At 34.5% G+C, this 60,948-nt stretch overlaps 6 protein-coding genes, 1 non-coding gene and 2 pseudogenes across 7 annotated transcripts; 1 reads left to right on the top strand and 8 right to left on the bottom strand.

Annotated features, from left to right (window-relative positions):
- Window positions 1–1,409: 1,409 nt before the first annotated feature.
- LOC127899838 (agamous-like MADS-box protein AGL62) lies at window positions 1,410–1,949 on the bottom strand. The gene has a single exon (XM_052433971.1). The coding sequence runs from the start codon at window positions 1,947–1,949 to the stop codon at window positions 1,410–1,412; it is 540 nt and encodes a 179-aa protein (XP_052289931.1).
- Window positions 1,950–8,261: 6,312 nt separating this feature from the next.
- LOC127899837 (uncharacterized) lies at window positions 8,262–9,291 on the bottom strand. Its single transcript, XM_052433970.1, has 3 exons — window positions 9,209–9,291; window positions 8,912–9,109; window positions 8,262–8,610 (listed from the first exon to the last, which is right to left on the bottom strand). The coding sequence occupies exons 1-3, from the start codon at window positions 9,289–9,291 to the stop codon at window positions 8,262–8,264; spliced, it is 630 nt and encodes a 209-aa protein (XP_052289930.1).
- Window positions 9,292–13,849: 4,558 nt separating this feature from the next.
- Window positions 13,850–13,956, bottom strand: LOC127900147 (small nucleolar RNA R71). Its single transcript, XR_008052167.1, has one exon. It is a non-coding gene; the product is annotated as a small nucleolar RNA R71 (small nucleolar RNA).
- Window positions 13,957–21,255: 7,299 nt separating this feature from the next.
- LOC127899836 (uncharacterized) lies at window positions 21,256–22,101 on the bottom strand. Its single transcript, XM_052433969.1, has 2 exons — window positions 21,941–22,101; window positions 21,256–21,793 (listed from the first exon to the last, which is right to left on the bottom strand). Exons 1-2 carry the CDS (start codon window positions 22,099–22,101, stop codon window positions 21,256–21,258), a joined length of 699 nt encoding a protein of 232 aa, XP_052289929.1.
- A 99-nt stretch (window positions 22,102–22,200) lies between these two features.
- On the bottom strand, window positions 22,201–24,715 carry LOC127899835 (uncharacterized). The gene is made up of 2 exons (XM_052433968.1): window positions 24,596–24,715; window positions 22,201–23,882 (listed from the first exon to the last, which is right to left on the bottom strand). Exon 2 carries the CDS (start codon window positions 23,875–23,877, stop codon window positions 22,201–22,203), a length of 1,677 nt encoding a protein of 558 aa, XP_052289928.1. The 5' UTR covers window positions 23,878–23,882; window positions 24,596–24,715.
- Window positions 24,716–27,241: 2,526 nt separating this feature from the next.
- On the top strand, window positions 27,242–39,462 carry LOC107174479 (serine/threonine-protein kinase ZRK1-like; annotated as a pseudogene).
- Window positions 39,463–40,377: 915 nt separating this feature from the next.
- Window positions 40,378–40,950, bottom strand: LOC102611054 (agamous-like MADS-box protein AGL62; annotated as a pseudogene).
- Window positions 40,951–45,535: 4,585 nt separating this feature from the next.
- LOC102610753 (agamous-like MADS-box protein AGL62) lies at window positions 45,536–45,985 on the bottom strand. Its single transcript, XM_052433967.1, has one exon. The coding sequence runs from the start codon at window positions 45,983–45,985 to the stop codon at window positions 45,536–45,538; it is 450 nt and encodes a 149-aa protein (XP_052289927.1).
- A 9,974-nt stretch (window positions 45,986–55,959) lies between these two features.
- LOC112496129 (secreted RxLR effector protein 161-like) lies at window positions 55,960–56,520 on the bottom strand. The gene has a single exon (XM_052433966.1). It carries the CDS (start codon window positions 56,518–56,520, stop codon window positions 55,960–55,962), a length of 561 nt encoding a protein of 186 aa, XP_052289926.1.
- Window positions 56,521–60,948: the final 4,428 nt, after the last annotated feature.

Below are 60,948 nucleotides of genomic sequence, written 5' to 3'. Positions count from 1 at the left end.
AAATTGCAAGCTTTTGGTTGTCATCAATTAATTTATCTATCTGTATGAGTACGTGATAGACCTACAAATGGTAGATGTACGAAAACAACTTAGGCTGATTCTGAAATGAAGATTTTAAGGCATTTCTACTTTATGCATCTTTTCTTTCTCTCTCTTGCTGTTAGGACTACAATCACGTCATCCTATTATACTCCACATGCTTGTTCCATAAACGTGCCATAATCGCAATTCCATTTTGCTATGTTAAATTCTTTAGAACGATAATCTTGTAAATATATCTTCAATTTACCCCTACCTAGAGGGAGAATATTTAATTTACCACCTACTTAAAATAACGATCTTCAATCTACTCTATAAAAGTGTGAAAATATGAATTTATCCGCATTTACCACACACACACACAGACACACATTAGTTTTTTGGTCAGGGATCTTAAAGTGTAGAAAAGTTTAGGAAAGTTTTAAAACTGCACAGTTTTAAAATATTGTGAAATTAACACTATAAAACTGCAGGGTTTTAAAACTTTCTCGGACTTTCTCACACTTTAGAATTCTAGATTGAAAAATTTCTATATATATATATATAAACACACACACACACACACCCAATCAAAGCGCCCCCTATTTTCTATCATCTTTTGAATTACAATTAGGGTAAATAGAGGTTTTTACACTTTTTCGGAATATATTAAAGATTGCCATTCTATCTAGGGAATGAATTGAAGTTCACCTAATTCTTTTTATATAGTTCTATTTTACCTTAAAAGTTGTGAATTTTTTTGTTAAGATTTTACGTTCAAAATACTTATTACTCTATGTCACAAACAATTATGTGGAACCATACGTCTCATGGGCATAGTACAATTGGCCATGAATTCACTTTGTACCCGATCACCCGAGTTCGATAAGAAATACTTAGGGTAGGGGTTAATATTTAATGGAAAAGGATTTTTATCTCCATCGAAACCTTACATATGCATTCATATCATTTGATTGCCCACCAAAATCGTTTATCTTTGTTTTTAATCAAATTTCAAATTGAGGAAATTAAATATATTTGTAGCTACCTACTTCCTTGAGGGTTTATTTATCTACTTGTGATTATAAACATAGTTTAAATAGCTGGCTCGATGATGTATTTCGAAAGTTGGGGTTTCCAAAGTAAATCTAGTTCACCAAGCATGAACTAGTAAATTACTTGGACAAATTGACAGATTACTTTGAATATTGCTGCTAATGATGCTCACCAAGCCATATCACACTTTTAGGCACAACAATAACTTGCATTCTCAAATTATATCATATGCATTTACGATTGGTAGTTTCTAAGCATTATCCAGTTAATCATTTGGACCCGCAGCCTCAGATATTTTATAGACAAATGCCAAACCAAATGGAAAATGAGGTATATTATTTATGATGAAAATACAAGGAAGGTGCCACGGGGGAAGAGGCAGCAGCAGCAGCAGCCCTTTCATTGAGCTTGGCCAGAAAAATTTGGTGCAGATCATCAACGGCTGAATCCATTTGAAGCTGCTCCTGCAGGTTATGCTCATCAACAGGGGTTTCCCACATACGCGGCTGAGTCTCTTTACCCCTCCTCATCTGCGTCAATATCTTCTCCTGTTCCTTCTCCTCGTCCAGCTGGCGCCGCAGCTCATTGTGCTGCTGATTCAGCTCGTTAATTCTCACCTGGCGGTGACCGACAACCAGCGAATGAATGTTGTCATTAGGCAACTGGTTCATCCCAAGGAAGCGATTTGCAACAGCCTCGACGGAGGGGTGACCAAAGGTGTATGGCTTCCCAGATTGTGAGAACACAACAATGGCAATCTCAGAGCCAGTTAGAGTCACAAGTTCACTGGCGTTTTTGTAGATCCATGATCTACGTTTAGAGAATGTTATTATCATCTCAATCTTTTGTCTCCCTTTGGTTTTCTTAGCTGCCATTTCCAAAATCAATGTAATTGGCTGGTTTCTCTTTTATTAATAATGATTTTTCTGTGCTCTGATATGGTCATTTTTTGATGAATTTATAAGAGGAAAAGCACGTGGAATTAATTAGTATGAGGTCAAGAATTTCTCTGTATAAGTTGTTAACTTACCATACATTTAAAATTTAATATAAGTCTATAAAGTTACTAAATGAGGTACGTTAAACTCTAAACAATTTAATTCATTATTCACTATAAAGACGAGTGTCAAGTTGCTCAGTAAGATACCATAAGCTCTAACGATTTTAATTCATTAACAATTATGAAGAAAATATGGTAAGGTAACAACTTAGAATAGTTATACAGATTTGTGACCTCCTAACTAATTCGTTGTGTCTTTCCTTTTACAATTTCATCAGAAAAATGACCATGTCAAAGGGCATGAAAACCACTTTGTTCAAAAAAAAGAAAAAAATAATTTAATCAATCACTTTGATCCCGGAAATTGCTGATTGAGCTTATTATATATGGTAGTAATGCCGTGTTATTTGCAGCAATTGAGGGAAAATCTTGTAGAAGTGCATCTGACATTTTAACAAATTAAAATGTTGCTCTAGTCTGTACTAAATACTAATTATATATCCTCAATGTTTTCTAAAATGTAAAATAATTCATGAAAGTCAGATTTCATCCACCAAAATCTTTTGGTGTGTGTATTGGCATGCATAGGTACTTTACAAAGAATAATGTTGGAATCATATGTTAGACTTGTTGTTTTGTGCCCTAAAAGCAAGCGATAAAACAACAATTCCTGAATTCCATAAGATTTATTTATTCATTATTTATTTTAGGGTAAAAGCTCGTTTAATCCATATATTTTAAAAATATCTCAAAACATTCCTGCCATTACTTCTTTTTCCTTTTGACTTACTTTTACAATATTATCCTCTTAAAATAATGTTTCTTTTTTTTTGACATTAATAAAAAGAAATAAATTAAATTATCAATTGAAGCCTAAAATAAAATAGAATAAAAAAGAACATATATTATTTGTTGCTGAACACTTTGTTGATGAGTAAATATATTAGTTTTTTTATTATTGTCCAAAAAATTGGTAGTTTAACTTTTCTTACAATATTTTTTTTTGACATACATGAGCTTCCACAAAAATTAATATATATTCTTTTGTCTTTATTTTATTTTATGTAGTTTCTAGCTATATATTACAAAAAGAAACATTATTGTAAGAACGTAATATTTTAAAACCAAGCCAAAAGAAGCAAATAGTAATGGCATGATTGTCAATAATTTAACACCATGAATGTTTTGAGATATTTTTAAAACTACAAGGACTAAACGGGCATTAATCTCAAAATATAGAGACTAAACAAGATTTTACCCTTTATTTGAGCACTACATTATCAGCCCTTACTCATAAAGTATGTGATTATTGGGCATATGATGTCAATATTAGAAGATATAAATCACAAGTTCTTTATAAATAAAATATTGTGCACAACTATTAATGAAATGGGCATTTCATACACAAGGCTGTAACTTTCTACTTCTATTGTGATGATTTTATCTTGATCAATGAAGTGGAGACTTAGAGTAGAATGGTTAATATGTATGTGTTATATGCATATTGAACTAGACTATACTAATTTATGATCTAATTTAACAAATATCGTTGATTATAATTTACATAAGCTTTAATAAGCTTAATTGATCTTATACTTGAGTAGGTAATGAACTCGCGTTCATTTATTGTTTTTTTTTGAGTTGTGATGGAGTAAGATCCATATAAACTGTTAAAGCCTCAATAGCTTGGAGATGTAATTTCGTGGATCATTGGAACATATATTTACAAGATGGAATCTATACTAATGATGCTTACCCAAGTTATTTGTGATACTTGATCATTTAAATTTGTTGCCATAGTTTATTCAATTAATTATTTATTGAATAATAATATTTATTTTAATTTAATTTACAAATATAGATATATTGAAGATAATCACCAGAACAAATAGCGACCTAAGGATTATGTAATTACAGAGGCATGACATTTGTCATAGGCCTAGCTTTAATTATGAGCGTCAGATAGAGGGTCAATTAAGTGGTTATTATTGGTCTAAGACCAAGGACAAAATTAATTAAAGAGTAATGATACTGCCACAAACTCTTGTACAAACTGACGTGGTATTAATTCATTGGTTGAATGAAAATATAAAATAATAAAAAAAATCATGTGGGCCAAGTGATATTTAATTCAACCAATCTTATTATGCCACATCAGTTTGTACAAAATAAATTTGTACAAGAGTTTGTGGCTATATCATTACTCTTAATTAAAAGGAGTTTTAATTAATTAGGTTTTTATTTAATTACATGGTTTACTAGAGTGCATGGGGTTTTAGTGGAATAGCCTGGGTTGACTTAGTAGTTTCAGTGTGTCATGAGATGACTAGGCCTTGACTGTTAAGTTGGAGCTAAAAAGTCCATGGGTCTGCAATTCCTTTACTAGCTAAATTCATGTCAAACTCTGATTCTAATAAATACCTATGTAAAAGAGAGGAAATTAGAACGAAAATATGATTTATCGTATAGATTTTCTTAAAAAAGAAAAATATAGCTTTAGGATTTTCATCTCCTATATAGACTTGTTGAGACGGTTGGGGATAATAGAGAAGACTACAACCATATTATATAGATCCCGACAACGGCAGTGTAAAAGATTACAGTCGACTTCTTCAGATCTTCAACAAGAAATCAAGGTATTTCTCTAACCTTGTGCATGTATACATAATCAAGAAAAGTTCATAACTTTGATTGATTTTATAATAGACAGAAAAATTATTTTTTTTAGATTTGATCAACCAACATCATAAGCTCTTCGTACATATTATTTTGTATATACACTGAAGTGGCATAATAGTATTGATTATGTGGATTAAACTAATACTGTATCACAAATGTTTGTAAAATATAATTTGTATGAAGAATTCGTGGCAGATTCTATACACAGAAAAATATTACGTGCTCTCTCTCATTTATAGAATTTTGTCATGAGCAATATGAGTCAAGAATTCAATTGGAGACAATATACACATCGAGAGTACTTATTATTTTCTCTCAAAATAATATTGAATATGTTTTTTCTTTTGTTTTTTTTAGATATGTATTGTTGGAGAATGAAATGCAAATTTGATCTCTCAACTGAGTATTACAAGTTGGTTATAGACTCAGAGATATAGCGATATGTTGGTTGAAGCCTCCAAGGAGGCTATATGACAGGCTTTTTGACACGACCCGCTCCGACCTACATGTCGGATTTGATGCGAATCATGCGGATTAATAACTAAATTTTGTGGTACAAATTTAATTCATGAAAATATGTATATTATATGGCCTTTTTTATAAACACATAACAACCTCTGTGCCTTTTCTTAAATCATATATGAATTCAAAACTTGCATAGATCATGTCTCATTGTACATACTGACATTACAAGTATATTTACATATAAAATATAAGCAACATAAACGTGCTCAAAATGCAAGACATGCAGCAATGCGTCTCGTGGACCACTTCAATTAACTATAACTAATCTGCACGAAATCCTGCGGAATCCTAGGAGGAAAGGGGTAAATAGAAAAATAGTGAGCTTGCGACTCAGTGAGTGGATGTAATTATAATAATAATAATAATAATAAATAGTGTACTAGTGCTTATGCATAATTATGTAACATAACTCCACATTGAATATCATACATCAGCAAACATGGAATTCATACATATACACATCACAAACTATACCAAATAGTACCCATGGGAAATAACTCTCAATACTCGTCGGGATCATCATTGCACGAGTAGAGCGGGGGAAAAACCTCTCAATACCTGGCGTAATTAAACTATCTTGCACGGGTAGAGTAACCTAACTCCCAATACGCAAGCGTAGAGTCTATGGAGAATGGTACATATATGGTGATTTGCAATCACATCTTATGACTCAATCAAACATATAATATGCATACATGTAATCATAATATGGTATTAAATCATAATATCAAACATAAATGCTGCACATAATACATAATAGTAATAATAGTATCTACTCACAGATCCTATTTCACTCCAGGGTTCGTTGTGGGTCTCTAAACTCGTGGATTTTTCCTAGAATACAGGGTTCAAAATTAACTGTTAGAACTGATATATAAACTTATACGTATCATGCAAACTGTAACATAACTGCTCAAATTTCATAAATCTATTACCCACTGGTTTGCTGGATTTTAATCTAACTATCCAATTCTATTTTCTGTAACTTTTCTTTTCAGTTACTCTCTTCCCCACTCTCGACTTCTTCCTTTCTTCTTTTCTTTTCTTTTTCCTTTTCTTTTCTCTTTTCTTTTCTTCGGTTTTTATTCTTTACTTCTCTCGGTTTTGCTTTCACTTTAACGATGGAAGCACAAATGAGAGCTGCTTTCAATTATTTCAATTTATATATACATGGCCACCGACTCACGAATGAAGCATGCAGTCATGAAGCAGGCAGCTGGCTGTTGCTTTTGAAGATTACCACGCTTGGCCTTTTTTTTTTTCCTCCAAGCGGTGCGTGACACTTTTGATATCAGCTGCGTGCATTAGTAACACATGTGGCCAAGCACATGAACATCTTAACCAAAACGGCAGCTAAGGTTGGCATTTCAGCAAATAAGGTTAATGAGACATAGACACATGGTCATGGGCAATTTTAAAAGGCTGTTGAAGGTTGTTATAAGCGCGGGAAGTAGCTGAGTTTATTATTAAGCTCAGGGGTTATATGCCGACGTTTGGGGGATCTTTCTAGATTAGTCTCGTCTTTTATATATAGGGTGCGTTTGAGATTGAGATTCTGTATCTTTTAAGCTACAGCTGCTGTGGAAAAAAAGTTGTAACTATTAAACAAAAGTTAGTAATATATAGTAAATGTAAATTTTAAATAATAATTTTGATAAAATTATTAAAGATATAATAGATTTTCCATTATACAAGTGAAAAATCATATCAATATAACTTCCAAACTACAGCAGCTAGTGTTTACCAAACACTTTAGTGCTGTACCTTTTAAGCTATAGCTGCCCAACCTCAATCCCAAACGCACTCATAGTCACATACTTTGACATGTCATGATGTTGATTCAGTTATATCTTCTTTGTAAATTTGTATCTTGTAAACTCTCATTCAGTGAAAGGTTGGTTCATCTTTTCACAGTGGATGTAACCATATTAGTGGCCGAACCACTTTAAATTTGCCTTGCGTTGTTGTTCTGTTGTTGATCTTACGTTGATTAGTTTTGCTTATCTTGGTTAGCTTAATCATAAACACCAAGATTAGTTTGATTGATTGTTGTTTTAACATCAAGAAGTGATTAGAGTGGATCTTGGAGAGCCAAATCCAATGCTGCACTGGTTCTTGGTTCTACATGTATAGTTTTTAAAATCAATTTAGTTGCATTTATTTTTTTGTCTGAAATCTGAATAGACTTAAATTGCTTGGAATTCTAAGTAGACTAAATGTCAAAATTTGACTAATATGTTTTTTTTTTTTTGGGTCCGTGTTTCTGAAAATAAGTATTGAATTGTTTGTTTTTTCCACTTAAAAAACTAAAAACATGTACTTTTACATTTGTATCCTTATTAAATTTGAATATCAAATAAAGAAAATAAGCAAACACACACACACACACACACACACACATATATCCTGAAGAAAATAAATACCATAATATTTTAACATATATAAGCAAAAACATATTCAATTGAATAGATAATGATTTTGGAATCATAATATATAAAGTACCACAAGTTTCAGATTTTATCACGACTTCTCAATAATAGTACATAATATAAGATAAGATTATCAGTAAGTAAATATTTATGGGTGAGTTTTGGAATAGGCATGAAAAATAATATATAATAGGGATATTTTTTAGATTGAAAATTAGTTAGCTCATTCATATTTCTCTATTCCAAAAAATTAGCTAATTTTATTAAGTACAAATTATCTAAAAAGTCCCATTAAGTTACAGATACAAATACCTCTACTTAACTAAATTAATTAAGTCAAGTCTCTTTAAGTCATTAAAACAAACATCCTTTTACTTAATTATTAGTCTATTAGTAAATGAATATATATATAATTATTAAAAATCAATTATTTATAATGTAAAAAAATTTAAAATTAAAAGTACCTTGTCATCGTCAACACAGCTAATGGGTACCATCACATTGAGTTGCTTGATTGGTATCAGTTGCGGCCCCACCTTTTCGGCTAGCTCTTGTCAGATAAAATTGTGAGTACTTCCAGAGTCAATAAGTACTGTCACCACCTTTTGCACCAGCCTTCCCATAACTCGCATCGTTTCGGGAGTTTGAGTTCCCACCATGGCATGGAAGGAAATTCCAGGTGTTGTCTCAGTTTGTTCAACTACCTCATCTCCTTCAATCTCCATCTTGATATCTTTATCACTATCATCAAAGTTTGCTTGAATTAGGAACAACCTTTTGCAGCCATGGCTAGGGCTGAATTTTTCATTGCATTTGAAGCACAACCCTTTCTTTTTTCGCTCGTTCAACTCTTCAATTGTCATCTTTTTTATTGGCACACGAGGCAAGCTTGGGGGTGCCACACTGCGAGATTAAGAACTCCCTTTTGCAGCAAAGGAGGATTTGCATCTAGAGATTTCTCTTGCTTCATATGACCGAGCCAACCCAATAGCTGAAGTCAAGCTATCTGGTCGATTGGCTTGTACATCGGTACGAATTGATTCACACAAACCGCTAATAAAACAGCTCACTTGGCGTGCTTGAGGTAGATGCCCGACTTTAGCTAAGAGTTTCTCAAATTTACTTTGTTATTCCTATACACTTCCAATTTGCTGCAATTTGGTTAGCTCTCCAAAAAAAATCAAGAAATTTGTTAGGACCATACCTTGAGTGAAGCCCTTCTTTAAATTCATTCCAAGATATGTAAACTGCTTCTTGTTTCAGTAGTTGGTACCATAATTGTGCATCGCCCTCCAAGTGAAATGAGGCTAAAGAAACTCGATCAGCAGCATGAGTTTCATGGATTTCGAAAAACTGTTCAGCTCTGCATAGCCAGCTTGTTGGATCCACCCCACCATCAAATCTTAGAAAGTCCAATTTTACTGGTTTTGGTGCATAGTAGTGGCTGGAACTTGCTTGAGGTGTGTTGTCGTTGCCCTTGCTATGTCCTCTTTGGACTTACTGAGGAATCGAAAAATCTTCAGCCTTATCGTTAGCTGCTTGACTTGATAATTGATCTATCCGTGCATTCAGCTTTTCAAACATTAAGTTAATTTGGCTGAGGATTTCATTTTGGTTAGTGGTTAGTGACTCAATACCTTTTTCAATCTACTCCATTCTTTGATCCATAGCCAGGCTCTGATACTACTTTGGTACAGGCAAGCTATTTTTATTCTGCTTGTCTCTTCCTATCTTGCCTTTGCACTTGGGAACGTTGATAGTTGGCTAGTTCGAGGAAGCCAATCCCTCCAAGATATACACAAGTATTTTTTTGATTGAATGATTCATGACTTTATTATTCAACCATGGCTAATTTATAGAAGCCAAAAAAAAAAACAGAAACAGGAATGAAAACAAAATAATCCCAACATATCAGCAACTAGATACTAAGTTGATAATATCTCAACTAACTTAGACTTATTCAGTTGGGCAATACGGTGAAGTTTTTAACTGGGTCGGATGACGAGATACTGAGTCTGCGATCGGCAAAAGAGGCACGATTTAGGCATACATTCCTTGCTGAAGTGGTCCATTATGCTCAACGTAGTGTCATTTTGAACCATGGGGAGTTGCTCTGAAAATTAAAATAGGAAAATCAATAACAAAAATAACAATACAAATAAAAATAAAAGAAACAAAAGAACTATGGCAAATATTAATTTGTTACATAACAAGGAATCAGAACAAAGGGAAACTTTGACATGCTTAAGCTCTAATCAATCTAAATCCCTAGCAAGAAATTCACAAAAAGATGAATCCAATTGCCCTTTTTTCATAAAACCATAAATATTTTTTATTTTGTTTATTTTCTAGTATTAGAATTCTTGAAGTCTGAACTAGGTCTGAGCAAAATGTTAAAATATTTATAGGGAAAGGTGCGTAATATACACGTATGCATTTGTGTGCATGTGCCTGTGCACATACATATATAAATGTAAACAAAATTATAATCTTTTAAAATTTTAAATTGAAGAATGTTATAGATAAGTTATTTCAAATTTGCTTAGTTAGTGAATAATAATAGAACAACAATATTTGTAATCACATAATGTCAAGAAACAATTAAAAGAACATTTTTCTCGGGAAATTTACAAAACAAGCCAAAAAAAGAAGGCATTTTTCAACTTTAACCCCTCAAATTTTTTTCTTTCAACATTAGCCAAATCACCACATTTTGGACGAAATTACCCTCCTCATTCTCACGTTTCCCTCAAGCAAATTCCTTCCCCTCTCACCAAAATCTCATCACCGGAAGTTCTATAGATTGTCGGCGGCAGCGTACATCGGCAGCGGAGGAAGTTGTTGGCACTTGAAAGAAGCTAAATCACGTTGAAAATCTTCGGAGGTCTCCAAAATCAAAGAAAAAAATTGAAAACCCTAGGTGAGTTGTTATTGCCATTTTTCTTGTTGTTGTTGTTTGGGATGTTGTTGTTGTTTGGGTTGTTGTTGTTGTTTGGGATGTTGTTGTTGTTGGTGGTGTTTTAATGGCGGTGGTGGGTGAGATGCATGTGGGAAAGGGAAGAGAAGAGAAAGGGGGGAAGCTAACTCGCACTGCGTCGCACGCGAGATGCGCGCGGCGTGCGCACCTCGCGCGCGCGAGATGGGCGTGCAGCGCGCATCTCGCGTGCGACAGGCGCATCTCGCGTGCGCGAGGTGCGAACGCCGCGCGCGAGAAGCGCCTGTCGCACGCGAGATGCGCGCGGCATGCGCACCTCGCGCGCGCGAGATGGGCATGTCGCACGCGCAACCACTTTGCTCTAATTATTTTTGTTATGTGAATATCAATCCTAGTTTGTTTATTCTAGAACTTGCTTTATTATGCATGTTGAAGCCACATTACGAGATTTTATGCATTAAAATGATAAGGGCAAACCATTTACCATTTTTCTATTCTCGCATTTTCCTTTTTCTCTACCCGAAGACCTTTATTTGCTATCTTTGTTTGAGCCTTAACCATTACCCATCTAATTCTCTCCGTCTACTTAACCATTTTTCTTCTTTTTGAGCCTCAATTTAAGGAGATTTTTGGACTCATTGTGTGGATATATTTTGTTGCTTTTTCTACCTTGTAATAAAGTTTCTCAATTAGATCAACAAGCATTATGCTTGAATTAAATTGTGCAAGGTTCGTTTCTTTTGTTTGATTAAAAAAAAAACAACAAAAAAAAAACAAAAAAAAAAGAAAAAAAAAGAAAAAAGAAAAAAAAAAGAAAAAAGAAAATTTGAAAAAAAAATCGAAAAAAAAAATGTTTACATTCTTGGTGACTTGAGTAGAAATAAGCATTTTGATATCATAAGTTCATTCAATGAGTTCATTCTTCTCGTTTTGATCTCTTTTTCTTTCGTAAACCTTTCTTTTTCATTTAACACATTTAACCCCATTACAACCCTTTTAAGACCCTTAGATTTTTGCATTTTATTCATGTTTTGTGGATTGAGATGTGATATATGAGCAAGCTTATGGTAATAGCATTCTTTGATTTGATTTGAGTGGATAAATGACACCCTAAACACTTTGAGTGCATGGAGTGAAGTTATTGAGAGGGCTATTACATCTTGTTGCACTTGAATTTTGAACGAATCTTCTTGGTGGTTGAATGTTCTTATTCTATCTTATGAAATTCTATGCTTTAAAATCCTTGTCTCTCGAACGTTGAACGACTTAATTTCTTGAGGTATGCTTGCTTAAAATTATTTTTGGATGAGTTGAGATGAGAATTTAGTGGAGATTTGAGATTAGTCTTGAGTTATATGCTTGAGGACAAGCATCATCTTGGTGTGGGGGAATTTGTTAGAGTGCAATTTATGCACTAGTTTTGCATTATTTACTTCCCTTAATATCAATGTTTTGCACTTAATAATAGTGATTTACTTATGTTTTACTTTTGTAGGTGCAATTCTATTGATTGATGATAAAATTGAGCTATAAGATGATGTTTAAGGATGATTATTCTCTTGGAGAAATTATGAACGTCAGAAGAACTTTGTTGATAAGGCGTGGGCGCGTGCTGTCAACTGCGGACCTGCAGTTTTTAGTTTAACGTGTTTTGTATTTTTGGTTATTTTTGTAATTACGAATTTAATATTTCAGATATTAGTATTTTATTTTAAATAGAATTCTAAAAGAGAGGAGAGAGAGAGTATTTAAGGGAGGAATCTATTGTGAAAAGGGGGGATTTTTGGATTGGAGAAAAAGAAAGAAACCCTAGATCTAATTTTTCTCTTCTCTCTATGAGGAACTAAACCCATTTTTCTGGTTGAAGGTTAATGAAGCTTTGATTCATCACTACTGTGAGATCTTTCTTGTGCTTTAATTGTTTTATTGATTTTTGGGTATTTGTTTATTCTCTGAATTAGTTTCATGATTATGTTTGTTAATTAGGTAATTGGCCACTATTTAATTATCAACTTAATCTATTGTCAATTAAAGGATTCATCGTATGAAGAATTTAATGCTTGTGACAAATAACATAGCAGAGAGTTGTGTTGTGAGAATAAACAATCTAATTTAAATGAATCATCATATGTGTTGATTAGGATTTGGGTCTCTCTGGTTTTTCAGGCTGTCAATTGATTAAATTCTATGATCGTATCTAGGGTTGTCTATTGATTAGGGAAATAACCAACGGTCGTACCTTGGTTATCGACTAGTTAAGGAGAGATTGGCTATTAGAGGGTCTCAGTAGCTATAACCGGTCTATTCATGAGTAATAATAATCTATATTTGAATCAATGATCAGTAGTCGAATCAAGCTGAGTTAATTCCTTCAACCAGAGCTTTCTCCAATTTGAATTACAACTTTAATTTGCATTCTTGTTATTTTAATTTGATTTTTATTATTGTCAACAATTCCCCCATTTTACGTTTTACGTTTCAAAAGGATTTAAATAATTACCGATCTCTGTGGACACGACCCTGCTCAATCACTATACACAATTTATTTAGAGTAGGAATTTATTTTTGTTGGCTTTGACAACCATCAAATTTTGGCGCCGTTGCCGGGGATTGGTGTCATTTATTTAATCCTTTTTACGTTTTACTTGGTGTATGGTTCGTTCTTCTCGTACAGGTACACTTTCGTTTGATCCTGAAATTGAGAAGACAGCTCGCCAGCTGAGACAGCAGACAAAGCGAGCTAAGCAACGATCCTCGTCGCCTTTGCTTTCTGAAACAGATACAGTGCCTGATTTAGTTGAATCATCTAGCGATTCAGAAGAACAAGTGATGGATAGACCTGCACCTGTAGAAAGAACTCTTAGAGAGTTAGCTGAACCAGACTTGAATCAACAACCACTCTGCATTCAATATGTAGACTTGGAGGTAAATTTAGAATTAAAGTCTGGTCTTATTCATTTATTACCCAAGTTTCATGGTTTTGCAGGTGAAGATCCTCATAAACATCTTAAGGAGTTTCATGTTGTGTGTTCAAGTATGAGACCACAAGGCGTGACTGAAGAGCAGATTAAGCTGCGTGCTTTTCCGTTCTCTGTGGATGGGCTAGCTAAAGATTGGTTGTACTACTTGCCTCCTGGATCGATTACAACGTGGAATGGTTTGAAGAAGCAGTTCCTCGAGAAGTACTTTCCTGCTTCAAGAGCTGCCAACATCAGAAAAGATATTTGTGGGATCAGACAACTTCCTGGGGAGACTTTGTATGAGTATTGGGAGCGATTCAAACAATTGTGTGCCAGTTGTCCTCAGCATCAAATTTCTGATCAACTTCTTATTCAATATTTTTACGAAGGATTATCATTGATGGATAGGAGTATGATAGATGCTGCTAGTGGAGGCGTGTTGGTGAACAAGACCCCTACTCAAGCAAGGGAGTTGATCTCAAATATGGCTGCCAATGCACAACAATTTGGCAGCAGGCAAGATGCCACTTCAAGAACGGTGAATGAGGTAAATATTTCTTCAGTTGAACAACGTTTAGATAAACTCACTTCTCTTGTGGAAAAGTTTGTTGTAGGTAATGTGCAACAAGTGAAGACTTGTGGTATTTGTTACAATATGGGTCATTCAACTGATATGTGTTCTACACTTCAAGAAGAACCCGTTGAACAAGCCAATGCAGTTGGAGGATTTCCAGGCATGCCTCAGAGGAGGTATGATCCTTATGCACAAACATACAATCCGGGATGGAAGGATCATCCCAACTTCAGCTATGGAGTTAGGCAGTCAGGATTCCCACAACAGTATCCACCAAGACAACCAGCACCTCCACAGTCAAACTCCAAGTCAGGTATATCTCTCGAAGAAATTGTTAAATCACTTGCGACTAACACACAACAATTTCAGCAGGCAACTACAGCAAGCATTCAGAACTTGGAGAACCAAATGAGTCAATTGGCGACTACAGTGAGCCGTCTGGAGTCTCAAGTATTAGGGAGATTGCCTTCACAATCTGAGGTGAATCCAAAGCAAAACGTTAGTGCTGTCATCCTTAGAAGTGGGAAAGAGTTGCAAGAGCCTAGTAAGAAAGTGACAAAGTATGTAGAAGATGAGCTTGAGAAGAATGAATTGATGCCTCAATCTCAAGATGCGCAACCCACCAGAGCGAAACCCCTACCTATTGTGATACCTCCTCCTTTTCCAAGCCGGTTTGCAAAATCCAAAAAGGAGGAACAAGAGAAAGACATCCTTGAGACATTTCGCAAGGTTGAGGTAAATATTCCTTTATTAGATGCTATAAAACAGATACCTCGATATGCTAAAGTCCTTAAGGAACTATGCACCTCTAAGAGAAAATTAAGAGGAGATGAAAAAGTTCACATGGGGGAGAATATTTTAGCAGTTCTTCAAAAGAAACTACCTCCTAAGTGCAAGGATCCAGGTATGTTTACTATTCCTTGTAAAATTGGTAGTGTTAGAATTGAAAAGGCTTTGTTAGATCTAGGAGCTTCTATTAATGTCATGCCTCGTTCTATTTATTCATCTTTGAATATTGGTCCATTAAAAGAAACTGGCGTGATAATTCAACTAGCCGATAGGTCTAATGCATATCCTGATGGGGTATTAGAAGATGTCTTAGTACAAGTTAATGAGTTAGTTTTTCCTGCTGATTTTTATGTACTTGATATGGAAGATGATAACTCCTCTAATTCTGTCCCAATTTTGCTAGGAAGACCTTTTCTTAAGACTGCTAGGACTAAAATGGATGTACATAAAGGGACTCTCACTATGGAGTTTGATGGAGAGGTTATAGAATTCAATATGAATGATGCCATGAAATATCATAGTGATGAACATTCAGTATTCTCTGTGGATGTTATTAACCCTATAGTGCAGGAAGTTTTTTACAAGAAAAAGACGAAGACATTTCATGATAGAATGATTTTGAGAAAGGAGTTCTCTGTTGGTCAAAAAGTTCTTCTTTTTCATTCTAAACTTAAACTTTTTCCGGGTAAATTACGTTCTTGCTGGGTTGGACCTTTTATTGTTACTAATGTTTTTCCTCATGGTGCAGTTGAGATTCGGAGTCCGACCTCTGACAGAGTTCTTAAGGTTAATGGTCATCGCTTAAAACCTTTTTATGAAGGTTTTTCCGTGAATATCGTGGAGGATGTGGCTCTCGAGAGTCCCAATTATGGAGATTGATGCATAAATGTGTCTAGCCAAAGACATAAAACAAAGACGCTTTTTGGGAGGCAACCCAAATGATTTATTTATTTTGGTTTTTGTCATATCTTCTTTTAATTTTGATTCAGATTTTTTTTTTTTAAAAATAATGTGTTTGCTTATTTTGGTCAGAAGAAAATTTTTGATAAGGCGTGCCCACGTCTTAACTAATAAGTACTTCTGTGATTTTTAACGTGAAATGGTTTTAAGGCGTGCCCACGTGCTTATTAGAAAAGTACTTCTGAAATTTTTTTTTTTTGTGTCTCAAAGTGGTTCATCATAAAAAAAAATTATTTATTTATTTATTTGAAAATTAAAAAAAAACTTTTTTTCTTTTCCTTTCTTTTCCTTTCTTTTTTATATATATATTTTTTTTATTTGAAAAAAAAAAACGAAAAAAAAAAAATTTTACTGTTCACAAAATCCCTAATTCACAGAATTGGTTTTCTTCTCCAGCCTTCACCGAGCAGCCACGCAGCACCAGCGATCCACCATCGCGAACCAGCCCACGCAGCAGCAGCAGCAACTGTGCGCGCAGCCAGCTCCATCCCACGCGTGCGCATATTCAGCCTTCACCGAGCAGCCACGCAGCAACCCGCGAGCGCAGATCCAGCCTTTGCCTAGCAGCGCGCAGAACCAACGTCAGCCCAGGTCTCACGTGCAATCAACCCCAGCGCGCAGATCCAGCAACCCACTAGCGCAGCAGAACCAGCCCCAGTAGCGCGCAGCATCCCGCACGCAACCAGCATCACCAACGCGCAACCAGCAATCCCCCAGCGCGCAGCAACAGCCGCAGCACGCAGATCCAGCGTCACCAGTTCGCAGCATCAGTCCCATCCGCGCGCAACTGAACCAGCAGCCGTGTACCCGCAAGCTCCAATCGAGCAGCAATAGTCCGCAACCAGCCTACGACCTGCATTCCAGCCGCGTGAATCGAAATCTGTGACAAGATGGAGCAGAATTTGGCCGCATACTTCAAGAGTGTGGGATTTATCCCACCATTCCCGCCAAGCCCATAGACGTTATGAGGATCAAAGCTCACAATTCAGGGAAGTTTTTGCCTTTAATCTTTTATCCTGACGCTTTAATTTTTATGTGAGCTTTGATTATCTTACATTGGGGACAATGTAAGTTCTTGGTGTGGGGGAGGGATTTTTGCATTATTGATGTCTGGAATTATTGTTTTCACTCTACTTATTATTATTTTTTTTTCACTCTACTCATCCTTAAATGATTTTGGAGTTAGTATGCTTTATATATTATTAATTTTCTTTTCCTTTATCTCTCACTACTCTTTTCCCATCTATCTCACATTATTTACATCTATTTTTTTTTCTATCATACTTTTTCATCACTCACATTTTATCTTTCATTTTTTTTACTACATACATCTTTCTTGCTTATTATCCTTTTTACCTTTCCTTTTATATCTCACTCATACCTTCTTCTCATTCTACACCACTATTGATGGTTGATTCATTTGAAGAGTGTACAGGATTTGATGGTAAATTTACCAACTTTGTGAGGATTTGAGCCTATGAGCAACCACTTTGCTCTAATTATTTTTGTTATGTGAATATCAATCCTAGTTTGTTTATTCTAGAACTTGCTTTATTATGCATGTTGAAGCCACATTACGAGATTTTATGCATTAAAATGATAAGGGCAAACCATTTACCATTTTTCTATTCTCGCATTTTCCTTTTTCTCTACCCGAAGACCTTTATTTGCTATCTTTGTTTGAGCCTTAACCATTACCCATCTAATTCTCTCCGTCTACTTAACCATTTTTCTTCTTTTTGAGCCTCAATTTAAGGAGATTTTTGGACTCATTGTGTGGATATATTTTGTTGCTTTTTCTACCTTGTAATAAAGTTTCTCAATTAGATCAACAAGCATTATGCTTGAATTAAATTGTGCAAGGTTCGTTTCTTTTGTTTGATTAAAAAAAAAACAACAAAAAAAAACAAAAAAAAAAGAAAAAAAAAGAAAAAAGAAAAAAAAAAGAAAAAAGAAAATTTGAAAAAAAAATCGAAAAAAAAAATGTTTACATTCTTGGTGACTTGAGTAGAAATAAGCATTTTGATATCATAAGTTCATTCAATGAGTTCATTCTTCTCGTTTTGATCTCTTTTTCTTTCGTAAACCTTTCTTTTTCATTTAACACATTTAACCCCATTACAACCCTTTTAAGACCCTTAGATTTTTGCATTTTATTCATGTTTTGTGGATTGAGATGTGATATATGAGCAAGCTTATGGTAATAGCATTCTTTGATTTGATTTGAGTGGATAAATGACACCCTAAACACTTTGAGTGCATGGAGTGAAGTTATTGAGAGGGCTATTACATCTTGTTGCACTTGAATTTTGAACGAATCTTCTTGGTGGTTGAATGTTCTTATTCTATCTTATGAAATTCTATGCTTTAAAATCCTTGTCTCTCGAACGTTGAACGACTTAATTTCTTGAGGTATGCTTGCTTAAAATTATTTTTGGATGAGTTGAGATGAGAATTTAGTGGAGATTTGAGATTAGTCTTGAGTTATATGCTTGAGGACAAGCATCATCTTGGTGTGGGGGAATTTGTTAGAGTGCAATTTATGCACTAGTTTTGCATTATTTACTTCCCTTAATATCAATGTTTTGCACTTAATAATAGTGATTTACTTATGTTTTACTTTTGTAGGTGCAATTCTATTGATTGATGATAAAATTGAGCTATAAGATGATGTTTAAGGATGATTATTCTCTTGGAGAAATTATGAACGTCAGAAGAACTTTGTTGATAAGGCGTGGGCGCGTGCTGTCAACTGCGGACCTGCAGTTTTTAGTTTAACGTGTTTTGTATTTTTGGTTATTTTTGTAATTACGAATTTAATATTTCAGATATTAGTATTTTATTTTAAATAGAATTCTAAAAGAGAGGAGAGAGAGAGTATTTAAGGGAGGAATCTATTGTGAAAAGGGGGGATTTTTGGATTGGAGAAAAAGAAAGAAACCCTAGATCTAATTTTTCTCTTCTCTCTATGAGGAACTAAACCCATTTTTCTGGTTGAAGGTTAATGAAGCTTTGATTCATCACTACTGTGAGATCTTTCTTGTGCTTTAATTGTTTTATTGCTTTTTGGGTATTTGTTTATTCTCTGAATTAGTTTCATGATTATGTTTGTTAATTAGGTAATTGGCCACTATTTAATTATCAACTTAATCTATTGTCAATTAAAGGATTCATCGTATGAAGAATTTAATGCTTGTGACAAATAACATAGCAGAGAGTTGTGTTGTGAGAATAAACAATCTAATTTAAATGAATCATCATATGTGTTGATTAGGATTTGGGTCTCTCTGGTTTTTCAGGCTGTCAATTGATTAAATTCTATGATCGTATCTAGGGTTGTCTATTGATTAGGGAAATAACCAACGGTCGTACCTTGGTTATCGACTAGTTAAGGAGAGATTGGCTATTAGAGGGTCTCAGTAGCTATAACCGGTCTATTCATGAGTAATAATAATCTATATTTGAATCAATGATCAGTAGTCGAATCAAGCTGAGTTAATTCCTTCAACCAGAGCTTTCTCCAATTTGAATTACAACTTTAATTTGCATTCTTGTTATTTTAATTTGATTTTTATTATTGTCAACAATTCCCCCATTTTACGTTTTACGTTTCAAAAGGATTTAAATAATTACCGATCTCTGTGGACACGACCCTGCTCAATCACTATACACAATTTATTTAGAGTAGGAATTTATTTTTGTTGGCTTCGACAACCATCAGTTATTATGATTTCAAACCCGAACTTATGTTAATATGTTCATCTCCTCGAAACAACAGGCCCCAGAATGCTATGGTCCGAACGTTGATGCTGGCTATGGTACGCATACTGATGCTGGTAATGACGACGAGCACACCCCTATGTCCTTGTACAGTCAACATGGGGACATATGTGATGACAGTGTACAGATATTCACGGAGGCACCTCCCGGCGTTAGTAAGTTTGGGCGTCCGTACCGACCGTCGTATATATTTGGCAGTCCTTACTTCATTCCTCCTTTCAAGAGAGTTAGGAATGTCAGGGCTCTACCCGCACTCAACATTACGGACTATGAAATTGATGAAAGATCGAGTGTGGATATGAATCCGCTTAGGGGACTAGAAGACTCAAGACTATGTGAGGAGTTTGATCAGTGGTTTGCCGGCAACATTGCCGTGGATCGGCCCGTCCAACAGTCTAGAAATTTCTTTGAAATACTCATGGGTAATGCTTCGATGGGGTGGCTTGGTGACGAGGTAAGCGTGTTTAATGGTCAGTACATTACAATACACAATAATATTTCTGCTGGCATGGATATTGATATAAATTAACTTGGTATAATCCCTTCACAGCATATTCACACGTATTACCGCTTGATCAGCGAGAAGCAACGGCGGTTTCCAAATGCACTACCACAACGCGTCACGCATACAGATACATACTTTTGGGCATGTTTTTAAATTTTATAATCATTAATTATAATTTCGATGTTTTAAATATCTCGAAATGTTATTAATTTTCTACTCATCGTGTAATAGGTGTTTCTAAAGCAATTATGGAACAATGGTAGTTGTGATGTCAATTCATTACAATATGGCAACAACTTGAGCAGCTATATGGATGGGCGGGAAGATCTCATGTCCAAACCGTTTACGGATGTCGATATGGTAAGAATTGTCACTCAATCTTATGGTAATTGTGTATAAAATATACTAATTTACCAATTTATTTATGTAGATATTCATCCCTGTGAATTTGGGCGGCGATCATTGGGTACTAGCTCGAGCGGACCTTCACGCGAGGAGGATGCGGATTTACGACTCGTTGGTTACCTTTCGCGAGGACAAAACATATTTGCGTAAATTCAAACCTCTTCAGGTCGTCTTCCCTCAATGGCTTCAAGATGTTGGATTCTACAACCTTCGATCTGAGCTGCAGAGTGCCGACCCTTGGAAAGTAAGAATCATTAAGGATGTGCCCCAACAATCACCTGGAAGTGGTGATTGCGGTGTATTTATGTTGATGTTTACAATGTATTTGATGTTCGGGCTAAAACTTGATTTTGATAGTAGCCACGGGCATTACTTCAGGAAGAAAATTGCTGTAGATATATTCACGGGCGATATTGCCTTGTAAGTCGTTGTATTGTATTAAGACTTGATGTATGGATGTAGATTGTTTTTCTAATAGATATAAACTTTTGATATATTCATATATTTAGCTATAAGTAATTATTGATCAACTTTAGTACTCATTATGCAAATGAACATAACATAATATACCTCATTACATATAATTGTAATATAAATTATAATAAGAGTTCATAATCCATAATTAGTTACAACGACACAGTCAGTTTGGATTTGACACAATGGGATTTTTACATCTCTTGCGGTTATGACCTGGTTGGTTGCATCGACTACATCTCACAGTTCTTCGGTTAACATCCTCACCGATAGAAGGAATTCTTAACTCTGGACGACGACCAGGTGGTGGTGCTTCGATCGGTGGGTTAACTCTGATTTCCTGGATTTCTTCTGGAATGTCCCAATCTGTCATGTCCCCAACCGGTTCTACTGGTTCTGCATATGCCATGACCAATGAATCTTTAGAGTAATAATCAGAGCAAAGACTTATGTAATCCACACGGACGATCAGACAAGCAGCAATTGCATGCGCACAAACAAGCTGATCGAGTTGGAATACTCTACAGGAGCAAGTTCTTTCATGAATGTCAACTATCCCTTCCTTCATACCACCACCCAAAACATGAAATCGATGCTGAGACACTGGCCGAACGGTCATTCTTTCGGCCAAAATTCTCCTTTCGCCGACTATCTCATCTGCCCACGTCGTTAGACGAGTGCTCATCGATTCAGCGACAATTTTCCTATCATAAAACCATTGCTGTAATGTTTTTCTAAAGTGATCAACAAGATGAGTAATAGGAAATTTTCGCGGTTCCCTCATTAAAGAATTCACGCTTTCTGCAATGTTGGTGGTAAGTATGCTGTATCTCCTACCTTCAAATTCAGACCTTGCCCAATTACACGTGCCCACATTATTCTCTAAGTAATCAGCCGCGGCCGAGTGGAGCATCCACAACCCTTCAAGTTGTCTTTTAAATTCTTCGTGTCCATATGCCTTTGCTGCATTAATAAAAGCTGGCTCGAATTGATCCCAAATAGCTTTGGACATCCTGAATTTAGACTTAATGTTGCCTTTGACATGGTAAAAACAAACTCCATGACTAGCAGTGTGAAATGCTTTTAAAACGGCTCGCTTGATGGCAGTGCATCAATCAGAGATAAATACTAACTCTGGCCTATAGCCAATCACTCCGTGTAACTTCGTCATAAACCATTCCCAAGTATCATTGTTTTCTGAATCCATGACCCCAATAGCTAACGGATACAGTTGATTATTACCATCCAAACATGTTGCTACAAACATGCTTCCACGATATAGCCCCTTCAAATGAGTGCCATCTACAGCAATCACAGGCCTTATGTACTGTGTGAAGCCCTTAATGGAAGATCCAAGCGCAACAAAGTAGTATAAGAAATTATCATCTCCATCCCGCTGGAGGTGTGTCACTGTGCCCTCATTCGCTTTGGTCAAAACGTGAGAGTATTTGGGAAGTAAGTTGTATGACTCTGTAGGGTTCCCTCGTACTATTTCAAGACCGACTTCTTTAGCCCGATATGCTTGCTGATATGTTAACTGGACCCCGTATTCTTGCTGCATGTCTGTTCTAATGTCATTCGGCGTGTATATCCGTTTATCTTGAATAAATTTATCCGCAATAAGATGGCCAACAACCCGACTCCTAACTTGGCGGAGGCCACTAGGCAAAACCTCATTAGAGCACGTATGAACATTGTCAACTCTTCTCACTACCCAAGGAACATTATGCTCATCCGAACCTCTTGTTGCGCGAAGACGCCAATTACATGATTCCGAAGAACAATGAGCCTCAAAGCGTGTCGTTGTGGACCGTGCAATCTTGAAATCAAATTTTTCCCGCAAGGCCACTTTGCGCAATTCCAGTATTAACTCATTCTTCTCAACGAACAACTTTCCCACACCAATGTCGGCAGAATTACAACTTCTAACTAAGTCTGGAGCAACCAAGTTTGAAGGCAAAACTGGAGCAAGACTCACCAGGGGATCAACTGTTGTCCTCCTCCTCGAACGGGCCATCGGAGGAATAGGTCGATTCTCTCTATTGTTAACAGGAATATCATACTGATGCTCATCCTCATTATTGATAGGAATATCGGAATGACCAGTGTCCCTATCATCAACTTCAGTATTGGAGTTCATGCCTTGCACATTATCAGCTTCTGTGTTGTTGGTGTTATAACCAGGATCATCATAACTGCGGAACTCATTATTTTGAAATGGAGAGTAATGTTGCCCTAATAATGTCCCTAATGGTAACACATTATCTTCAACATCCGCTATCGTAATGCCATTATCATCAATAGTGTCATTGTTTTCGTTGACTGGTGAGTAATGTTGTTGGAACGACATTTGTTGTGGTAACACCTCTTCCTCAATATCAGGGACAGACTCGTTTGCTCTAAACGAACTTTCACTTTGCACAAGTGGCTCAGGATTTTCGGCCGGAACTCGAGGATGTGTGGTGACAAATATAGGGATGCATCCATAATTGACCACATCAGAGGCCATGTGCAGCACAACATTAACCATTTCATCATTAAATATATCCATAGGTAGTGAACATGCACGATACATTGTGTTACTAGATCTCAAAGTTGTCTTCATCGACAAACTATATTCAATAGGATTTATCTGTAAAACTTCATACACCCTTGCCATAAATTGCTCAAACGTACAATCTTTCCGAACTAAAAATGCTGTATTCTTCGCATTCACGTACTCCGTATGGCCATCTGCTAATGTCTCCCACCAACCGTCATAACATAATTGAAGTACAACGGAATCCATTAAACCTAAAAAAAAAACAAAAGAGATAAGATTTCACGCTACAAAACCTAGTAAAAATGAATATGCAGTACATTTATGTGGATTATATGAAGTATACAATTTTTGATTTACTTCGTCTCATCGTAAGCTTCGAAATGATATATTATACGCCTAAAACGGACACATGTAGCCCAAGTTATTACTTTCGGAAAATAACTTAAATTTAGTGAGACAGGCAGTGGGACAGGTGCCTGTCTCACATAAAACCAGCAAATTTATGTGAGACAGGCGCCTGTCCCACTTGCCTGTCTCACATAAAACCAGTGGTAACAAGTGAGACAGGCGCATGTCCCACTTGCCTGTCTCACATAAAACCAGTGGTAACAAGTGAGACAGGCGCCTGTCCCACTTGCCTGTCTCACATAAAACCAGTGGTAACAAGTGAGACAGGCGCCTGTCTCACACGCCTATCCCACTTGCCTGTCGCACATATTTTGGTGAGACAGGCAAGTGAGACAGGTGCCTGTCTCACTTGTTCTGGGCTTCTGTTTCACTCGATTTTTCAAGGGTTTCAATGATTGATTTTCATTTCTCAACTCAAACTAACTACTTTAACAAGTCACATTGTTTTGTTAATGAAAAATAACAACATTTGCAATAAAAACTCACATCAATTTCGAACTCAAATGATAAAATCAATAGATTAAAAGTTTAGGTTATGGTAAGAGTATAAACTAACCTTAAGAAGCTTTCCAATTGATAATTATATCTTCAATTATGTAATACTTGTTTGATGAAATTTGCTAATTTATTGAGAGTAATGGAGTTTGTTGAGTGATGAAATTTGTTAAGTTGAAAAGGGAAAAATGGTGGAAGTGCTGGAATTGATAAGGGAAAGTGGCATGCCTTTGTAAATTTGATGAAAATGATGAGGGTAATGTAGTCCAAAAATAGGGTGTTTGGCCAGTTATGATAGAAAAAAGTTTGAAGGGTTAAAGTTGAAAAATGCCTAATTTGTTTGGCTATTTTTGTAAATTTCCCATTTTTCTCTGAGTACATTTAGAAAAACGAGTTCTACCCAATGATATCAGCGAAGAAGAAAAAATGTGACTGTGAAAAGGTTAATACACACACACACACACATCCATCCAGACATACACATACACATATTTGGCTCAACTATGCTTCATAATATTACGTTCATATAAAATTTAACTGTGAGTAAAGTATATTGAAAATGATGAGATTGTATATCGTTGTAAGAAATTTTGTGCTGAAAGAGGAAAAAAATGACTAATAGCTTACCGACATATAATAAATAATGTGAATAATTTGAAAGTTTTGTAGCCATATATCTATTGTAATTTTTTAGTAAATCGTTTGATTTTTAACATCGTAAAAATTAGTAATTTATAGAAAAAGAATAAATAAAATAAATTTTAAATCATGAATTTGAAATATAGGGGTATAATTATCTTTTAAGAACTTAGATGATACATTTCGAAAACTTATTTGGGTTTTTAAGCTCATTCCCAAAAACAAAGATCCAACTAAAAAAATACCCGGATTTTAATTTTAACACCTAATGAGCAAATGCGAACATTTAAATGCTTCAATAATGAGTTTTGTTCCTTTATTACTTCTATATATAGATCGTTATTTTTACAATATTATTAGAATTTTTTTAATTTCTTAGCCAAGTAGTCTCACACTTACTCTTGTAATTATTAAAACTTTAAGGTTCTTAAATTTGTTTCAAATAATAAAATGCTTAGGAAAAGAACAAAATTTGCAAACTTTTACAAGATTTGCCTTCAATCCTCTCGGTATGAGCAGATGGAGGTTTTAGCTGTAGCCGTTCATGGTGAATTTAGAAGTACTAAAAGTCATTTGAAGTTCCCAAAATAACCTTAATTAACAAATTAAAGGATGGGGTGCTAATATGATTATTGTTTCTCCTTTAAAGCTTTGATAGTGACAGTAGTAACTCTTAGTTGATTTATTTAGAAAATATCTGATATATTTGAATTTTCATTGTACAACAAGGATTTGGGTGTAAATTACTATCGGATTGCCAAATTTGAGAACTCAAGGGTTACTTACTAACTGCAGAGGCAGAGCTCTTTCGCTTCTCAAAATTTGCATTCTCTGGCTTAGTAGCTGAACTGCCCGTCAAAGGTACATCCTTTTTCTGATTACCCACTTTATTATTGTTGTTGTTATTATTATTATTATTTTGTTATGATTGTGTGAACTTATGAACTCAAATAAGAGTTTGTAAATATGCTTCATATTTTAAATGGGTTTGTTGGATATTTTAAATGGGTTTATATGCATTAAAAAGCATTCTAGTGTTGTTGAAAGGCGGATGAGTAAGCAAATTAATATGATATGAGGAGGAACGATGGAACTTTTATTAAGAAAATAGGTTGCCTTTTGCAATGGTAAATGTAATTCTAATTGCCGATTTACTGCTACTGAGCTCATGAAAGCCACAAACAAATAGAGTTGCTGGGATGTTACACAAATACAACTTCCATATCTCTTTAAATTGTACCAAGGTTTTCTCGAGGACCGTCCAATTTTAGTGATGAAGTTTGCAGACTACGAAGACCAATGTCCTTTTAATAGCATTATGTTTGCATCACAAATGTGTCGTAAAAATACTTGAAATTCATCACCCTCATGAATATAACAGAACCACATTTTAAGTCTTTAAAATTGAAGCATAGGCTAAAAATTGCAAGAAATATATTGAAGATAACGGATTTGATAAGAGTAGCCGACCCTGTGATTCTTGGAGACAGACCATGTGGTTAAAAAAGTGTTAGGAAATTGAGCTTCCTCCCAAGATCTCTCCAAGCAATTTATCAAGTAACAAATTAATAAGAAAAATTAAATGGAGAATATACCAATCACACAACACAAGATTTACGTGGAAAACTCCAAATCCGGAGAAAAACCACGGCCGTTGTCGAGAGACAACTAGAGAAAAAATATTCACTATGTGAAAAATTATTACAACCACACTCTCAGAAATAATTTTCTCTCACCCACAAGAACTTTATAATTTTAATTCCTTAAAATTACTCAAGCTCTAAACTTTGTTTCTTCGCAAAACTGGATGCACAAACCAAATGAGCAGCATCCCTTTTTATAGCCAAAATTTGCTATTAAAATACTATTATATTTTCCACCGCCATTATCTTCTTCAACTCTTCCTTTTTCTTCTTCCTTGTCAAAGTTGTTTGCTTCTTTTCTTCATTCAAAGATTTGAATGTCAACATTCAAAGATTTGAATGTTGACAATGGCTGACACCCCATCTAGAAGGGCGGTGCCAGGTTATCTCTTTTCACAAAAAGATGGAATAGTGGAAGCAGCTTGCTATTAAATGTGTCTCTGAATCAGCAGAGAATAGGCCGACAATGGTTCAAGTGGCAAAACGACTTAGAAAAATGTATCAATTAATACCTTCAATTTTCTCTGGATTAACTGTAACTTAGCTTTCACTATGTGTTTAAAATTAATACACAGGGGGAGAACTGGAAATTCCTGTTTTGTTTATGGGTCTTTCCCTTTTTTATCTTGTTGATATTTCAAATGTTTGGTTGTTTGTGGGTTTTTTTCTTTTCTTATAGCACATCGAGGATCACTCCGCTTGATTTATTACTGGCTTAGGTTTCAAATGCAAGTAGATTTAATCAGTTGGATATTACACTGTTGCTTAGCTCAAGGATCTAATATGCATATTATTTCCAAATTCGTGCAACTGTTGCGTAACTATATCTGAAAAGCTACCGCAAAAGATATCTTTTGCAATATCGTGTTGTTTTATTAACAATGATACACGATTGACAAAATTCCTTTAGTTTAATGTTACCAACTTAGCAACTCTCTGCATTTTTGATTGAATGGCGGATGAATGATTTAGAATATGTTTAAATTTCAAGTCAAAATTTAAGTATAAAACAGTACATTTTATAAATGCACACAGTCAATCATCTGAAACAAATAGATGAGCCTTTAGCACATGTTATGTCTGTGGCTTACTTTACATTGCATGTCAACATTAGACATGGAAATTTGCATATGGTTGACTGGGAAGACTTGCAAAGATATCAAGTTTCCCTTTAGTTATTTGAAGTCTTGCTTCAGATTTTGTACACACATGCCAAATTTGGAGCTTCTTTCCCAAACTTGTAAGTGCCATATCTCCTTCATCTGAACACTGGAATTGGCCACCCAAAGGTACATCTTTCAATGCTCTGCTTCATTTTCTTCAAGTACATCTGTGTGTACGGCGCCATGCTTTCATTTATATGCTTCTAATGTTACATTTCTGGAATCAGAGTGAAAGAAATTCTATGAAGAGTATAATTCTTGTTCTGTAATTTTAATGAAATTTACAGAGTTATTTATACAAAATAAAGACAAAGTAGCCGTTGAAAGGCTTAATAATATTAAAGGAAAATAAGTAACTTCCTAAACTATTGCACAATATCTTTATAAAATAGGAATGAAATATTCCTACATGATATTGGCATTCAAGTGTAAAAATCGTGCTGGAGATATTCCTTGACAAATAGCTTTGACGTGAGCAAGCTGTGTGGAGTGATAAACCCTTTGTTGACTTGACCGTTGATGACTTTCCTTTTGGTAATCTTGGTCAGCTTGCTTAACATCCCCCCTCAAGCTGGCAAGTGACATTTGATGAACGCCAAGCTTGTATCTGAAATCACGGAACATGGCTTTTGACAAAGCCTTAGTAAAAACGTCTGCAATTTGTAACGAAGAAGGGACAAACTTCGTAACCAAGGCACCATCAACAACCTTTTCTCTAATGAAGTGATAATCTAATTCAATATGCTTCGAGCGAGCATGAAAGACTGGGTTAATAGTCATATGCAAGGCACTTAAATTATCACTTAAAAGTTGTGGAGGTTGAGCAAGAGGAATGCCAATTTCTCGGTACAGGTATGTGATCCACGTGAGTTCTGCTGCTGTAGATGCAAGGGCTCGGTACTCAGCTTCAGCACTGGATCTAGAGACAGTTGGCTGTCGTTTTGAAGACCATGAGATGCAATTTGCACCCATATAGACACAATATCCCGTGGTACTTCTCCGAGTGTCTGGACAGCCTCCCCAATCAGCATCACAAAAGGCAGTAATATTAAGAGAGCTTTGTTAGAGAAATCTGATCCCATAATCCAAGCTCCCTTTTAAGTACCTGAGAATACGTTTAACAGCACGTAAATTAGCCTCAGTGGGTGTTTGAAAATGTTGACATACCTTATTGACTGCGTGAACGATGTCCGGCCTTGTTAGAGTGAGATATTGGAGCCCTCCAACTAATCGTCTATATTCGATTGCATTGACGGGCTTGTGATCAATGGGGTTGGCTTGTTCTTTGATGGCCATAGGAGTTGACAAACTAGTGCTTTCTAGCATCTTTGCTTTGGTCAGTAAGTCTTTGGTGTATTTGGTTTGAGAAACATAAATACCTCCAGAGAAATACCGAATTTCAAGCCCTAAGAAGAAATGGAGCTGTCCCAAATCCTTTAAAGCAAACTCAATGCTTAGTTGATGAATAAGTTGGTCAATTAGAAAAGTATTGTTGCCTGTCACCACTATATCATCAACATAAATTAGCATTAGGATTAATGAGTCATTATTATGAAATATAAATAAGGAAGAGTCGACTTTACTGCATATGAAACCCAATTGAAGTAAATAATGAGAAAGCCTATCAAACCAAGCACGGGGTGCTTGTTTAAGACCATACAAGGACTTGTTAAGCTTACACACATAATCAGGATATAAAGGATTAGAGAAACCAGGAGGTTGTTCCATAAAAATAGTTTCTTTTAAAAAACCATGTAAAAAAGCATTTTTAACATCAAGTTGTCTCATGGTCCAATTTAATGTTACAGCAAGAGAAAAAATTAACCGAATTGTGGTAGGTTTAATCACAGGACTAAAGGTTTCTTCGAAATCCAAACCTGGAATTTGTGTGTATGCTTGTGCTACAAGACGCGCCTTGTATTTGTCTATGGACCCATCTTCCTTAAACTTAGTTCGATACACCCATTTTGATCCCACTATGTTTGTATTTACCGGCCTTGGTACCAAACTCCATGTATTATTCTGATGGAGAGCATCAAGCTCTTCTAACATAGCTGTGCGCCAATGAGGTTGTCGAATGGCGGTTTTGAAGTGTTTTGGCTCTATTGTTGTAGTAAGAGCCATTTTATCAACCAACTCAGGGTGATGACGCAACTTGTGTCTAGTTATCATTTGATGAGTGTTGCTTGTTTCTGGCTCTTTTGGAATACGAAGATCTACAAATATATCAATGCCTTTAGTTGACTGAGGAGTATTAGTTTCTAACTCCAAATGAGTGTTGCCAGTTCCTATATTGTTCTCTGACTCTTGCTCAGTTGAAGTGATATCAAATTCTTCAAGTGATGCTGAGCTAGGGCTTAAGCTGGCTTGATTATCTGTAGAGGCTGAATCGGTGTGGATGACTATATCATGAATTTCACGTGGGACTTGTTGGCTTGTGTCCAAGTCATGCATGTTTGAGTTCATTGTGTTTTGAAAACCTATAGAGTTTGGATTTGCATGAGCAACTTGTTGTTGGTTTACGTGAAATTCATGCTGGGCTTGCTGAAATGGGGAGCTATTTTCATCTAAACTAAGTATATCATGGCAACGATGTGTATGATAAGGCTTGTTTGTTGCTTTCTCCTTTTTAGTCCAGCTCTCAACATCAGGAAATGTAACAATTTCTTGGCTGACCTGTATAGGTAAACTTGGCAGACTATTAGTTTTAAAGGGAAACAAATTCTCATAAAAAATTACATGACGTGAGATATACACCTTGTTTGTTGGTGGATACAAACATCGATACCCCTTATGTGAAGGGCTGTATCCAATAAACACACAAGGGTATGTTTTTGGTGAGAATTTGTTTTTCCTATAAATACGTAGATATGGAAAACATCGGCACCCAAAGCTTCTAAGCCTTCTGTAATCAAAATTTATACCAAAAAGTTTGTAAAAGGGAGTCTTCATATTTAAAGTGGATGAAGGTAGCTTATTAATAACATAAACAGCAGTAGAAAAAGCATCAACCCAATATTGTAATGGCATATTTGCATGAAAGAGCATTGTCAAACCTGTTTCTACAATATGTCGGTGTTTCCTTTCGGCAACACCGTTTTGTTCAGGAGTTGCAGGACATGACAATTGATGCTGTATTCCACATTGACTGAGATGACTTTGAAATTCATTTGATATGAATTCACCTCCTCCATCACTTTGAAATATTTTTATCCTCTTATCGAATCGATTTTCAACCTGTTTCTGAAACTTGATAAAAACATCAAATAAATCTGATTTATTTTTCAAAGGGTATAGCCATGTATAACGTGTGCAGTCATCAACAAAGACAACATAATATCTAAAATTTTGAACAGAAGAAATAGGAGCAGGACCCCACAAGTCGCAATGAATTTTATGCAAAGGAACGCTGGAAATTTTATTGGAAAAATTAAAAGGAAGTTTGCAGTTCTTTCCCATTTGACAACTGGAACATACATAATCTTTCGTAATCCAATTTGAAACATCAATAAGTTTGTTTTTATTCAAAAACTTAATGGACTTGATTTGGGGGTGTCCCATTCTTTGATGCCATATGTTGTAAGGTGCTTTCCTGCCTTCGGATAAGTATAAGGCTGCATGATGTCCTTCATCTAAAGCATAAAGCCCTTTTGTCTTAGTTCCCTTTGCCAAGATGTTTCCCTGATAATCCTTAACAACAAACTTGTTAGATGAAAACTCAATAATGCATGAATTATCATGTGTGAGCTGCCCTACCGAAAGTAAATTCTTTTTCAAGCTTGGAACCACAAGCACATTTTTTAAATATAGTTTACTAATGCCAGTGTCTATGGAGGTGTTTCCTATATGTGAAATATTAAGACAATCGCCATTTCCAACAATAATGGCATCATTCCCTTCATAAGGTTTAAGTTCAGAAATTTTACCTGGATCATTGACCATATGGGTAGTTGCTCCTGAGTCAGCATATAATTTGGCATCATTTGCATCCAGGTTCATTGCAGCTAAGGCTTGTGGAATTTCCTCAGTAAGATGTGAGTAGTCATACCTACGTCGACATTCAATGGTTGTATGTTTCGGTAAATGACAAATTTGACATATGACAGTTTCTTCTTTGACTTCCTCAGCTTGTTGTTTGGATTGATTCTGAATTTTGTGCCAAGGCTGTCCAGAATTATTTTGCCGAGGTTGCTGCCACTGTTGTCCCCAATTTCCTTGCCATGATTGTTGCCCTTGTTGACTTGGATTATTGTTTGATTTTTGCCATGGCTGACTTGCATTATTATTCCAACTTTTTCCACCATTGTAGTTGATTTTTTGACCACTCGAATTAGCCAAATTTTGTCCTCCTGCTGCTGTAAAACCACGACCTTTTGAGTTAAAGAAACCTCCATTTCCACGACCTTTTCCCTTGCCTCGTTGGCTAAAAAAGGCTTGAGCCAGATTGATTGTATTCTTCTTTTCTTCTTCAAAATTAATAAGAGTTTGTTCATGATTTTCGAGGGCCATGACAAACTGTTTAAATGAGGGATAAGGTGGTTTTGAAAGTTGAGCAAGTTTGAAGTCTTGATACCTGTAGCCAAGACCTCTTGCAAGACCAAAGACTTTATCTAAGTCATTCACTGGTTTATTTATTGCAGCCAAAAAATCACAAATATGCTTGTATTTGCGCACATACTCTTCAACTGATAGAGATCCCTTTTTTAATGTTGCCAATCTGTCCATGAGATGTACCTCTTTTTCCTTAGTCATCGGAAGTAATTGATCCTCCAAAGATGACCAAATTTGTTGAGCATTTTCTACTCCAACGATTCCACTCATCACTTCTTCTGTCATCAGGCTTAACAACCAAGATGTTAACAGCCCATCATTGTTGATCCACATGGTGAAATCTTCGTTGCCAGCCTTTTCCCCATCAGACAATAATATTTCTTTTGCGGGTCTCTCAGCGTCTGTAATATGGTGCAGAATGCCAAGGCTTCTGACCAAAGGGAGAACCTGTGAGCGCCACAACAAGAAGTTCGTGTTGTCTAGTTTAATAGACACAAGACTTGAGCATTGATGAAAAGACTGAATATTTAGACTTGGCTCTTTGATAAAGGATGAAGAGGTTATATTGCTAGTACTCATGGCTGGCTCTGATACCATGAAAGAAATTCTATGAAGAGTATAATTCTTGTTCTGTAATTTTAATGAAATTTACAGAGTTATTTATACAAAATAAAGACAAAGTAGCCGTTGAAAGGCTTAATAATATTAAAGGAAAATAAGTAACTTCCTAAACTATTGCACAATATCTTTATAAAATAGGAATGAAATATTCCTACATGATATTGGCATTCAAGTGTAAAAATCGTGCTGGAGATATTCCTTGACAAATAGCTTTGACGTGAGCAAGCTGTGTGGAGTGATAAACCCTTTGTTGACTTGACCGTTGATGACTTTCCTTTTGGTAATCTTGGTCAGCTTGCTTAACATCCCCCCTCAAGCTGGCAAGTGACATTTGATGAACGCCAAGCTTGTATCTGAAATCACGGAACATGGCTTTTGACAAAGCCTTAGTAAAAACGTCTGCAATTTGTAACGAAGAAGGGACAAACTTCGTAACCAAGGCACCATCAACAACCTTTTCTCTAATGAAGTGATAATCTAATTCAATATGCTTCGAGCGAGCATGAAAGACTGGGTTAATAGTCATATGCAAGGCACTTAAATTATCACTTAAAAGTTGTGGAGGTTGAGCAAGAGGAATGCCAATTTCTCGGTACAGGTATGTGATCCACGTGAGTTCTGCTGCTGTAGATGCAAGGGCTCGGTACTCAGCTTCAGCACTGGATCTAGAGACAGTTGGCTGTCGTTTTGAAGACCATGAGATGCAATTTGCACCCATATAGACACAATATCCCGTGGTACTTCTCCGAGTGTCTGGACAGCCTCCCCAATCAGCATCACAAAAGGCAGTAATATTAAGAGAGCTTTGTTAGAGAAATCTGATCCCATAATCCAAGCTCCCTTTTAAGTACCTGAGAATACGTTTAACAGCACGTAAATTAGCCTCAGTGGGTGTTTGAAAATGTTGACATACCTTATTGACTGCGTGAACGATGTCCGGCCTTGTTAGAGTGAGATATTGGAGCCCTCCAACTAATCGTCTATATTCGATTGCATTGACGGGCTTGTGATCAATGGGGTTGGCTTGTTCTTTGATGGCCATAGGAGTTGACAAACTAGTGCTTTCTAGCATCTTTGCTTTGGTCAGTAAGTCTTTGGTGTATTTGGTTTGAGAAACATAAATACCTCCAGAGAAATACCGAATTTCAAGCCCTAAGAAGAAATGGAGCTGTCCCAAATCCTTTAAAGCAAACTCAATGCTTAGTTGATGAATAAGTTGGTCAATTAGAAAAGTATTGTTGCCTGTCACCACTATATCATCAACATAAATTAGCATTAGGATTAATGAGTCATTATTATGAAATATAAATAAGGAAGAGTCGACTTTACTGCATATGAAACCCAATTGAAGTAAATAATGAGAAAGCCTATCAAACCAAGCACGGGGTGCTTGTTTAAGACCATACAAGGACTTGTTAAGCTTACACACATAATCAGGATATAAAGGATTAGAGAAACCAGGAGGTTGTTCCATAAAAATAGTTTCTTTTAAAAAACCATGTAAAAAAGCATTTTTAACATCAAGTTGTCTCATGGTCCAATTTAATGTTACAGCAAGAGAAAAAATTAACCGAATTGTGGTAGGTTTAATCACAGGACTAAAGGTTTCTTCGAAATCCAAACCTGGAATTTGTGTGTATCCTTGTGCTACAAGACGCGCCTTGTATTTGTCTATGGACCCATCTTCCTTAAACTTAGTTCGATACACCCATTTTGATCCCACTATGTTTGTATTTACTGGCCTTGGTACCAAACTCCATGTATTATTCTGATGGAGAGCATCAAGCTCTTCTAACATAGCTGTGCGCCAATGAGGTTGTCGAATGGCGGTTTTGAAGTGTTTTGGCTCTATTGTTGTAGTAAGAGCCATTTTATCAACCAACTCAGGGTGATGACGCAACTTGTGTCTAGTTATCATTTGATGAGTGTTGCTTGTTTCTGGCTCTTTTGGAATACGAAGATCTACAAATATATCAATGCCTTTAGTTGACTGAGGAGTATTAGTTTCTAACTCCAAATGAGTGTTGCCAGTTCCTATATTGTTCTCTGACTCTTGCTCAGTTGAAGTGATATCAAATTCTTCAAGTGATGCTGAGCTAGGGCTTAAGCTGGCTTGATTATCTGTAGAGGCTGAATCGGTGTGGATGACTATATCATGAATTTCACGTGGGACTTGTTGGCTTGTGTCCAAGTCATGCATGTTTGAGTTCATTGTGTTTTGAAAACCTATAGAGTTTGGATTTGCATGAGCAACTTGTTGTTGGTTTACGTGAAATTCATGCTGGGCTTGCTGAAATGGGGAGCTATTTTCATCTAAACTAAGTATATCATGGCAACGATGTGTATGATAAGGCTTGTTTGTTGCTTTCTCCTTTTTAGTCCAGCTCTCAACATCAGGAAATGTAACAATTTCTTGGCTGACCTGTATAGGTAAACTTGGCAGACTATTAGTTTTAAAGGGAAACAAATTCTCATAAAAAATTACATGACGTGAGATATACACCTTGTTTGTTGGTGGATACAAACATCGATACCCCTTATGTGAAGGGCTGTATCCAATAAACACACAAGGGTATGTTTTTGGTGAGAATTTGTTTTTCCTATAAATACGTAGATATGGAAAACATCGGCACCCAAAGCTTCTAAGCCTTCTGTAATCAAAATTTATACCAAAAAGTTTGTAAAAGGGAGTCTTCATATTTAAAGTGGATGAAGGTAGCTTATTAATAACATAAACAGCAGTAGAAAAAGCATCAACCCAATATTGTAATGGCATATTTGCATGAAAGAGCATTGTCAAACCTGTTTCTACAATATGTCGGTGTTTCCTTTCGGCAACACCGTTTTGTTCAGGAGTTGCAGGACATGACAATTGATGCTGTATTCCACATTGACTGAGATGACTTTGAAATTCATTTGATATGAATTCACCTCCTCCATCACTTTGAAATATTTTTATCCTCTTATCGAATCGATTTTCAACCTGTTTCTGAAACTTGATAAAAACATCAAATAAATCTGATTTATTTTTCAAAGGGTATAGCCATGTATAACGTGTGCAGTCATCAACAAAGACAACATAATATCTAAAATTTTGAACAGAAGAAATAGGAGCAGGACCCCACAAGTCGCAATGAATTTTATGCAAAGGAACGCTGGAAATTTTATTGGAAAAATTAAAAGGAAGTTTGCAGTTCTTTCCCATTTGACAACTGGAACATACATAATCTTTCGTAATCCAATTTGAAACATCAATAAGTTTGTTTTTATTCAAAAACTTAATGGACTTGATTTGGGGGTGTCCCATTCTTTGATGCCATATGTTGTAAGGTGCTTTCCTGCCTTCGGATAAGTATAAGGCTGCATGATGTCCTTCATCTAAAGCATAAAGCCCTTTTGTCTTAGTTCCCTTTGCCAAGATGTTTCCCTGATAATCCTTAACAACAAACTTGTTAGATGAAAACTCAATAATGCATGAATTATCATGTGTGAGCTGCCCTACCGAAAGTAAATTCTTTTTCAAGCTTGGAACCACAAGCACATTTTTTAAATATAGTTTACTAATGCCAGTGTCTATGGAGGTGTTTCCTATATGTGAAATATTAAGACAATCGCCATTTCCAACAATAATGGCATCATTCCCTTCATAAGGTTTAAGTTCAGAAATTTTACCTGGATCATTGACCATATGGGTAGTTGCTCCTGAGTCAGCATATAATTTGGCATCATTTGCATCCAGGTTCATTGCAGCTAAGGCTTGTGGAATTTCCTCAGTAAGATGTGAGTAGTCATACCTACGTCGACATTCAATGGTTGTATGTTTCGGTAAATGACAAATTTGACATATGACAGTTTCTTCTTTGACTTCCTCAGCTTGTTGTTTGGATTGATTCTGAATTTTGTGCCAAGGCTGTCCAGAATTATTTTGCCGAGGTTGCTGCCACTGTTGTCCCCAATTTCCTTGCCATGATTGTTGCCCTTGTTGACTTGGATTATTGTTTGATTTTTGCCATGGCTGACTTGCATTATTATTCCAACTTTTTCCACCATTGTAGTTGATTTTTTGACCACTCGAATTAGCCAAATTTTGTCCTCCTGCTGCTGTAAAACCACGACCTTTTGAGTTAAAGAAACCTCCATTTCCACGACCTTTTCCCTTGCCTCGTTGGCTAAAAAAGGCTTGAGCCAGATTGATTGTATTCTTCTTTTCTTCTTCAAAATTAATAAGAGTTTGTTCATGATTTTCGAGGGCCATGACAAACTGTTTAAATGAGGGATAAGGTGGTTTTGAAAGTTGAGCAAGTTTGAAGTCTTGATACCTGTAGCCAAGACCTCTTGCAAGACCAAAGACTTTATCTAAGTCATTCACTGGTTTATTTATTGCAGCCAAAAAATCACAAATATGCTTGTATTTGCGCACATACTCTTCAACTGATAGAGATCCCTTTTTTAATGTTGCCAATCTGTCCATGAGATGTACCTCTTTTTCCTTAGTCATCGGAAGTAATTGATCCTCCAAAGATGACCAAATTTGTTGAGCATTTTCTACTCCAACGATTCCACTCATCACTTCTTCTGTCATCAGGCTTAACAACCAAGATGTTAACAGCCCATCATTGTTGATCCACATGGTGAAATCTTCGTTGCCAGCCTTTTCCCCATCAGACAATAATATTTCTTTTGCGGGTCTCTCAGCGTCTGTAATATGGTGCAGAATGCCAAGGCTTCTGACCAAAGGGAGAACCTGTGAGCGCCACAACAAGAAGTTCGTGTTGTCTAGTTTAATAGACACAAGACTTGAGCATTGATGAAAAGACTGAATATTTAGACTTGGCTCTTTGATAAAGGATGAAGAGGTTATATTGCTAGTACTCATGGCTGGCTCTGATACCATGAAAGAAATTCTATGAAGAGTATAATTCTTGTTCTGTAATTTTAATGAAATTTACAGAGTTATTTATACAAAATAAAGACAAAGTAGCCGTTGAAAGGCTTAATAATATTAAAGGAAAATAAGTAACTTCCTAAACTATTGCACAATATCTTTATAAAATAGGAATGAAATATTCCTACATGATATTGGCATTCAAGTGTAAAAATCGTGCTGGAGATATTCCTTGACAAATAGCTTTGACGTGAGCAAGCTGTGTGGAGTGATAAACCCTTTGTTGACTTGACCGTTGATGACTTTCCTTTTGGTAATCTTGGTCAGCTTGCTTAACACAGAGGACATATACAATCAATATTTTCTCTTAACTTCATATTAAACATGAAACGTCACTGATGAAAATATTTCTTTTTCCTAAAAACTTACTAGATCATTTAAAAGTTGTACTACTATACTAGTTTTATATTATTTCAATTCAGTGAAAGCATTTCGTTGGTTTCTGAATAGGTATTAGATGAGTTCGTTTTTTAGGAAGATCGAGCATCTGGGCAAGGCTGATAAGAAGACATTTATGTTGAGGAATGGCAAAGTTTTTCTTGAAAAATTGTTTCGATCTTGTGATAATAAACGTAACCCTATTCGTTGTTTCCGTGAAAACGAGCTCAAGATAGCAATAAAAAATTATGACAGACAGAAAGTTATAACAACTGGATTGGGCTATGAATTATTCAAGGGTGTTCTGCATGACTATCCTGTTTCTATCATGAAATTTGTAAACTCCGACTATGCAGCTGAATTTTGTTTTAATAACTTTGTATTTGCATCACAAATGAATCACAAGAATGTGATGACGCTGATTGGATGCTGTCTAGAAACCGAAAATCCTGTTTTGGTGTTTGAATATGTTGAGTATGGAACTCTTGCTGATCGTATTTATCATGCTCGTCAACCCAATTTTGAACCTGTCACGTGGACACTGAGGCTAAAGATTGCAATGGAGATAGCTTATGGAATTGCATATCTCCATGTTGGTTTCTCCAGGCCTATTTTTTTCAGAAACGTAAAACCATCGAATGTTTTATTCCAAGACAATCTGTTGCCAAACTGTTTGATTTTTCGTGCTCTGTATCTATTCCAGATGGTGAAACACGCATAAGAGGCTGGGTGATGGGAACATTTGGATATCTTCCCCTGAATACATTGCAACAGGTGACTGCAATGAGAAGTGTGATGTTTATAGTTTTGGTATGTTGCTACTCGAGCTCTTGACTACACAGAGGGCGGTTGATCGAGAAACTGAAGATGAGTGCGTTTTGTCTGATCGTGTGAGGAAATTTCTATTCCTAACTTGTGTGTGTATAGGTGTTTACCTGTGTATATTTTGATTACCTACTACATTCCTTTGTTTTTAATCAAATTTCAAACAAAGGATGGATTAATGACCCTTAAAATTACACAGGTTTTACACGAATTTTTAACCATTAGATCAAAGATTGAACATTATATAAATATTAAATTGCATGGAACATTAATTTTTGCCCATTAATTTCTATGATTTTTTTCCATATTCTCCCTTCTCAACTTTTTTTTTAAAAAAAGAAAATCCTATTTAATTTTGGAATAAAAAGTTCTTCAAGATGTTCCTCATTTTATATCTGTAGCATAAACTTGTGTGATTTGAAGGTGCCATTGATCCTTTCTCCTTCAAGCGGAGGAATTTCATATATATTTAAAATTAAATAGACTGCATAGACGACCCACTTCTTTTTGGGGAATATATTTATTTACTTTCTATCATGATTTATGAATATCTCGATGATGTTGTTGAAAAAGCGAATCAATTAATAATTACTTGAACGACAGATTAATTTGTGTATGACTTCTATTCACTTAATAATTACTTTGAACGACAAATTAACTTGAGTATGATTGCTAATGATTCTGACCTGATTAATTACATCCGGAGTTGGCTAATTTACGGATCATGTTACTTACAGATCCAGTGGCTGCCGACTCCCATTGCTTGTATGTCAATGCTTTTTCTCTCTCCTCAGGACACATGGCTGCTAACCATTGGGTGTGTATGTTACATAATCCGTAACATAGCAAGCTCCATTGTATCCAGGGCACATCAATTAATTTTTTTTTTCTCAAATTATATCATAGGCATTTTCCGTCATGGTGAAAATTCTATTTCTCACGGTTGATAGTTTTGTTTAGCATTTTATATCCAATTTTGGACACAACAGTAAGTTGCATTCTCATTTTTCAAGTTTATCGTTTGGACCGGCAGCTTCATCAGATTTTTTATAGACAAATACCAAATCAGAAGGAAAATATGAAATATTATTTATGATGAAAATACATAGGAGGTGCCATAGAGGAAGAGGCTGCAGCAGTCTTTTCATTGAGTCTGGCAAGAAAAGTTTTATGCAGATTATCAATTGTGGCATCCATTTGAAGCAGCTCCTGATGGTTGAGCTCGTTAACTGGGGTTTCCCACCAACGCGGCTGCGTCTCTTTCCCCCTCCTCATCTGTTTCAACACCTTCTCCCGTTCCTTTTCCTCATCCAATTGGCGAAGCAGCTCATTATATATGCTGCTGATTGAGTTCATTAATTCTCACCTGGCGGTGAGCCTCAACCAGCGGATGTGTGTTGTCATTTACTGGCTGGTTCAACCCCATGAAGCGGTTTGCAACAGCTTCAATGGAGGGGTGGCCGAATGAGAAAGGCTTTCCAGACTGTGAGAACACCAGAATGGCAATCTCAGAGCCAGTGAGAGTCACAAGCTCACTGGCCTTCTTGTAGATCCCAGATCTACGTTTTGAGAACGTGATCAACCTACCATCCTCATTCTCAATCCTTTTCATCTGAATCTTTTGTCTCCCTTTGGTTTTCTTGGCTGCCATTTCCAAAATCAATGATATCTGGCTAGTTTCTTTTTTATGAACAATGATTTTCCCGTGCTCCGATATGGTCATTTTGGGATGAATTTATAAGAGGAAAGACGCGTAGAATTAATTAGTATTAGGTCAAGAATTTATCTTACTAAGTTGTTACCTTATTATCTTACCATGTTTTTCAAAATCTAATACAAGGTGTAAAATTACTGAATGAGATACCTTAAACCCCAAAGAATTTAATTCATTAACAATTATAAAAAGAAAATAGGATAAGGTAACCACTAGGAATAGATAAATTCATGACCTTACTAACTAATTCTTTGTGTCTTTCCTCGTATAAATTCACCAGAAAGTTACCATATCATCAAAGTACATGAAAACCACTGTACTGCTCATACAAAATAAATTAGGCAAGCACATCCATTTTGGAAATGGCAACCAAGAAAAATTCATTGAGCTTATTATATATGGTAGTAATGCGCCATATATATGCGGCAAAAAAGGGAAATTTTTTTTAAAATGTATCTAATATTTTTGCAAATCAAAATGTTACTCTAGTTTGTACTAATTAACAACCTCATTGTCCGCTAAAATATAAAACAAACTAATGAAAATAAGATTTCGTCACCAAAAACTTATGGCGTACATATTGATATGTACACATATGCCATATTTTACTAAAAGTAATGCTAGAATCATAAACTCTTTGTATAAACTATTTTGTGTACAAACTAAAGTGGAATAACATTATCAAGTATATGGATCATGTGATATTTCCATTCAACTTTAACTGTTATACCACAAATATTTGTATAAATTAAATAGCTTGTATAGAGAATTTGTGGTAAATTCTACCTATGAGAAAATATTAGGTTCTCTCTTGTGTATTCCCTCTGCTATTGAATTTTTTTCATGGCAAACATGCATGAGTTAAGAATTCAACTAGAGACAATCTACACGTCGAAAGCACTTACTATTTTCTCTTAAAAAACTAAAAAACTACTGAACATGTTTTTTTTGGTTAAAATACTTATAATTTTGAAAAATCAATTTAACTGATGTTAAGCCATCAGTAAATAATATAATATATTATTATTAAAAATCAATTATTAATGATGTAATATAATTTTGAAAAAAAAAAGCACCGTGATATCGTCAACAAAACTAATGGCTCTGTTGGTACTGTTGGGAATGGCGTAATGACTGGCGATGAGATTTATAGATCTACAAAACAGTGAGATTGTTATAGGCAAAATAGCAGCATGATGCAGGCACACATTTCTCCCAGAAGTTGTAGGTCAACATAATATTGTCAATGAAGTTTAGTGGCCGAGCAGCGTTATATGGATACCAACAAATGTAAAATTTCGTGAACTACAAGTCCATGCCAACGAAAGACGAACAGTGAATAGGATGAATAAAAAATTACTTATAAAGAGAGGCAAGATGTAGGCATACATGCCTCCGGAAGTGACTGGGCATAAAAGGGTACAATTAAATCTCATATACCTTGCAAAAGTGGTAGATCGCTCAATTAGTGTCATCTTCAAATCTTGGGGGGGAAGTCTGAAAAGTAAAATAGGAAAATCAATGACAAAAATAAAAATATAAACAATAGAAAAGAACCATATCAATTGTTAACAAGGAATGAGAATTAAGGGAAAACTTGACATGCTTGACACTGGCTAGCTTTTTGGATTTGCAAGCGTGTCTGTTTGTTTTGATTCTTAATCATAATTTTCATGTTAAAACCTAATCAATAAAAACCCTAGAAATTCACACAAAGATGAACCCAATTCAATAAAACTAAATAAATAATTCTTATATTTTGCTAGAACTAAAAATGTTGAAACTTGACACGGGTTTAAGGAAAATGTCAAATCTTTACAGGGAAAAGCGCGTAAAATACACATGCTTATGCGCGCGCTTGTATGTGTAATATGCATAAATGTAAATACAACTATATTCTTTTAAAAATTACTAACTCGGGCTCTCATGGTCACTAATTGAAACATGTTACAGATAAGTGTAACTCAAATTTGCCTAGTTAGTGAACAACAATAGAACAATAATATTTGGGATAGCATAATGCCATAAACAATTAAAAGAACATTTTTCTCCAAACATACTTGAAAAAACTAATTGTACATAATGGAATAAGCAAATTAAGAAGAAAAAAAAATGATTGTAATAAAATTTTTTGGGCTCAATTTGAAAGAAAAATATGGCTACACTCCCAAGGTTTAGAAAAATGATAATGTAGCCCCTATATTTTCAACAAGTGACATCAAGACTACCTTTTTAAAATTATACCATTTGTTTCTCTCAACCCAAAAAATTATTTCCGATATTTTATTAGAAATATAATATTAAAATAAATGAAATAATATATGCATTTTAATATATTTTCAATATTATAAATTTTTTTAATATTTGACAATTTGTTAGACATATTTTACCATACCAAAGTAAATTTCAGAATAAATAGAAATGTATCATTTAAATAAGTGTAAAAATTTGAGTCATTTTAAATTATTATATAAAATAATTTTAATATTATTAGTACATTAAATATATTTTTTAATTGTAAAATTTAGGTAACCTAAAGATTTATTTACAATCTCTATAATGAACACAAATATATTATTAACAGAAATATAAAAATATAAAAATTTAAAATTATTGCAAATATTAAAAATATTACTATTATTATTATTATTATTATTATTAAGATTAAATTATTTTTATTTATTATTTGAGTTTTTTAAAATTAATTATCTACAATGGGATGGATATACCCAACTTGCAGATTGGAAATATTCCCACCATTTTAGACACCCAATAAGGAAGTGCATATATTTTAATACTTGGATTGTGGGTTTACTCCTTAATTATTTCTATATATGGATTATTATTTTAGCAATATTTGATTTTTTTAATTTGTTACCTAATTAGCCTCGCGCTCACTCCAGTAATTATTATAATTTCAAGGCTTTTGGTTGTCATCAATTAATAAATCTTTCCGAAATTATGCTGGGCAAAACAACAAAAAATTGCAAGCTTTTGGTTGTCATCAATTAATTTATCTATCTGTATGAGTACGTGCGAGACCTACAAATGGTAGATGTTCGAAAACAACTTAGGCTGATTTTGAAATGAAGATTTTAAGGCATTTCTACTTTATGCATCTTTTCTTTCTCTCTCTTACTGCTAGGATTACGTCACGTCATCCTATCATACTCCACAGGCTTGTTCAATAAACGTGCCATAATCGCAGTTCCATTTTGCTATGTTAAATTCTTTATAACGATAATCTCGCAAATATATCGTCAATTTACCCCTACCTAGAGAGAGAATATTTACCACCTATTTAAAATGACAATCTTCAATCTACTCTATCAAAGTGTGAAAATATCAATTTTTCCGCATTTAGCGCGCGCGCGCACAAACACACACACACACAGAGTAGTTTTTGAGTTAGGGATGTTAAAGTGTGGAAAAGTTTGAGAAAGCTTTAAAACCGCACATTTTTAGAGCATTGTGAAATTAACACTAGAAAACCATAGGGTTTTAAAGTTTTCTCGGACTTTCTCACACATTAGAATCCTAAATTAAAAAATTTATATATATATATATATATATATATATATAGACGCACACATGCACACACCCCATCAAAGCGCCCGCTATTTTCTATCATCTTTTGAATTAAAATTGGGGTAAATTGAGGTTTTCACACTTTTTCGGAATATATTAAACATTATCATTCTATCTAGGGAATGAATTGAAGTTCACCTTACTCTTTTTATATAGTTCTATTTTACCTGAATAGTTGTGAATTTTTTGTTAAGATTTTACGGTCAAAATATTTATTACCCTATGTCATAAACAATTTCGTGGAACCATACGTCTCATGGGCGTAGGACAATTGGCTATGAATTCACTTTGTTTCCGATCACTGGAGTTCGATAAGAAATACTTGGGGTACGTGTTAATATTTAATGGAAAAGGATTTTTATCTCCATCGAAATCGTACACATACATTCATATCATTTGATTGCCCACAAAAATCTTTTATCTTTGTTTTTAATCAAATTTCAAATTGAGGAAATTAAATATATTTGTAGCTACCTACTTCCTTGAGGGTTCATTTATCTACTTGTGATTATAAACATAGTTTAAATAGCTGGCTCGATGATGTATTTGGAAAGTTGGGGTTTTCAAAATAAATCTAGTTCACCAAGCATGAACAAGTAAATTACTTGGACAAATTGACAGATTACTTTGAATATTGCTGCTAATGATGCTCACCAAGCCATATCACATTTTTAGGCACAACAATAACTTGCATTCACAAATTATATCATCGGCATTTACGATAGGTAGTTTCTAAGCATTATCAAGTTAATCATTTGGACCCGTAGCCTCAGATATTTTATAGACAAATGAAAAACCAAATGGAAAATGATGTATATTATTTATGATGAAAATACAAGGAAGGTGCCACGGGAGAGGAGGCAGCAGCAGTAGCAGCCCTTTCATTGAGCTTGGCCAGAAAAATTTGGTGCAGATCATCAACGACTGAATCCATTTAAAGCAGCTCCTGCAGGTTATGCTCATCAACTGGGGTTTCCCACCAACGCGGCTGAGTCTCTTTACCCCTCCTCATCTGCGTCAACATCTTCTCCTGTTCCTTCTCCTCATCCAGCTGGCGCCGCAGCTCATTATGCTGCTGATTCAGCTCGTTAATTCTCACCTGGCTGTGACCTACAACCAACGAATGAACGTTGTCATTAGGCAACTGGTTCATCCCAAGGAAGCGATTTGCAACAGCCTCGACGGAGTGGTGACCAAAGGTGTATGGCTTCCCAGATTGTGAGAACACAACAACGGCAATCTCAGAGCCAGTTAGAGTCACAAGTTCACAGGCCTTTTTGTAGATCCCTGATCTACGTTTAGAGAATGTTATTAATCTTTCATCCTCTTTCTCGTTCTTTTTCGTCTCAATCTTTTTTCTCCATTTGGTTTTCTTACCTGCCATATCCAAAATCAATGTAATTGGCTGGTTTCTCTTTTATTAATAACGATTTTTCTGTGCTCTGATATGGTCATTTTTTGATGAATTTATAAGAGGAAAAGCACGTGGAATTAATTAGTATAAGGTCAAGAATTTCTCTGTATAAGTTGTTAACTTACCATATATTTCAAAATTTAATGTAAGAGGTTGTTTGTTAAATATCTTAAATCTAAAATTTTATTAATTTCACAGCTTTTTTAAAATATGCTTGTTTGTTTTTTTGGAACTTTTGTCTGATATTCGACATTTACATCTAAATAGAAAAAATGAACTTTTGTGATTTTTATCTGAATGGGAAAAGATCTGAATGACAATTAAATATTATATTAAAAAAATATCTCTATAAAATAACTTATTTCCTAAACTACAAAATCTAATCCTCTTTTTTTGTTTTAATTTACAAGGACATAAATGTCAAATAACCAAGTTTAAGATATTTTTTATTGTAAAAACAAACAAGATGTCATTTATATTGTGATATTAAAAAAAGAAAAAACAAACATGTCATTCAGATTTTTATATTCAGACCTATTCAGACTTTAGAAAAATTCAGACCCATTTAGATTTCAAAAAAAAAAAAAAAAAACAAACAAACGCTACCTAAGTCTGTAAAGTTATTAAATGAGATACCTTAAACTCTAAACAATTTAATTCATTAACGACTATAAAGACGAGTGTGTAAAGTTGCTAAGCGAGGTACCATAAACTCTAAAGATTTTAATTCATTAACAATTATGAAGAAAATATGATAAGGTAACAACTTAGAATAGTTATACAGATTTGTGACCTCCTAACTAATTCTTTGTGTCTTTCCTTTTACAATTTCATTAGAAAAATGACCATGTCAAAGGACATGAAAATCACTTTGTTCAAAAAGAAGAAAAAAAGAAATTAGTCAATCCCTTTCATCCCGGAAATTGCTGATTGAGCTTAGCCTATTTTATATGGTAGCAATGTCGTATTATTTGCAACAATAGAGAGAAAATCTTGTAGAAGTGCATCTGATATTTTAACAAATTAAAATGTTGCTCTAGTATGTACTAAATACTAATTATATATCCTCAATGTTTTCTAAAATGTAAAATAATTCATAAAAGGCAGATTTCATCCACTAAAATCTTTTGGTGTTTGTATTGGCATGCAAAGGTATTTTACAAAGAATAATGCTAGAATCATATGTTAGACTTATTGTTATTTTGTGCCCTAAAAGCAAGTGATAAAACAAAAATTCCTGAATTCCATAAAATTTATTTATTCATTTTTTATTTTAGGGTCAAAGTTCATTTAGTCCCTGTACTTTTTAAAAATACCTCAAAACATTCCTGCCATTGTTTCTTTTTCCTTTTGGCTAACTTTTATAATATTATCCTCTTAGAATAATGTTTCCTTTTTTTGGACATTAATAAAAGAAATAAATTAAATTACCAATTTAAGCCTAAAAATAAAATAGAAACAAAATGAACATATATTATTTTTTCCTGAACACTTTGCTGATGAGTAAATATATTTTTTTTATTATTGTCCAAAAAAATTGGTAATTTAACTTTTCTTACCATATTTATTTTTTTGGACATACACGAGCTTCCAAAAAAATAAATGTATTCTTTTGTCTTCATTTTATTTTATATAGTTTCTAGCTATATTTTTTTTACCAAAAAAAAAAACATTATTGTAAGAATATAATATTTGAAAATCAAGCCAAAAGGAACAAATAGTAGCGACAAGATTGTTAATAATTTTACGCCATGGATGTTTTGAGATATTTTAAAACTGCAAGGACTAAACGGGCATTAACCTCAAAATATAGAGAGTAAATAAGCTTTAACCCTTTATTTGAGCACTACATTATCAACCCTTATCCATAAAGTACGTGATTTACGTATTGGACTTATGATGTCAATATTAGAAGATATAAATCACAAGTTCTTTATAAATAAAATATTATGCACAACTATTAATGAAATGGGCATTTCATACGCAAGGCTATAATTTTCTACTTCTATTGTGACGATTTTATCTTGATCATTGAAGTGGAGGCGTGGAGTAGAATAGTTAATATGTATATGTTATAAGCATATTGAACTAGACTATACTAATTTATGATCTAATTTAACAAATGTCGTTGATTGTAATTTACATAACCTTTAATAAGCTTAGTTGACCTTATACTTGAGTGGGCAATGAACTCGCTTTCATTTTTTGCTTCTTTTGAGTTGTGATGGAGTGAGATCCATATAAACAGTTAAAACCTCAATAGCTTTGAGGTGTAATTTCATGGATCATGGGAACATATACTTACAAGATGGAATCTATACTAATGATGCTTATCCAAGTTATTTGTGGTACTTGATCATTTAAATTTATTGCCACAGTTTATTTAATTAATTATTTATTGAATGATAATATTTATTTTAATTTAATTTACAAATATAGATATATTGAAAGTAATCACCAGAACAAATATTGACCTAGGGACAACTATGTAATTACAGAGGCACGACATTTGTCTTTGGCCTAGCTTTAATTATGAGGTCGAATAGAGTGTCAATTAAGTGGTTATTATTGGTCTAAGACCAAGGACAAAATTAATAAAAAGAGTTTTAATTAATTAGGTTTTATTTAATTACATGGTTTACTAGAGTGCAATGTTGGACTTTTAGTGGAATAATCTGGGTTAACTTAGTAGTTTTAGTGTGTCATGATATGACCAGGCCTTTACTATTAAGTTGGAGCTAGAAAGCTCATGGGTCTATAATTCCTCTACTAGCTAAATTCTTGTCAAACTCTGATTCTAATAAATACCTATGTAAAAGAGAGGAAATTAGAACCAAAATATGATTTTACGTATAGATTTTGTTAAAAATGAAAAATATAGCTCTAGGATTTCCATCTCCTATATAGACTTGTAGAGACGGATGAGGATAATAAAGAAGACTACAACCATATTCTATAGATCCCAACAACAGTGGTGGAAAAGATTGCTGTCGTCTTCTTCAGATCTTCAACAGGAAATCAAGGTATTTCTCTAACCTTGTGCATGTATACATAATCAAGAAAAGTTCCTAGCTTTGATTGATTTTATAATAGATAGAAAAATTATTTGTCTAGATTTGATCAACCAACATCATAAGCTCTTTGCACATATTGTTTTGTATATACACTGAAGTGGCATAATAGTATTGATTATGTGGATTGAACTAATACTGTTACATCACAAATGTTTGTAAAATATAATTTGTATAAAGAATTTGTGGTAGATTCTATACAGAGAAAAATATTAAGTACTCGCTTGTGCACTCTCTCATTTATAGAATTTTGTCACGAGCAAGTCAATAATTCAATTGGAGACAATATAGACATCGAGAGTACTTATTATTTCTCTCGAAATAATATTGAATATGTTTTTTTTAGATACGTATTGTTGGAGAATGAACTGCAAATTTGATCTCTCAACCGAGTATGACAAGTCAGTTGTAGACTTAGGGATATACCGACATGTCGGTTGAAGTCTCCAAGGAGGCTGTATGACAAGCTTTTGATATCAGTTGCGTGCATTAGTAACACATGTGGCCAAGCACGTGAATATCTTAACCAAAACAGTAGCTAAGGTTGGCGTTTCGGCAAATAAGGTTAATGAGACGTAGACACATGGTCAGGGGCAGTTTTCAAAGGTTGTTGAAGGTTGCTACAAGCGCGGGAAGCAGCTGAGTTTGTTATTAAGCTCAGGGGTCATGTGCCGGCGTCTAGGGGATCTTTCTAGATTAGTCTCTTCTTGTATATATAGTCTCACACTTTGACATGTCATGGTGTTGATTCAGTTACATCTTCTCTGTAAATATGTATGTTGTAAACTCTCATTCAGTGAAAGCTTGGTTAATCTTTTCACAGTGGATGTAAGCACATCAATGCCCGAACCACTTTAAATTTGCCTTGCATTGATCTCTCATTGATTCATTTTGCTTATCTTGATTAGTTTAATCATATACATCAAGATTAGTTTGATTAATTGTTGTTTTAGCATAAAGAAGTGATTAGAGTGGATATTGGAGAGCCAAATCCAGTGCTGCACTGGTTCATGGTTCTACATATATAGTTTTTGAAATCAATTTAGTGGCATTTATTTTTTTATCTAAAATCTGAATAGACCTAAATTGCTCGGAATTCTAAGTAGACCTAAATGTCTGAATTTGAATAATATGTTTTTTTTTGGCTCCGTGTCTCTAAAAATAAGTATTGAATTGAAAAATGTACTTTTACATTTATATCCTTATTAAATTATATATATATATATATATATATTATTTATTTGAGATTCAAATTTAATAAGGATACAAATGTAAAAGTATATATATATCCCAAAGAAAATAAATACCATAATACTTCAACATATATAAGCAAAAACATATTCAATTGAATAGATAATGGTTTTGAAATCATAATATATAAAGTACCATAAGTTTCAAATTTCATCACAACTTCTCAATAATAGTACATAATATAAGATAAAATTATTAGTGAGTAAATATTTATGGGTGAGTTTTGGAGTAGGCATGAAAAATAATTTATATAGTAGGGATATTTTTGAGATTGAAAATTAGTTAGCTCATTCATATTTCTCTATTCCAAAAAAATTAGCTTATTTTATTAAGTAAAAATTATCTAAAATTCTCATTAAGTTACAAATACAAATACCTCTACTTAACTAAATTAATTAAGTTAAATCTCTTTAAGTCATCAAGTGAAAAAAAAAACATCCTTTTACTTAATTATTAGGCTATTAGTAAATGAAAATATATATAATTATTAAAAATCAATTATTTATAATGTCAAAAAATTTAAAATTAAAAGTACCTTGTCATTGTCAACACAGCTAATGGGTCCATCGGCATTGTCGGTGAGGGTGCAATAGCTGACCCCAAGATTTAAAGACCTACAGGGCAGTGAGACGGTTATTGGCAAAACAACATCATACTTTAAGCACACGTCTCCCAAAAGTTGCAGGGCAATATAACATTGTTAGTAATGGGTAGTAGCTAAAAGGTGTTAATCGATGCAATCAAATATAAAATTTCCAGAGCTGCATATCGATGCCAACAAAAGAGGCACAATTAGGGCGTCCATTCCTCGAAAACGTGGTAGCCAATAAAATTTCATCGATGATGAGGTAGTGATCGAGTGATAAAATAGTTAACAGGTACCATCAAATTCAAAATTTCTAGTTCTCCACACCAGTGGCAGAAAATTAGGAAGAAAGCAGCTGCACAGACTTTCAGAAGTGGCTGGGCAATACGGTGAAGTTTTTAATTGGGTCGGGTGACGAGATACTGAGTCTGGGATCGGCCAAAGAGACACGATTTAGGCATACATTCCTTGATGAAGTGGTCGATTATGCTCAACGTAGTGTCATTTCGCACCATGGGGAGTTGCTCTGAAAAGTAAAATAGGAAAATCAATAACAAAAATAACAATACAAATAAAAATAAAAGAAACAAAAGAACTATGGCAAATAATAATTTGTTACATAACAAGGAATGAGAACAAAGGGAAACTTTGACATGCTTAAACTCTAATCAATCTAAATCCCTAGCAAGAAATTCACAAAAAGATGAATCCAATTGGCCTGTTTTCATAAAACCAAAAATATTTCTTATTTTGTTTATTTTATTAGAATTGTTGAAGTCTGAACTAGGTCTGAGCAAAATGTTAAAACATTTATCGGGAAAGGTGTGTAATATACACGTATGCATTTGTGTGCATGTGCTATGCACATACATATATAAATGTAAACAAAATTATAATCTTTTAAAATTTCAATGTTACAGATATGTTATTTCAAATTTTCCTAGTTAGTGAATAAAAAGAAAACAACAATATTTGTAATAGCATAATGCCAAAAAACAATTAAAAGAACATTTTTCTGTGAGTACATTTAGAAAAACTAATTCTACCTAATGATATCAGCAAAGAAGAAAAAATGTGATTGTGCAAAGGTTAATACACACACACACACATCCATCCATACATACACATACACATATTTGGCTCAACTATGCTTCAAAATATTACGTTCATATAAAATTTAACTGTGACTAAAGTATATTGAAAATGATGAGATTGTATATCATTGTAAGAAATTTGGTGCTGAAAGAGGAAAAAAATAACTAATAGCTTACTGAAATTCAAGGGTACTTATGTGTTACGGAGAATAAAATTTAATAAATAATGTGAATAATTTGAAAGTTTTGTAGCCATTTATCTGTTGTAATATTTTAGTAAATGGTTTGATTTTTAACATCGTAAAAATTAGTAATTTATCGAAAAAGAATAAAATAAAATTAATTTTAAATCATGAATTTGAAATATAGGGGTATAATTATCTTTTAAGAACTTAAATGATACATTTCGAAAACTTATTTGGGTTTTTAAGCTCATTCCAAAAAACCAAGATCCAACTAAAAAAATACCCGGATTTTAATTTTAACACCTAATGAGCAAATGCGAACATTTAAATGCTTGAATAATGGGTTTTGCTCCTTTATTACTTATGTATAGATCGTTATTTTGACAATATTATTAGAAATTTTTTAATTTGTTAGCCAAGTAGTCTCACGCTTACTCCTGTAATTATTAAAACTTAAGGGTTCTTAAATTTGTTTCAAATAATGTTATGCTTAGGAAAAGAACAAAAAATGCAAACTTTTACAAGATTTGCCTTCAATCCTCTCTGTATGAGTAGACGGGGGTTTTAGCTGTAGCCGTTCGAGGTGAATTTAGAAGTACTAAAAGTCATTGAAGTTACCAAATAACCTTAAGTAACAAAAGGATGTGGTGCTAATATGATTATTGTTTCTCCTTTAAAGCTTTGATTGTGATAGTAGTAACTCTTAGTTGATTTTATTTAGAAATTTTTTGATATATTTGAATTTTCACTATACAATAAGGATTTGGGTGTAAATTACCATTTATTGTCCGATTGCCGAATTTGAGAACTCAAGGGTTACATATTAAGTGCAGAGGCAGAGCTCTTTCGCTTATCAAAATTTGCATTCTCTGGCTTAGTAGCTAAACTGCCCATCAACGGTAGAACCTTTTTCTCATTATCCTCTTATTATTGTTGTTGTTGTTGTTGTTATTATTATTATTATTGTTATTGTTTTCTTATGATTGTGTGAATTTATGAACTCAAATAAGAGTTCCAATCCAATAGTTCAATTTTATGGGTTTGTTGGATAGATTAAATGGGCATATATGTATTGAAAAGCGTTCTAGTGTTGTGGATGTTGGATCATAAACTTGATCCAAAATAAACAAATTCAAGCCCAAATACATTGAAGTTTCTTGTGGTAGGTGTGGTAGGTATGACTGGTGAAGTAGATGAGTGGTAGGTTTTAATGAATGGTGAGGATTTGTGTAGTAGTTGAATAAATGAATGGTTGTGATTAGTTTGTTTCATGTATAAATACCCCTTCTCCCCTTTGGTTTATGTATTAAGTGAAGTAACAAAGTCTCTAAGTTGTAGAGAGTGAAAAATAAGAGTTGTCGTTGAGGAGTATTATTGAAGAAATAAAATATTGTGTTTTTTGAGTGTTGATTTTTTTAAAATTCTCCAACAGTGGAAAGGCGGATGAGTAAGCAATTATGATATGACGAGGAACGATGGAATTTTTATTAAGAAAATTGATTGCCTCTTGCAATGGTAAATGTAATCCTAATTGTCGATTTACTGCTATTGAGCTGACAAAAGCAACAAACAACTAGAGTTGCTGGGATATTACACAAATGCAACTTCCATATCTCTTTAAATTACATCAAGGTCTTCTTGAGGATCGTTCAATTTTAGTGATGAAGTTTGCAGACTACTAAGACCGATATCCTTTTAATAGCATTATGTTTGCATCACATATGTGTCGTAAAAATATTTGAAATTCATCACCCTCATTATTTGAAAGCTTGAAATTTCAATGATCAATTTGTTTGGTTATCAAGAAAATGTGTTTTTATTGCTAAGAAAATTGTAAAGAGGCTTTTGGAATTTCTTATTTTTATTTCTCTCTCTAATTACAGAATGATTACAAAATGTACTTATTTATATTCAGTTTGTTTTTCTTAAGCTAACAGAAGAGAAAAACAAACTAAAACAGAATCTTAGTGTGCTTAACTAACTTCTGCTGAGCTGACATTACATTCTTCAACTAATTCAGCTAACTGGATTCTTTTAGCCTAAAAGATTACACATATTGTAATTTTTATGATAATAAACATGTGTCTAAAGTGATATAATAAATATTGTATTTCACAAGTTCACTAGTTCTTGAAGGATAATGTTTATACAAGTGAAATCAAGTTCAAGACACTCGACGGATAACGACACAATCAAGAATAAAGTTTAGAGCTCAACATATTAATTATTGCGATAAATTCTTGTAAAACCGGTATGATTTAATTGATGAATGGTTTAACATTTGAGAAGCTTAAGATTTTATTTAAATCATTACTTTTCATAAACCAAAAGATTCTATATTTTTTAAGATAAAGTATTTTTTGGATTTGAGTAATTTGGACTAAAATAAAAAAAGTTTTGCCATATTTGATTTTAATAAGTATTTTTCTTGAATTCTGGATTTGGACTTATTTGCAAACATTTGAAACATATTGGGCCATACTATAATTTATGAAAGTTTGAGGGTCTGAGTGTAAATATCATAAGTGGACAGAGAGTTAGTGGCTAGCTGCTGAGGAAAACTTCACATTTCAAATTTTGGACTAAATTGAAAATGTTTTGAAATCTTTAAAATTTATAAGTATTATGTTAAATTTTGAAAAGGACTATTTTGAAAAATATTATCATGTATTGGGCCATGTCACATTTTCAAAAAATTTTGTGAATAACAAGTATTATTTAGAAATTCTGAAATTTGACTTATTTGCAAAGTTCTATGACGCTTTGGGCCATAGTATAATTACAAAAAGTTCGGGCAAAAATGTAATTTTGTGAATAGTACTACTGTAGCAAAATTTAAATTTAACGGTAACTTTACTGTTCTAAAGCAGGCAGCCGACTAAATTAAGTGGCTAGCCGCTTGCTCGCTGGAATTTACCCATAACGGCTAGTTTTCGGGCTTTAACTATAAAAACTAAACTCCAACTTTGAATTTAAGACTCTTGCAAGCATAAACAACCGAAAAGAACATATTTTGAGCTTTCAAATTTGAAAATCATCATAGATTAAATCTTTATTGTGCTATCATTTGTACATTTACTCTAAAAGAGAGTTCATTATTGTAATCTTTATTTGATCATCAAATTTGTAAGTGTTTAAGTGTGAGAAACATTTGAGTAAAAAGATTAAAAGATAATCTCTTGGTTGTAAATGTTTATTGACACTTTGGAAGTCAATTGTAAAGAACTTGAAGCCTTGGGAGGTTTGGATAGTGAAATCCTCAAGCCGGGTGAGCTTGGAGGCGCGGACTTAGGCGGGGGATTGCCGAACCACGTAAAAATCATTATGTTTGCTCTCTCTTTCCTTACTATTTTATTATTGTGCTTTATTAAATTTATTATTTTTGATTTCATTAAGGGAATAGATTGAATTGTTGTGTGTTTTATTTAGCTTAAGTTTTAAAATCTTAATTCACCCCCCTCTTTGGTTGCCTAATTAGTATTTCAGATTCTACTCACACGTGTGCAACATGCTTCCATACATTATGTGCTTCCTTAACAGCCCCCCTCAAACTCAAGGAGCATGGTTGCACATTGAGTTTGGCTCTGAAATAGTTGAAATGGATGAATGTCAGAGACTTTGTCAAAATATCAGCAATTTGTTCCTCACTGGGAATATAGTTAATGTCCAATTCCTTTGCCAATACTTTGTACCCAATAAAATGCATATCCAGTTTAATGTGTTTAGTTTTTGAATGATAGACTGGATTCTTGGCCAACTATGTTGCACTCATATTATCACACCAGATAATAGGTAATGAAGTGCATTTGATGTTAAGTTCACCGAATAATGACTGCAACCATGTTATCTCTGCACTTGCAGAAGCCAGAGCTTGATATTCACTCTCTGCACTGGACCGTGTAACTACAGACTGTTTCTTGGATGACCATGAAACTAGATTGTTTCCAAAATAAATGCAATATACTCCTATTGATTTTCTATTATCAATATCACATGCCCAGTCTGCATCTGTAAAGCTTGTGATTTTCATTTCCCCACCAGCTGAAAACTTCAATCCATAGTTTGCAATTTCCTTTAAGTATCTGAGAACCCTCTTGCAAGTCATTACATGCTGCAGTGTTGGAGCTATCACATATTGACTCAATTTATGCACAGCAAATGCTATCTCTAGTCTAGTTAATACCAGATATTGTAATCCTCCAACTAAGCTTCTATAGCTTGTTGCATCCTCAATATACTGACCCAAATTACCTTTCACTTCTTTATGAAGCTTTGATCCAGTAACTATAGGAGTGTCACATTCTTTACAATTTAGCATATTAGCCTTGGATAACAAATCCTTGATATATTTCTTCTAAGATAGATAGATATAGTCTTCAATATAAGAAACTTCTATCCCAAGAAAATATGACAGTATTCCCAAGTCCTTTAAAGCAAAAGTCATACTGAATTCCAAGATGAATTTCTCCAGCTCTCTGCTATCAGGTCCTGTGATTAGGATGTCATTAACATAGATTAGTGAACCCTGCATTTCTTTGAAGAAAATAGAGGTATCGGCTTCAGAATTCTGAAACCCCCAATTAGCAATCAGACAGCTCTTAAGCTTGTCATACCAAGCTCTAAGAGTTTGTTTCAAGCCATACAAGGCCTTCTACAGCTTACATATATAATTGAGTTTTTGCTAATCAACAAATTCTTCAGGTTGATACATGTAGACATCTTTTGTTAATTCCCATTCAAAAAGACATTATTCACATCCACTTGCCTTATTTTCCATTTATGCATTACAGCCAAACTTAAAACAACCTTTATTGTGGAAGCCTTTACAACCGGACTAAAAGTCTTAAAATAATCCACACCTTCAGCCTGTTGAAAACCTTTTGCAACTAACTTGACCTTGTATTTAGCTATGCTTCCATCAGTATTTTGCTTGATTCTGAACACTCATTTGCTGTCAACCACCTTATATGCATTTGAAAATGGTACCAATGACCAAGTTTATTCTTTATCAAGGCTTAATACTCATCTCTCATGGCTTGATGCCAATTTTGATCACTAAGAGCTTCTTGAACTGTACTGGGTACTTTGTTGATTAAAGTGACTGTATAGACCTTTGATTGGAAGATTCCAAACTTTGATATGGTAATCATTGGATGAGAGGATTGTGGGAGAAGATTTCTGGTTTGATTTTGATCTGTGTTTTGTGGAATAGATGGTTGTGTTGGTAATGTATTTGCGTCAGTTTGTGGTTGTGTTGCTAATGTATTTGGTGATGGTGAGGTTGAGGATGACAATTCTGAGAGTGTGTGTGGTGAATGTTCTTGTTGATTCAGATTATTTGTATGTATAGGAATAGAAGACATTTGTTCATTCCTTGCTGAACCTGCTGACTGAAAACCTTCATAGCTGTTGTTGGGTAAGGATATTGTAGAAAGATGATAAATCTGTTGTAGAGAGAAATTAGACATTGATATTTCAGAGGATGTAGGGGTTTCTGATGAATGAAATGTAATGTTTATTGAATAAGAAAATGTGTTTTCATAAAAAATGACATGTCTAAGAACATAAACTTTACCAGAACTTGCTAAGCATTTGTATCTTTTATGAGAGGGACTGTAGCCAATGAAGATGCATTTAGAAGTGTGAAAATCAAATTTATGCTTGTTAAAGTCTCTCAAATATGGATAGCAAAGACAACCAAAGCACTTGAGAAATGTATAGTCTGGTTTGTGCTTGAACAATTTTTCAAAAGGAGATAGAAATTTTCGAACAACGGTTGGCAATCTATTAATATGGTATATTGCTGTGTGAACAACTTCCCACCAGAATTGAAACGGGAAATTTGCTTGAGCAATGAGAGTTAAGCCTAGCTCAATTATATGCCTATGTTTTCTTTCAACAAAACCATTTTGATGATGGCTGTAAAGACATGAGTGCTTAAAGATTATCCCATTTTGATTGATGGATGTAAAGACATGAGTGCCTGAAGATTATCCCATTTTGATTAAGGAAGTCAGTAAATACTCTAACTTCTCCCCCAGGTCAGATTGTATCACCTTGATTTTGGCATTAAACTAATTTTCAACTTGAATTTTGAACAATTTATGAAATATATGTATTCTAATTTCTCTAATTAAGGGTAGTATTTAATTTTTCCCCTTCGGCATTAATTTAACCCGGATTCGACCCAGAAACCCACGTCCTTGACTCAACTCCAGCTGCCGATTCCGGCCACCTCACCGGCCGACCAAGGTACAGATTTGAAGCTTAGTAGCCGGCCATCACATCCCCATCGTCCTCGCCGTCGAAAACTAACCGGAACACCGCCGTTGGAAGCTCGAAAAGCCACGGCCCAAACCCATCGCCGTCGATTTCTTTGGATTAGGCTGCGCCACCGGCTGGGTTCGACTCCTCACGTTACCAGCTTCCATTTTCGACTAGTTTCGTCACCTGAAACGGCCGGATTGCTGCCGATCGACCACTTGGAGCTCACGGATTTGGAAGCTCGATCCGCCATCGTCGCCGCGCGTGGAAGATCACCGCCGGCACCATTGGACTCAGCGTGGCCAGAACTTTCAAACCTGAGCTTTCTGTCGACGTTGACTAAGTTCGGTCACCGTTGACCGGTAGGGGTAATTCGGTAATTTTATAAAACTTTGGGATAAATTTGTAATTTCTAAAAATAGTGGATAATTTGGTAATTTCAGACTAGGACACTGAGGTAATTTGAGATTTCGGGGGTTATTCAATAATTTACGTTGTCAAGGATATTTTGGTAATTTTACACTCCGGGGTGATTTCATAGTTTCTGATATTGTGGTTATTTTGTGATCTGAGTTGATGTTGGGGGCATTTTGGTAATTTTGGCATGCGGGGGTATTTTGGTAATTTGATGCATACAAGAATAGTTTAATGCGGATAAATATTCGTTTAGAGATTAATCGCGTAAAATTTATTATATTTCATGTTTACGGAAAATGATTTATCGTTTATGTAATTAGGAGGACTCGCGAACGAGAATCAACCTGCGGACGTTGTTGATACCGAGTCTGGATATTGTCACTGTGAGTGGAATATACAAAATCTATTTTTATAATATAGGGCTTTGGGGCCCGTCTGAACACACATAGAGGTTTTGAGCTGTGTGCTTGGGCGCTTTTACCTTTTGGGGGCGTATGCATGCAATATGATGATTACAGAGATACAAATATTGAGATAAAGATGATACAAATGAGATATGATGATACAGATGAGATATGGTGATATAGATGAGATATTATGATACAGATGTGATATACGCCTTTGGGGCCCGTCTGAGTACACACATAGACTTTGAACCGTGTACTTGGGCGCATTGTCCTTTGGGGACCAGATCATGTATGCACATATATGATGAGATATATGCGATGATATTTCCCTGTCTATCCGTGTAGTTCCGGGGCATGACGGTAGTTAGATAGTACGTCATTTCTTGTCCGTTGAGGTCCGGATATGAGATATGAGACATATGAGATGACATTTCCCTGAATACCTGTTGCAGCTTCGGGGCATGATGGTTCCCTGATTGCCTGTCAGTTGAGGTCCGGGTATGACGAGATTATTCCCTCGAGTACTTGTTTGGCGATAGTTTTCGATATTCAATGTTCGATATTATAAGTTTTATGATTTATTGATTTTATGCAGATTTGTATAATATTGTTATTCCAGTGCATGATTTAAATTAAATAAGCTTATTTAAGTTGTTATGATATTTTGATGAGATTGTTAGAGGAAGATTAACTTATTTTTAAATAAGTTTATTTTTTTAAAAATTTATTATCCACTCACTGAGCTCACTGAGTTTTATACTCACCCTGTATTTATTATATTTTTCCCCCATAGGAGACTTGCAGGTACATCAATCGACCCAACAACGATAGTTATTTTGATATTATGGCTACATGATGGTGTTAGGAATTTTAGATATTTTAATTGAGATATTTTGGATTGTATAATTTATTATGTTTTGGTGATTGAGGAAAAGTTATTGTATTTTGATATTCGTTATTTTATCTAAGGAAGTTGGTTGTATTTGGAATTATTTTGGGAGTGTTAATTTTATAAATTGCAGGTTTGGGTATATTATATTTATAGGAGAGACTCTGCCGAATTTTCGATAGAATTTTTGTTAATTAGATTAATTTCTATTCGATTTGATAGACTTAGATAGACTTGCCCTGGAGGTTCGAGGTGGGTCATTTCAGTTTAAAGACTTCAAATGCTTGTGATTTGAGCTTAAGAGGATATATCCAGGTGTATCTAGTATAGTCATCCACAAAACTAATGTAGTATTTGTATTCATTTCTAGATATAGTAGGTGAAGGCCCCCAAAGATCAGTGTGGATCAATTTTAACACCTTTTTGTTTTTGTTTCGGTTGTAGAGAAATATTGCTTAAGGACTTTGCCTAACTGACATGCTTCACATGAAGAACTTGCAGAGGACAAAATATCATTTTGAGAGACTTTAAACTGTTTACATGATTTAAGCAAATGCATCAATGTCATTGAACTTGGATAGCCAAACTTTCTATGTAACAAAGTTATTGTATCGGGTTTAGCATTACACTTATTGGAAACAAAATGATAACATGCTTTAGTAACATTATCACAGTTTCTAAAAACAGACAACATAGAAATAGGTTTATTTAGCTAAGATTGACAAAAATGAGATGTAGGTGATGAGGAAAGAGAACTAGAATTCAGCAG

The sequence above is a fragment of the Citrus sinensis genome, chromosome 9 (assembly GCF_022201045.2).
Source record: "Citrus sinensis cultivar Valencia sweet orange chromosome 9, DVS_A1.0, whole genome shotgun sequence".
Classification (NCBI taxonomy): Eukaryota; Viridiplantae; Streptophyta; class Magnoliopsida; order Sapindales; family Rutaceae; genus Citrus; species Citrus sinensis.
Note: the sequence above shows the minus strand (reverse complement) of the source record. Positions and strands in the feature narration are given on the sequence as shown.

Excerpts from the sequence above, each read along its gene's own strand:
- LOC127899838 (XM_052433971.1), bottom strand. The coding sequence starts at position 1,949 with ATGGCAGCTAAGAAAACCAAAGGGAGACAAAAGATTGAGATGATAATA.
- LOC127899837 (XM_052433970.1), bottom strand. The coding sequence starts at position 9,291 with ATGTTTGAAAAGCTGAATGCACGGATAGATCAATTATCAAGTCAAGCA. Across the intron at positions 9,110-9,208 it reads GAAGATTTTTCGATTCCTCA|ATTTGATGGTGGGGTGGATC; the intron begins GTAAGTCCAAAG and ends GGACTTTCTAAG. Across the intron at positions 8,611-8,911 it reads AAAGAAGGGCTTCACTCAAG|TGTGGCACCCCCAAGCTTGC; the intron begins GTATGGTCCTAA and ends TTAATCTCGCAG.
- LOC127899836 (XM_052433969.1), bottom strand. The coding sequence starts at position 22,101 with ATGTCCAAAGCTATTTGGGATCAATTCGAGCCAGCTTTTATTAATGCA. Across the intron at positions 21,794-21,940 it reads GGCACGTGTAATTGGGCAAG|GAAAATTGTCGCTGAATCGA; the intron begins GTCTGAATTTGA and ends GTTTTATGATAG.
- LOC127899835 (XM_052433968.1), bottom strand. The coding sequence starts at position 23,877 with ATGGATTCCGTTGTACTTCAATTATGTTATGACGGTTGGTGGGAGACA.
- LOC102610753 (XM_052433967.1), bottom strand. The coding sequence starts at position 45,985 with ATGGCAGGTAAGAAAACCAAATGGAGAAAAAAGATTGAGACGAAAAAG.
- LOC112496129 (XM_052433966.1), bottom strand. The coding sequence starts at position 56,520 with ATGCTAAATTGTAAAGAATGTGACACTCCTATAGTTACTGGATCAAAG.